The sequence below is a fragment of the Caretta caretta genome, chromosome 24 (genome assembly GCF_965140235.1).
Source record: "Caretta caretta isolate rCarCar2 chromosome 24, rCarCar1.hap1, whole genome shotgun sequence".
NCBI classification, from domain to species: domain Eukaryota; kingdom Metazoa; phylum Chordata; order Testudines; family Cheloniidae; genus Caretta; species Caretta caretta.
The window spans coordinates 15,118,056-15,186,013 of NC_134229.1; the positions used below are offsets into that span (position 1 = coordinate 15,118,056).

The following is a 67,958-nucleotide window of genomic DNA, read 5'->3' on the forward strand; positions in this document are numbered from 1 at the left end:
CACAACCCCATTACTCAGGTCTACACAGAAGCGTTCCGTTTTATAACCTGCAAAAACGTCCCTCTGACCAACAAGAACACTCTCCTTATTTTACAGATACACTCAAAGGCCTTGATCCTGCAAGGTGCCAAGAGCCCCACACACCTGGCATTCTCCAAAACCCACTGGTGTCACCCCACCCACTCCCCTTTGGACAAGCAAGGACACGCAGAGGACAGTGTTTGCCAATGCTTGGAACCCTACAGACATAGGAACCCCTCGAGACATAGAGGAAACCCACGGATCACCACACCTATCTTCCCAGATCCAGAAATCACCAAGCAATGTGTGGTCCACCGGCAGGCACCCAGATCCCACAGAATACGCTCTGAGGAGACAGTCCGGGACAGGCACCTTAATACGCTCAAAACCGCCTTCGCCAAAGGGGGACACCCCACCAGAGAAGGACATGGCATCGTGGAATGGGCCACCCAGAGACACCAAGGAAACGTGCTTCAATACAGAAATAAAACCCCCGCCGACCGCACACCCCTAGTGCTCACCTACTACACCCTACGCTGCAACCCATAGGGGGTATCAAACAACTAAAACCCATAGGAACCCCATCCTGAAAGAAACCTTTCCTGAGCCCCACTTCTGGCCTTCAAAACAACCCCTAGTCTCTCTCCAAGCTCATCATCAGAAGCGAGCTCCCCACAGACCAGGACACACCAGCTCACGGCAGCACCAGACGCAAAACCTGCAGACACATCTCCACGGCTTACAACGACCAACACACTCCGCAACACGCCTTTCGAGAGCCACGGGCCCTACACACGCCAGTCGCAGCATGTGGTTTACCTCATCCAGTGCCCCAAATGCCCCCACAACAACTATGTGGGTGAAGCCAGAGAGTCACTATGCTCACAAACGAGCAGGAAAATGATAAGACAAGACCACCACGTCGTCTGTGGGTGAGCACTTCTCACAGAGCAATCGCTCTTGTATGTGATCTATCAGCCCTCGTCCTCAAAGGAAACACTCTCAGAAAGACGGGCCGGGGAGTTGAAATTCATAACTTTGCTAGACACTAAAAATCCCGGACAGAATAAAGATACCGGCTTGAGGGTTTATTTACAACCACCTGGAAACCGCTAACCGCCTCCCCCAACCGCGTTCCCCTCCGCCCCTTTACTTTCTTTCCTGTGACCGCAGGAGTGTCAACAGGCCACTTCACCTCAAAAAAGGGCCCCTTGAAAGGTGTTAACTACCCTAAACAAGCGATTCCGCCTCTACCTGGCAAGCAGTGAAACTCTGAGGCTTTGTCTACACTTTTCAGAGCAACAGCCCTGTTATTGTCTTTCTGGGGGCTTAAAAAACCCCCACAAAAACCCCACCCGCGCGCCCGAAAAACAGAAGTTTAACTCCGAAAAGCGCCTGTGTGAGCAGCGCTCTGTGTGCGGGGACCTGCTGCTGCTCCTGGGGGGTGGAATGGTTTTGTCTGCGGGAGAGCTCTCTCCCGCAGACAAACCGCAGCTACACTGCGCGCCTTTTAGCGGCAGGGCGGTGGCGGATTTGTCACGCCCCCGAGCAAGGCAGTGATACCGATGTAAGTCTGTAGCGTGCACCTGGCCCTGCTCCGGTTTACTTTTGCCAAGGCGAAACACGCTGTTGGCACCAACCATTTATTCTCGGCACACTTCTCTCTGCCCGCCCCTCCCCCGAAAAAGGAAACCTAAAGCACCCAAAGGAAGGGGTAAAATTAGCCATAAACGAGACAGACACACATGAGCTTAACAAACAATAGACACACCCCACCAGCTACAGCCTGAAGGGTCCCCTTTCCACACGTCTCTGTGGGCACTCACCCGGGTCATCATCTTTCAGAGCTCCTGCCGCTACTCCCCCGCTGCCAAAGGCTGAAGGACCTCGTCCACAGGGAGAAACCCAACCTAAATAATGCCCCAGGCGCCTCCCCTTTCCCCACCATCTCTTGGGAGGCCGCAACAGCCATAAAGTAGAGGTAGCGGGGACACACAGCTCATTTCCAGGACACCACCAACAGGAGGAGGAACTGGGACCTGTGTCCTTGGGTATTTTATGCCTGTAGTTAGGCACAACAGGTCTTGGCTGTGGATCTGAAGACAGCGGATTTACATCATACCCGTGATCCATGTGCGACTGAAAAAAATATGCACATATATAAAAGTGGGGAGGGGGCAGCGTAACTGCCGGCTTCATTTTAAGCGGGAGAAAAGGAAGGTCTGGTAGGTAGGGTACTGAACTGAGCCTGGAAAGTCACTGGTTCTATTCCTAACTCAGCCACAAAGGCCCAGATCCGACCTCGAAAGTGTTTAGATGCTTAACTCCCACTGATTTCCATGGGAGTTAAGTGCCTAAATACCTTTAAGAATCTGGGCCCAGTTCCCTCGGTGCCCCGGGGCTAGTCATTTAATTTCCCAGGGCCCCGATCAACGAACAGCACCACTTCCCTCCTTCACAAGCATGGCGGGGATAGAATCAGGAGGTGCCCAGAGACTGCAGTGGTGGGGGCCAGGTAAGTACCTCGACCGATTGCGGTTTACCTGGATTCCTTAGGGCAGTCCCAGGATGGCAGACAACCCAGGAGCTGGGATCAGGTAACAGGGTTTATTTCCGTATTCGCCTTCACGTCGGACGGAAAACAGAGCGAATGCTGAGCCCCTCGAGTCACGCCGGAGTCAGGTCCAGCCTCCCCGATCTCTGCACCTTCAGCCCGGCCCCTCGGCGGAGCGGCTCTCCCGCCGCTGCCCTTAATCCACCTCCCCGAGCGATGCCAGGAGAGGTGGGGGTGGGGGGTGGGGGCGGGACGGGATTTACGGTCAGGTGCCCCCCCCTCACAGATTTCTGCCAGGGTTTGCTGGCACCGCTTGGCCACATGCTCCCCCCAGCAGCCAGAGCCTCCGAGCTGCGCCCCCCACGTAGGAGCAACAGCTGGGAGGCGGCTGCTTTCTCTGGGGGGGGGGGGGTTCGGAGGGCGGGGAGCCCGGGGCTCAGCCAGCTGGCGGGGGAGGGGGGGGGTTCGGAGGGCGGGGAGCCCGGGGCTCAGCCAGCTGGCGGGGGAGGGGGCGGGTTCGGAGGGCGGGGAGCCCGGGGCTCAGCCAGCTGGCGGGGGAGGGGGGTGGGTTCGGAGGGCGGGGAGCCCGGGGCTCAGCCAGCTGGCGGGGGAGGGGGCGGGTTCGGAGGGCGGGGAGCCCGGGGCTCAGCCAGCTGGCGGGGGAGGGGGGTGGGTTCAGAGGGAGGGAAGCCCGGGGCTCAGCCAGCTGGCGGGGGAGGGGGCGGGTTCAGAGGGCGGGGAGCCCGGGGCTCAGCCAGCTGGCGGGGGAGGGGGCGGGTTCAGAGGGCGGGGAGCCCGGGGCTCAGCCAGCTGGCGGGGTAGGGGGCGGGTTCAGAGGGCGGGGAGCCCGGGGCTCAGCCAGCTGGCGGGGGGGCGGGCGGGTTCAGAGGGCGGGGAGCCCGGGGCTCAGCCGCTCGGGGCAGCGGATCAGTCGGTCTGACCCCTCCCCTCGCGGCGCACGGGGCGTAGCAAGCCCAGCAGGAGCCCCCTCGGCCCCCCCCCCCCGGTTCCAAAGGCGTGGCCGGGTTCAGGACTCGTGTTATGCTCCGCCCCTCCGCCGCCCGGACCAATAGGAGCTCAGCCTGCCTCCGGCTCAAAAAGGGGGCGGGGAGGCCGCCGGGTTTGGTCGGGTCCGCGCCCGTGAAGGGTCTGTCGGCACCTACTGCGCGTGCGCTGCTCCCGCCAGGTGGCCAGCCGGCGGCAGCCAAGGGGCTGGGGAGACCCGGGTTCGGGGCTGCACAGGGGACACTGGTGGGCAGCAGGTGGCTCTGTGCAGGGTGACCCTCTCTCTAGGGAAAACTAAGGACCCACCCTCCCTCTGCGGGGAAGCGGTGGGACTCTCTGCGTGGGGACGCTACAGGTACTCGTGTGTAGGGACTGGGGCGGGGTGAGGATCCCGCTGTAGGGGAAAGCCTGGCTGCTTCAGGCCCACCGAGGCTGTCCGAGAGGGTTCTGAGCAAGGTCATCTGCAAGTGCCCAGGAATAGTGGGACCGGGGTGGGTGAGAATCCACCTGTGGGATGGGGGACGAGACCTCTCCCTAGGGTCAACATAAGAGATCCTTGCATAGGAGAAGAGGCCCCCATTCGCTGTTCGTTTTCCCCCTCGCTCTCTCTCACCCAGAGTCCAGTCTCCCTCCGCTGCCAGGCAGCAGCGTGTCCTGCGCTGTCCAGCCTTCGGCCAAGGGGCTCAGAACATCCGGGCTTCTTTCTCCACCGTGCAGGAGGCTTTCTCTTTCTTGGGCCAGCACCGCCATCTGGGCTCTGCCCTGTCTGGGGCCAGTGCGGTCACTGCCCCACAGAGCTCCACACCCGACTGGAACACAATTAATGCAGCCAGGCAATAGCCATCGAGGCAGGGAGGGAACGGGGCCTCTGTGCACCATGGTGCAGAGCCCACAGCTGGGATCCTAAATCTGCAGGTACTTGGGAAGGAATAAGATAGTAGTGACACTGATGTTTGGGCCGAAAGGACCATGTCCTGAGCTCTCCCCTTCCACACTGTTCATCGCTTCAGTTGGTATTATCAAGCGCCTGCAAGCTCGAAGGTTCCAAGCCAGCAGGTATTTCAAGCAACTCCACCATCAAGGTGTGTCTGGACTTTATTTCCAGGCTGCATTTCAGTATTGAAAACGTCTTGTTTAAGAGTCTGGGACAATGTACACTCCAGAAAAGAATCAACAGGACAAATGCATTAAATTGGACACTGGAGTTACACCAGGACAAAACCGCACAGTCACCACTGAACGGAACTAACCTGATCAAGCAAAACTAGAACCTTTCACAAGAGTTGATAGAAGAGCAGTTTGCTGCTATTTCTGTAAAAAAGCCAAAGTAGCAATTTAAAAAATAAATTACATCAATTTGGTCCTGCAAATAGTCATCATTTTCTATAGTCTAGAAACAGAAAACCAGACAAATAACTCTACTTGACAGCAATTTTGAGTTTTCGCTTACGAGAGCCCCTCAGCGTAAAACTACCTTTGAAGTCGCAGGGCATTCAGGCCCGTGATCCTTTTGCATTTCAGGCTCCCCGTGGCTTTAATGAGAGCTTTGGTGGCAGAAGGAAAATGAACTATATAATTATTCAATCTATTGAACAGAATGAGGCCCAAACGAAAGCCCTAGTTTTAATTAAATGATAGAAAACAGTCATACCTACTCCCTTGAAGTCCTGTGATCGTTCCATAGAGACCAGTTACTAAGGGACCCCTTCTGCCAGGTGTTGTCAGTAGCAGCAAGGACCTGGTTGAAATATCTAGAGGTTCTGCGTGAAATGAACAAACACGCTGGCCACCGAGAAGCCTGGGGAAAACGAAATCCCCCTCCTTAGGCACCCTTAACAGGCAAATCTTCTCTCGCAAGTCCTCAGTAACTGTGTCATTGAAACAAAGAAAACTTATACGAGAAAAGGAACAGCATTAAGGTAGGACGCAATAAATCAGCTGCGTGGTGAATGAATACAAAGCAAAATCCCCACTTCCACAGTACGTTGGGCAATGTTCTTTGCCTCAGTTTCCCCGCCTGCAGATCTGACAGTCCTATGGACAAATATTCCTTTAGCACACCGCTCCTGCTGTCCTCCACTCATGGTTTGCGGTCAGAAATTAGTACTGCTCCTCCAGGACAGCATCTCTCACAGCCACTACTGTCTTCAGCCACAGTATAAAGGTTGAGTTCTGAGGCTCTATTACATAACGCAGCTCTCAGTGATTCCAGGTAACAGCTAATTTAGACTCCATGATTTTGTACATGTATCTGGGATTATGTTTTCCAATGAGCATTATCTTGCATTTATCAATATAGAATTTCATCTGCAATTATGTGTCTGATAATTCTGTTCTTTACAATTTGTTTGGGACTGAAGTTAGGCTTACTGGCCTGTAATTGCCAGGATGGCCTCTGGAACCTTTTCTAAAAATTGGCATCACACGAGCCACCCTCCCGTCATCTCGTACAGAAGCTGATTTAACTGATAGGATACATACCACGGTTAGCAGTTCTGCGATTTCACATCTGAGTTCCTTCAGAACTCTTGGGTGAATACCATCTGGTTCTGGTGACTTATTACTGTTTAATTTATCAATTTGTTCCAAAACCTCCTCTAACGACACCTCAATCTGGGACATTTACTCCGATTTGTCACCTAAAAAGAATGGCTCAGATTTGGGAACCTCCCTCATATCCTCAGCCATGAAGACTGATGCAAAGAATTCATTTAGTTTCTCCGCAACGGCCTTATCGTTCTTGAGTGCTCCTTTAGCATCTCAATTGTCCAGTACCCCACTCGTTGTTTAGCAGGCTTCCTGCTTCTGATGTACTTAAAAACATTTTTTTTGCTGTCACTTTCTGAGTCTTTGACTAGCCGTTCTTCAAATTCTTGTTTGGCCTTCCTAATTATATTTTTACACGTCGCTGGCCAGAGTTTCTGTTTTCCTCAATAGGCTTTAACTTCCACTTTTTTAAAAGGATGCCTTTTTGCCTCTACCTGCTTCTTTTACGTTGTTATTTAGCCACAAGGGCAATTTTTTGGTTCTCTTACTGTGTTTTTTAAGCTGGGCTATACATTTAAATTTAGCCTCTATTAGGGTGTCTTTGAAAGGTTTCCATGCAGCTTGTAGGGATTTCACTTTTGGCACTGTACCTTTTAATTTCTGTTGAATTAACTTCCTTTGTGTAGTTCCCCTGCCTGAAATTAAATGCTACCGTGGTGGGCTGCTGTGGTTTCTCCCCCTCTCTGCCCCCCGGGATGTTAAATTTTATGTTATAGTCACTGTTACCGAGCAGTCCAGATCCTGTGTTCCACTTGGGACTAAATCAAGAATTACCTCTCCTCTTAGGGGTGCCAGGGCTAGATGCTCCAAGGAGTAGTCATTTACAGTGTTAAGAAACTTTCTCTCTGCATCCCATCCTGAGATGACATGTACCCAGTCAATATGGGGACAGTTGAAATCCCCCATTATTATTGAGGTTTTTATTTTTATAGCCTCTTTAATCTCCCCGAGCATTTCACAGTCACTATCATCACCATCCTGGTCAGGTGATCCGTAGTAGATCTCTACCGCTATATTCTTCTTCTCCGAGCATGGGATTACTATCCATAGAGATTCTGTGGTACAGTTTGGTTAATTGAAGATTTTTCTGTCATTCGACTGCGTGCTTTCTTTCACATACAGTGCCGCTCTCCCACCAGCGTGACCAGTTCTGTCCTTCCGATAGATTTTGTACCCTGGTATGACTGTGTCCCATTGATTATCCTCATTCCCCCAAGTTTCTGTGATGCCTCTTATACCTATATCCTCATTTAATAGGAGGCACCCTAGTTCACCCATCTTAGTAGTTAGACTTCTAGCATTTGTATATAAGCACTTTAAAAAAATTGTCACTTTTTGGCCATCTGCCATTATGTGATATAATTGAATGGAGCTCTTTCATTTCACCGTTTCTCATCAGATCCTACCCGTATGTTATCATATTCCATCCTCTCCTCCTTACTTGGATATAGCGAATTTCCATTCATAGATCCTCCCCTAAAGCATTGGCTCTCAACCTTTCCAGACTACTGTACCCCTTTCCGGAGTCTGATTTGTCTTGTGTACCCTCAAGTTTCACCTCACGTAAAAAGTACTTGCTTACAAAATCAGACATAAAAATACAAACGCATCCCAGTACAAAGTGCTGACTTGTGCATTGTTACCACACAAATATAAAATAAATCAATTGGAATATCAATATTGTGCTTACATTTCAGTGGAGAGTGTAGAGAGGAGTGTAAACAAGTCATTGGCTGTACGAAATTTTAGTTTGTACTGACTTTGTTAGTGCTTTTTATGTAACCTGCTGTGAAACTAGGCAAATATCTAGACGAGTTTGAGGTAAACCCTGGAAGGCCTCGGCGTACCCCCAGGAGTACACGTAGCCCTGGTTGAGAAACGCTGCCCTAAGGGAAGTCTCTGTCCGAACCGCATGCTCCTCCGCGCCTGTCCGCTTTCCCCTAGCCCTTAGTTTAAAAGCTGCTCTACGACCTTTTTAACTTGACATGCCAGCCGTCCTGTTCCATTTTGGTTTAAGTGGAGCCCATCCTTCCTGGATAGGCTCCCCCCTTTCCCAAAAGGCTTTCCAGTTCCTAATAAATCTAAACCCCTCTTCCCTACACCGTTGTTTCAGCCAGGCATTGAGACCCTGCAGTTCTGCTGTCTAACTGGCCCTGCGCGTGGAACTGGAAGCATTCAGAGAATGCTACCTTGGAGGTCCTGGACTTCAATCTCTTACCTGGCAGCCTAAATTTAGCCTCCAGGGCCTCTCTCCTATCCTTCCCTATGTCACTGGTACCTACCTGGACCACAACCACCGGCTCCTCCCCAGCACTGCACAAACGTTTATCTAGATGTCTCGAGAGACCTGCAACCTTTGCACCAGGCAGGCAAGTCACCAGGCAGTTCTCCCGGTCATCGCAAACCCAGCTATCTATGTTTCTAATCATCGAATCCCCCATTACCTGTCTCTTCCTAATAACTGGAGTTCCCTCCCCGAGAGGGGTATCCTCAGTATGACATCAAGTCCTCAGTGTGACAGGATACCATGACATCATCTGGGAGGAGGGTCCCAACTATGGGATCATTTCCCTCTGCTCCAGTTGGATGTTCTCCTTCCCTGAGACTTTCATCCGCCTCAATAGCACAGGGGCTGTCAGACTCGGGGTGGGACCATTCTACTGTGTCCGGAACGTCTCATGTATGTACCTCTCTGTCTCCCTTACCTCCTCCAGGTCAGCCACTCTGGCCTCCAAAGCCCATACGCGGTCTCTTTTGAGGGCCAGGAGCTCCTTGCACTGAATGCACACATACGCCACCCACCCATTGGGCAGATAATCATACATGCTGCCTTCAGTGCAATAAACTGGACAGCCCCCACTCTGTGGCTGGACTTCTGCCTGCATTCTCTTTTTACTCCTGCAGCTGTTTCCTTTATTGTTGTTTTTATCGGGGCTCTTTATTGCCTTAAGTTTAAAGAACGTTAATTAAGTGTATCTCACCCCCTCCACCCCCTCCCTAACAAAACTCCCCTATTAGCTGCTTCTGTTCACTAGCTCCTCTGGCTGCTCAGGAGCAGGTTTTTTAAAGCCCTGTTCTCCCTCAGTAGCCCTGCCCCCTCGTTAAGGGGTGATGAGCGCTGAAGGGCTTGGGGAGTCCAAGCCTGGTAAAGAAGCTCTCAGCCTTGCCTAGCAGGCTGCTAGGCTCAGCAAACGGTGCCTCAAGCAAACAGAGCACGCTGTTGGAGTCATACAGCCCCAACAATGGACTTCCCCACTCCCAACTGATTTGCAACTGACCGGTAGCAGTCTGGATTTGCCAGCTTCCGCACAGCGATTGCAACACGCTTCTCTACCGAAAGGGCAGCTCTCATTCTGGTATCCTTGCGCCGCAGGTCGGGGGCCCGCTCAGCAGATAGCTCCAGGAACGTTGCTTTACGCATCCTAAAGTTCTGTACCCACTGGTCCTCATCCCACACCTGCACGACAATGCGATCCCACCAATCAGTGCTTTTTTCCCTAGCCCAAAAGTGACGGTCTACCGTATGCAGCTGCTCTGTGAATGCCAAAGGCACTGATAAAAGTTGCTGCTGTCCATATCACGCTCGGGAGCCTGCGATTCATCCTCTGTCAGTAACTTTGCGAGTAACTCTGCTGCCACGTGCAAGGTCCTCGCGACAATTAACAGCGCACAGGAGAGAAGTGCGGGATCCATCCTCTCTCACTGTAGATGCTGGCACGCACTACAAAGACTGACAGTCAGAAAAACGGCGCGAAGGGAAAGCCAAAGCAGTGCGAAAGGAAGCCAGAAACCATTGGAGGCCTGGGACACAAAGCGGTGCATGATGGGACATTCTGCACATCCCAGGATGCGCCGCGCTCCATTTAGCGATGGGGAAACTGATCTGTCCTCGTCAGCCGCTGTATGCTCCTTTTTGCTGTGGGGTTGTGCATGGGAATATATTTGCGTCTGGTTAGCGGGCAACGTATCCTTTGCTCGTGACACAGTTTATGATGATTTTGTTTTTCCTTGATGTATAGGGCTCTCGGCCCTGTGTGCGCTGTTTCTGTATTGATATTTTTCTACTATTAAAGCCACCACGTGGTGGGTTAAAACTGAACCCTTCTACAAATGTTCATGTACAGGATAAATGTCCTGATGCATGGTACATTCATGTCATCTATTCAAATGATATATAAAAGGAAATCTGCCAAGATTATCTCTTGCACAGTTAAACGGAGATCATGTGGTGGCGCTAACCAGATCTATCTACCCTTTGCTCTTGTTTCCTTTCTGATAGATTTTTGTTTACTTTCTGCATTCTTGCTGCCCAGTGCGGTGGCGGTCACTATGTGGACAATTAACTCCTACTCAACCTGTACTTGTCTCTAGACGGGCCGTACCTAAGCAGATCATCGTTAGGGTTGTGGAGCTGTATTTCTGTGGCTGGCCATCTGGCTGTAGTTTGTTTCGAGATAAATCAAAACACTGGATCTTTTTTATTAGAACTAAGGTTTATCTTGCACTAACGGTACTATGACACTTTTTAAATGAACAGATCACTTCTAAGTAACTCGCTGGCAAAAAACATTTAAGACGGCCTTTGGCGTTGGACCAGTCATCCCAGTGAACTTGACTTCTTTTCTATGGTTTTGTAAAGATTGTAATAAAAGGTTGACTTAAAGCAGCTTAAAAATAAATCTGTTTTTATCCATTCAATATCCGGTACTTCCTCTCTCTGAGGACTGCGTATTAAATGGATTTTTGCCATCGGGACATGGAATGGGAGGCTTGCACCGGCCTGGTGCGGCAGGCCTGGGGGGAACGGTGCAGCTCCCTTCAGGGAGACCATCAGTCTGGGAAAAATTAGGGTGACGGTATGGGTTTCCGTTTCCTCGGCCTCGTGGAAATGTTCTGCTGTGGGTGCTTTTACTGCCTGCACACTGCAGAGCACCACACGGAAATTAATCACTTTAAACTATCTGTGTTTTCCCTGGCCTTTTGATGGTGGTTAATGTAGTGGGAAATATTCCCAAGGAGAAAACGTTCACAAGTGCCTAAATCCCATGTCCAAAAGGCACTTAGTCGCTTAAGGGTTTGTCTACACTGAGAAGTTAATTCGGAAGAAGACAGGATGTGAATTCAAAGCAGAATAGCTATTCCTGATTAACTCTCTGTGTGGATGCTCTCTTTCTTGAATAAAAGTAGGGTAAGCTCTACCTTTTCCTACAGTAAGAGGCAGCAGCAGCCACCTTAGGAGAGCAGCAAGCATGAGCTAAGGAGCAGAAAGCCACAGCCTCACATTCCATCTAAATTATATCAAAACAGTATAACAACAGGCTGTTAAGAAGGCGCTCCTGTCTTAATAGCACCCACCATCACCAGACAAAGAAAGAGATCTTAAGATGTTGACAGAAAACTCTGTTTGATGGCATTGTCTCTGGCAAGGAATCCCTTAGGACAGTTGTGGGTGTGAAATCTCTACTACTTTATTGCTGTATCTTTATGGGCCCTACTTCTCTATTGTTTAGCTGTATGGTCTCCGAGTCTTTAATTGTTTCTGTAAGTTGCCCAACTAATCTTGCCAGATGTAAATCAACTAAGGTGGTGGGATAGGATTGGTTAAAGAATTGTTTCATAACAGGCTAAGATTGGTGAAAAATACTGTCTTGTAGTACGTGAGTTTAAAATGATTGGTTAAGGTGCAGCTAAGCAGGACTCAAGTTTCGCTACGTAAATAAACTGGGGTCCAAAAGGAAGTTCTTTGGAACCTAACGCCAGGACACAGGCCAAGATGAGAGCTGACAGACCTCAGCACCCGGCCAACTATATTGTGCAGAAGCAGCTGTCTGAGGCCTCAGATGATCTAATCTTGACTAGCCACCGAGAAACGTCTGTCTGCCGTATTGGGAGTGGTGAGCACAGGTGTCGAGTCCATGGGTGCTCCGGGGCTGGAGCACCCACGGGGAAAAATTAGTGGGTGCTCTGCACCCACCGGCAGCCAAGCTCCCCTCACCCCCTGCCCCACCGCCTCCCCTGAGCGCGCTGCGTCCCCGCTCCTCCACCTACCTCCCAGTGCTTCCTGCCTGGCTGCCGCCAAACAGCTGTTTGGCAGCGTTAGCACGCTCTGGGAGGTGAGGGGAGCGGGAACGTGGCACGCTCAGGGGAGGAGGTGGGGACGAGGTGGGGCTCAGGCGGGGATTTGGCGAAGGAGTTGGAATAGGGGCGGGGGGGGAGTTGGGGCAGGGACTTTGGGGAAGGGGTTGGAATGGGAGCGGGGCAGGGCAGGGCGGGGCCTCATGGCAGCGGTGGAGTAGGGGCGGGGACAGAGGGGGGTCAAGCACGCATGGGAAAGAGGGGAAGTCGGCGCCTATGGTGGTGAGAACTGTGTGCTTAGCGTGCACCTTCTGTTTTGGTAACTGTGAATAAGTAGAGGTTAAGGATATTACTGCGTAAGGCTCTTTCACTGGTAAAAGGCACTGCAAACCTGCAGAAGAATACGCCCTGAGCCCTAGGAACTGGGTAAGAATGGGTACTTACATTAACCAGGTTACACCATGAGCCCTAGGAACTGGGTATGGGTGGCCCTGAGCCCTAGGAACTGGGAAAGGGTGGGGGTACCCAAATTAACCGGCTTACACCTTGAGACCATGGAAGTATAAAGTTAGGGTGTCCTAGAGTGTGCGGGTATCAGCACTTTATTCTGAAATAGCTGAAGCCACTTCCAAAATGGACAATTCTAGAATAAGAGCATCTATGCGGCTGTTCATCCAGAATAGCTATTCCAAAAGAACACCCTGTGTATACAAACCTTAAATCTCATTTAAAAGTCAGTGGACTTGCATCGTTGAAAATGGGACTTTGAACCCACAAATCATTTAACTCCAGTGGGAATCAGGTGACATGGTTCTTCCATTGACCTGCTTTGTGCTTCTGTGCCTTTGTTTTCCATCTGTAAAATGGGAATAATATTCACAGGGGTATTGTAAAGATTAATCAATTCATGCCTATAAAGCACTTTGGGATCCTTGGATTTATACGCTTGATGGCATAACAGTTTTTGTTTGTGTTTTTCATATATACGTTTCTGAACCTTTTTGGAATTCTACTGAACGTGGTGTTTCCTCTCGTGGCAGGGAGTAACGCAGAACACCACGCACTTTGTTTCTTCAATAAAACAGAGCAAAAAATAAGAGATGGGAGAAGCTGGAACCCTGAAGGAAGGGTAATTGAATGGCTGTCTGTGACACACTGTACCACAAAGTAGCACCCTGTAATCCCCCCCATCCATCATTCATATATTGTTGTGATCTTTCATACAAAGCGTGCCATGTAAGATATCATAGGAAAGGTCACGATCTGCTGAAACCTGGAGCGCTCTGGACAGCATGCCCTTGAAGGACAGGTACCACAGTCCAACCCTGCCCATCCGCTAAAGGAGGTGCTCCAAACATGAGTCAGGCCTCCAAAAGTCATGAGATTGCTTATCTACAATCTAGTGACTTATAAGCCAATCATTTAGCATTCTTTTTATTTGTCTTCTGGTTTTTGAGCCTTTAGGTCATACTCAGGGAACATTTTTAAGCTCTTTTCTCTAACCATGAGAGCTAGAATTTTTTTTTTTTTAATTGAAGCTAATATTCTCACATACTCATATGACTTCAGTCACAGGGGCTTTAAGGAACATACCTAAGATGTGTGGAAAAAATGGCAAGAGTTGGCAACGCTGGTTTTATCACAGTAGATTTGAGCTATTAAAGAAGACAACAAAAGGCCGGTCCACACTGGGGAAATTTCCCCCCAAATTCTAACTGGTTCTGCTGAGAATTTGGAAAAGTTACCTCAGGACTGCCATAGTCCTGCTCAGACTGTAAAAAGCTGAAACTTGCATATATTCTGTGTAGCAACAATAATAATAACAAGCCCTTGCCCTCCTCTAGCACCTTTCATCTGGGAATATCCGAAGGCTATAAAACCACTAAGTGTCATGATATCCTGGTGAAGAAGGTAAGGGGTATGTCGGGATCACTTCACCCACCACTGAAATGCTGTCACCTCTGGGTAGATGTGACAGAATGCACCCGTGTCTGCACCCTAAACACTGTTGTAATAATCGTTGTACAAAGTATGCCTTGTGAGGTATCATCTTGTCATACATCTAAAGGGAAGGATAACCACCTTTCTGTATACAGTGCTATAAAATCCCTCCTGGCCAGAGGCAAAACCCTTTCACCTGTAAAGGGTTAAGAAGCTAAGGTAACCTAGCTGGCACCTGACCCAAAATGACCAATGAGAGGACAAGATACTTTCAGATCTGGAGGGTGGAGTTACTTTCACCCCTGCAGAGAAGAAAGCACTTGCGGGAGGTTGTTAGTGGTGTACAGATTGTTGTAAATAAACAATAAATCTAGTATCTTTATTCCATCTGTGCTTTTTAGTGTCTAGCAAAGTTATGAATTTCAACTCCCAGGTCCATCTTTTGAAAGTGTTGTGCAGGTTTCCTTTGAGGACGAGGGCTGATAGATCACATACAAAAGTGATTGCTCTGTGAGAAGTGCTCACGCATAGGTGATGTGGTTGGTGTTCTTGTCTTCTTACCTTCTTGTACGAGTTCATTTGAGAGCATAGTGATTGCCTGGTTTCACCCACTGTAACACTCTGTAGCTCAAAATAGCACCCTCTGACCCCCATATTCATCATTCATATGTGGTTGTGATATTTCATAAGAAGCATGCCATGTAAGATATCATATGAAAGGTCACGATCTGCTGATACCCGTTGTTCTGTCCAAATATGTACATCATTCGTGTGTATGAAGTTATGGGATTTAGCTGTAGGGTTGTTGTATGTAAGACAGCAGTATGACTGCTCAGAGCTCAAGTATGAAACTGCAGAAAAACCTGAGTGTCTCTGGATTAAGTTTAGAAGTGTGAGCAACAAGGGTGATGTCGTGGTGGGAGTCTGCTATAGACCACCGGACCAGGGGGATGAGGTGGACGAGGCTTTCTTCCGGCAACTCGCAGAAGTTACTAGATCGCAGGCCCTGGTTCTCATGGGAGACTTCAATCACCCTGATATCTGCTGGGAGAGCAATACAGCGGTGCACAGGCAATCCAGGAAGTTTTTGGAAAGTGTAGGGGACAATTTCCTGGTGCAAGTGCTGGAGGAACCAACTAGGGGCAGAGCTCTTCTTGACCTGCTGCTCACAAACCGGGAAGAATTAGTAGGGGAAGCAAAAGTGGATGGGAACCTGGGAGGCAGTGACCATGAGATGGTCAAGTTCAGGATCCTGACACAAGGAAGAAAGAAAAGCAGCAGAATACGGACCCTGGACTTCAGAAAAGCAGACTTTGACTCCCTCAGGGAGCTGATGGGCAAGATCCCCTGGGAGAATAACATGAGGGGGAAAGGAGTCCAGGAGAGCTGGCTGTATTTTAAAGAATCCTTATTGAGGTTACAGGGACAAACCATCCCGATGTGTAGAAAGCATAGTAAATATGGCAGGCGACCAGCTTGGCTTAACAGTGAAATCCTTGCTGATCTTAAACACAAAAAAGAAGCTTACAAGAAGTGGAAGATTGGACAAATAACCAGGGGTGATTATAAAAATATTGCTCGGGCATGCAGGAGTGAAATCAGGAAGGCCAAATCACACCTGGAGTTGCAGCTAGCAAGAGATGTTAAGAGTAACAAGAAGGGTTTCTTCAGGTATGTTAGCAACAAGAAGAAAGTCAAGGAAAGCGTGGGCCCCTTACTGAATGAGGGAGGTAACCTAGTGACAGAGGATGTGGAAAAAGCTAATGTACTCAATGCTTTTTTTGCCTCTGTCTTCACGAACAAGGTCAGCTCCCAGACTGCTGCACTGGGCAGCACAGCATGGGGAGGAGGTGACCAGCCCTCTGTGGAGAAAGAAGTGGTTCGGGACTATTTAGAAAAGCTGGACGTGCACAAGTCTATGGGGCCGGATGCGCTGCATCCGAGAGTGCTAAAGGAGTTGGCGGATGTGATTGCAGAGCCATTGGTCGTTATCTCTGAAAACTCATGGCGATCGGGGGAGGTCCCGGATGACTGGAAAAAGGCTAATGTAGTGCCCATCTTTAAAAAAGGGAAGAAGGAGAATCCTGGGAACTACAGGCCAGTCAGCCTCACCTCAGTCCTTGGAAAAATCATGGAGCAGGTCCTCAAAGAATCAATTCTGAAGCACTTAGAGGAGAGGAAAGTGATCAGGAACAGTCAGCATGGATTCACCAAGGGCAAGTCATGCCTGACGAATCTAATTGCCTTCTATGACGAGATAACTGGCTCTGTGGATGAAGGGAAAGCAGTGGACGTGTTGTTCCTTGACTTTAGCAAAGCTTTTGACACGGTCTCCCACAGTTTTCTTGCCAGCAAGTTAAAGAAGTATGGGCTGGATGAATGAACTATAAGGTGGATAGAAAGCTGGCTAGATTGTCGGGCTCAACGGGTAGTGATCAATGGCTCCATGTCTAGTTGGCAGCTGGTTTCAAGTGAAGTGCCCCAAGGGTCGGTCCTGGGGCCGGTTTTGTTCAATATCTTCATAAATGATCTGGAGGATGGTGTGGACTGCACCCTCAGCAAGTTTGCAGATGACACTAAACTGGGAAGAGAGGAAAATAGGCTGGAGGGCAGGGATAGGATACAGAGGGACCTAGACAAATTGGAGGATTGGGCCAAAAGAAATCTGATGAAGTTCAACAAGGACAAGTGCAGAGTCCTGCACTTAGGACAGAAGAATCCAATGCACCGCTACAGACTAGGGACCGAATGGCTCGGCAGCAGCTCTGTAGAAAAGGACCTACGGGTTACAGTGGACGAGAAGCTGGATATGAGTCAACAGTGTGCCCTTGTTGCCAAGAAGGCCAATGGCATTTTGGGATGTATAAGTACGGGCATTGCCAGCAGATCGAGGGACGTGATCGTTCCCCTCTATTCGACATTCGTGAGGCCTCATCTGGAGTACTGTGTCCAGTTTTGGGCCCCACTACACTACAAGAAGGATGTGGAAAAATTGGAAAGAATCCAGCAGAGGGCAACAAAAATGATTAGGGGACTGGAACACATGACTTATGAGGAGAGGCTGAGGGAACTGGGGATGTTTAGTCTACGGAAGAGAAGAATGAGGGGGGATTTGATAGCTGCTTTCAACTACCTGAAAGGGGGTTCCAAAGAGGATGACAGAACAAGGAGTAATGGTCTCAAGTTGCAGTGGGGGAGATTTAGGTTGGATATTAGGAAAAACTTTTTCACTCGGAGGGTGGTGAAACACTGGAATGTGTTACCTAGGGAGGTGGTGGAATCTCCTTCCTTAGAAGTTTTTAAGGTCAGGCTTGACAAAGCCCTGGCTGGGATGATTTAATTGGGGATCGGCCCTGCTTTGAGCAGGGGGTTGGACTAGATGACCTCCTGAGGTCCCTTCCAACCCTGATATTCTATGATTCTATGATCAAAATGCAGTTTGGGAAGGACATTGAGGACGTGTTCCAGCTTTGTGGGTCATCAAAAAATGAAGGTACCCAAAAATAAGTGGACACTTGGCAGAATTGCCCAGCTGCCCTGAAATATTATTGGCCAGCAGTTGAACTCAAATTGCAGGGTCGAGGCCAATTAGAATTTAACTCCTCATCCTTTGAATTCAACTGTTGGCAATTCTGCCAAGAGTCCATTTATTTTTGCGTACCTTCATTTTTGCATCCCCAACTTCTGGGGATTTTGTCCAGATTTCTCTTTTTTTGAGGTTTTGCTTTTATATATAAAGGGCCTGGATTGAAGTTCAACAGCTGTATGCATCCGATGAAGTGAGCTGCAGCTCACGAAAGCTTATGCTCAAATAAATTGGTTAGTCTCTAAGGTGCCACAAGTCCTCCTTTTCTTTTTGCGAATACAGACTAACACGGCTGTTACTCTGGAACAGGTGTAGACGTGACCTGAAGGCATTTTTAAAAGCAAAATCTGATGACTGATCTGCTCCAGGCACGATCTCAATCAAGATTTGCGGGCCTATAAGTCGATGAATGTTTCCCATCTTTCCAGCAATATTCTGTTTAAAAAAAAAAAACAAAAAAAAACAAGCCCTATTTTTGGTGGTTCACTTTTCTAATGTTGGTGTTTAAATATCCCTCTTTCTTGTAGATACTTAGGCATGTGAGTAACTTTAAAACTCAATGGCCTAGATTATGGGTCGGCAACCTTTCAGAAGTGGTGTGCCGAGTCTTCATTCACTCACGTTAATTTAAGGTTTTGCGTGCCAGTAATACATGTTAAAGTTTTTTAGAAGGTCTCTCTCTGTAAGTCTCTATATTATATAACTAAACTATTGTCATATGTAAACAAGATTTTCAAAACGTTTAAGAAGCTTCATTTAAAATTAAATTAAAATGCTGATCTTACGCCGCTGGACCGCTCAGCCGCGGCCAGCCTGGGGTTCCGTTCACCTAGGCCAGCAGCAGGCTGAGCGGGGCCTGCGGCCGGGACCCCGGCTGGCAAGGGGCCGGCAGCCAGAACCCCCGACCGGCAGCGGGCTGAGCGGGGCCAGCGGCCGGGACCCCAGACCGGCAGTGGGCTGAGTGGCTCAGCCCGTTGCCAGTCTGGAGTTCTGTCCGCCGGCTCCTGCTTCTGGGATCCCGGTCCTGCTTACATAGAGTGGGTACCTACCTTCTCCCTGGTTCTAGCCCAGAGGAGTGTGGGTCCTCTGCGCTTTAATAATCTGTCCCCGCAGTGCAAAGCACAGCTGCACAGGACGTGGGGCAGGGTCTCGGAGTAGCCGCACTTCCTGCAACGCTTGTCTCGGTTCCCGTGGCGGACGGCTCCGTTGAGCGGGACGCAGTTGTGCCGGGCACGGGGGATGAACCGCTAGTCGGCGAAGCGGGTGAAGCCACCCCCGGCGAGGAAGTGGTTGCTGGCATCCCACTTGCTGGTCAGTTCAAAGGCTTTTCCCTGGTCTGGCTTACGCTTCAGGGCTTCTATGTACAGCGAGTCGATGGCTGCCTTCAGGGTCCTCTCCAGCAGGCCCCTGGCGCTCGGGGTGACGATGGTGTTGTCCTCAGACCTGATCTGCGGCACCCGGGCCAGCTCTTTTCCGCCCCCCGACCCCAGTCCCCTACCGGGGCAGGGTGAAGAAGCTATGTCCTGCCGGCGGCTGCTGCAGGGCAGGCAAGCTCCCCACTCCCCCACCTCTTCCCGCAGCCTGCTGGGTGCCTGCCCCGTCTCCTCTCCCTCCCTGCCGCCCATCAGCTGAGGGCCCTGGCAAGGGAGGGGGAGCCACAGCGCGCTCCCTGCTCCGGGGAGGAGGCGGAGAAGAGTTGGGGATGGGGCCTTGGGGAAGGGGGGTGGAATCTGGGCAGGGGGCTGGGAGCACCCCCACGACCCTAGCCCCTGCCCCCAGCCCTCTGCTCTGACCGCTGCACCCCCCCATGAACTCAGCCCTGACTCCAGCACCCTGCACACATACCCAGCCCCCCTGTCCTGACTCCAGCACCCCACACACAGCCCCAGCCCCCCCATGCCTTGGCTCTTGCACCCCCCACATTCCCACCCCCACCCCTCGCACCAAATGGGAGCTGCCCAGCTACGCACTCGGCACCCAAACCTCCTGCCCTAAGCCTGAGCTCTCTCCCTCATTCTAGCTCCTGGCCAGACCCTACACCCCAACCCGCAGCCTCCTCCTTCACTCCCACCCTCAGCTCAGTGCAGAGAGAGGAAGCGAATAGGCTAGAACCAGGGAGAAGGAAGGTACCCACTCTATGTGGGCGGGACCCAGATCCCAGACTGGAAGCGGGATGAGTGGGGCCGGCACCCGGGACCCTGGCTGGCAGGAGCCGGCGGACGGAACCCGAGACCGGCAGCGGGCTGAGAGGTGCCCCTGGGGAGAACCTGGTGGTTAAAAGAATTAAAAGCCAGCTGCCTCGTGCGGCTGCGGGTCTGTTCCCGGGAGCTGGGGGGTCAGCGGGTCAATCCCCGCCCCCGGCGCCTGCTGCTTTCTCCGTCCGCACGAGCCGCCTCGCTCCTCTCGCCGCTGCCGCCGGACGCGGCTGATCTGCATAACCCCGCCCCCAGACAGGGGCCCCGCCCCGCGCCGCCCCCTCGTCTCCCCGCCCCAGGCGCTGGGTGCCGCGCTCCGCCGCAGCCCCTCTCGGCCCCGGCCCCGGGGGGCGCCTCCGGCCGCCACTGGTCCAGCCACCGCCGCGGCCCTGAGCTCCCCCAGCTTCTGCACTCGGCTCGGGGAGCCCGGCAGCGAGAGCCGGGCTGTGCATGGAGGGGAGTTTCTGGGGGTGCGGGGCGCGCAGGGGCGACGGAATTTCCGGTCCCTAAAAGGGGAGGGCACCAGCGCCGGAACGTGGCCACCCCCCTCCCGCGGCTCCCCTTCCTCCGAGCCCCCACCCTTGCCGCTCCCCATCCCTCAAGGCCCCGCCCCTTCCCCCCGAGTTCCCCCCGGCGCTTCACTTTCTCCCCGATCTCCTGCTCTCATGCCGCCTCTTCCCCCCAGTCCCCGCCCCCGCCCCGCCCCTTCCCCCAAGGCTCTGCCCGGTGCCGCCCCTTTCCCCAGTTCTCCAACCCCGCAATGCCCCTTCCCCCTTGTGCTTCCCCTTCTTCCTGAAACCCTGCCCTGCCCCGCCCCTTCCCCAAGACTCCGCCCCCACACCCCGCCCCCACACCGCCCCTTTTCCCCATCGCCGCTCCCGCACGGTCCCACCCCTCCTGGGCCCGCCCCTACCCCGCCTCTTGCTCCAAGGCCCCGCCCTCGCCCCGCCCTTTCTACCGAGCCCCCGCCCCCGAACAGCCCCTTCGCCCAGTCCCGTCCCCACTCCGCCCCTTCCCCGGAGTCCTCACTGCCACGCTGCCCATTGCCCCCGGGTCCCTGCCCCCTCACTGCCCCTTCCCTCTAATCCCCACCCCTGGTTGGAGGTGGAGGCTGACAGCTTGCAACCCCCCCCCCGTAATAACCTCACGACGCCCATTTTGAGAACCCCTGGGGTACAGAAGGGCTCAGCAAAGACCCGCGGGAATTCACATGAGCTGCGCCTTCTCTTCGTCCTGCCGGAAGCCTGCAGGTGGCGCTGTTACACGCCGGGGAGGGGCCACCCTGGGGCCTGTGCTGGGACCCGCACCTGAAGGGGGGAACAGCAAATTGCGGCTGCCGGCAGGCCCCACCCCCCAGCAGCGGCAGGCCCCGCCCCCAGCTCCCGGCGGGCCTTGCGGCAGCGGCCGGCGCGCTCGGTGCTCGGGTCCCGGCATGGAGCGGGGCGGGCCCGCGCTGGAGCTGAAGCTCTGGGCGGCCCAGGAGATGGGGCTGCCCCCCGGGAAGGTGCCCCCCGACGGGGCCTTCCGCCGGTGAGAGCCCCGGGCCCCCAGCGCGGGACCCCCCCCGTCTCCCGCCCCCCCGGACCCTCCCCCCCAGCTCGGGGCCCCCCCGGCTCCTTCCCCGCCCCCCTCCCAGCGCGGGACCCCCCGGCTCCCGCCCCCCCGGACCCTCCCCCCCAGCGCGGGAGCCCCCCGGCTCCTTCCCCCCCCCAGCGCGGGGACCCCCCCGTCTCCCGCCCCCCCGGACCCTCCCCCCCAGCTCGGGGCCCCCCCGGCTCCTTCCCAGACCCCCCCCTCAGGTCGGGGCCCCCCCGGCTCCTGCCCCCCCCGGCTCCCGCCCCCTGCCCCCCCCCCGCTCTGGGGCCTGTGCTGGGACCCGCACCTGAAGGGGGGAACAGCAAATTGCGGCTGCCGGCAGGCCCCGCCCCCCAGCAGCGGCAGGCCCCGCCCCCAGCTCCCGGCGGGCCTTGCGGCAGCGGCCGGCGCGCTCGGTGCTCGGGTCCCGGCATGGAGCGGGGCGGGCCCGCGCTGGAGCTGAAGCTCTGGGCGGCCCAGGAGATGGGGCTGCCCCCCGGGAAGGTGCCCCCCGACGGGGCCTTCCGCCGGTGAGAGCCCCGGGCCCCCAGCGCGGGACCCCCCCCGTCTCCCGCCCCCCCGGACCCTCCCCCCCAGCTCGGGGCCCCCCCGGCTCCTTCCCCGCCCCCCTCCCAGCGCGGGACCCCCCGGCTCCTGCCCCCCCCGGCTCCCGCCCCCTGCCCCCCCCCCGCTCCCTGGCTCCTGTTCCGCGGGTTTCCGTTTTCCTCCTTGTCGGCGGGCTCCTGCGGCTCCCCCCCCCCCGGCCACCTTTCCCCTGCTCCTTCGGGGTCCCCGCTGTGGGGGCGGCCTCCCTCTCTCCTCGCGTCCTGCCCCCCGGTCCTCCTTCCCCCTTGGACCCTCCTTGGCTCCTCTGCTCCTTGGTACCTTCCTGCCCCAGCCCCCAGCCCTCCACCTTTCTTCCCCATGGGTTCCCTGACTGCCCTGCTGCCCCCACATCCCCATTCACTGCCCCTTGATTATATCCCAGCTGTGGGGCCAGAGCCCCCCCCCACTCCGCTCTCCCCCATAAAAGGGCCTCCCAGCCCCCTGCCAGGTTACCCCCGAGCCCTGTGAGGTTACCTGGATGAGCCTGGCCCGGTGGGGGGAGGGAAGGAAAAGGGGGTATCCAGCCCTGGGGCAGGGACGTGGGGGGGGTATACGGCCCTCAACCAAGGGCCACCCATGCTCCTCGTAGAGGTTTCAGGTCGCGTCCCCGTGGGGCTGATGCTGTTGCTTTGTATCCCCAGGATGTGCTCAGGCCAGTGTGCGGAGATCTGGAGATACGTCACCCGGCACGTGCACCACCAGAGGTGAGAGGAATGGGGTTCGGCGCCTTTCCCCTCAAAGGGCCGCTGGCTCCTACCCGGCCCCAGGGCGGGGGTCTGGCTGGCTCAGGGGGGCAGCAGCGGGGAATCGGACATGGGGCCTTCTGCTTTTCAGGTCTCCTCCCAGAGCCAGGGGTAGAACCCAGGAGTCCTGGCTCCCGTCCTCCTCTGCTCTAACCACTGGATCCCCCTCCGTTCCCAGAGCCATTGCTGCTTCTGCAGTAGATTCACCCCTCTCTCTTTCCTCACAGGAATGTGAAGAAGATCCGAGGGAACTTGCTGTGGTATCCTTTCCTCGTTCCCCTTTGCCGTGGGGGCTTGTTACTATGGGCAGCTTTTTCACCAAGGGGCCCATCCAGCCCAGTGTCCTGCCCCGTCCCTGCCACTTAGACCAAGCCCCTGGGCCCATCCAGCCCGGTGTCCCCTATGCCCTATAGGAGCGGGTTTAATTTCCTCGCTGACCCTTGGCTGGCGTCCGTCTCCAGGCCTTGGACCTCCAAGCTTGCTGGCTCCGACCTCTCCCTGACGTCTGTCTGTCTGTCTGTCCATCTGTCCAGGCCTCTGTCACTCTCCACGTTCAGCCTCCTTTACTCAGGCCTTGCCTCAGGTACCAGCATCTGGAGGAGGCAGAGGTGAGGGGGCTGGTGGAGACTGCTGGGTGGATAGGGGTGTGTGGGTGGGATGGGACGGGACGGGTGTTGTGGATGGGATTGGGTGTTGCTGTGGTGGGTGGGGGAGTCGGTAGGGGATGGTAATCTGGATTTGGAGGGGCGGGGAAGGGGATCGGGGTGCTGTGGGATGGGATAGAGTGGGTCAGGGTAGGGGATGGGGTCGTGGGGCAAGGTGAGGATCAGGTGGTGCTGCGGGGTGGAATAGGGTGGGAGCAGTGGGTGGGAAGAGAGTCGGGGTGGGATCGTGGTGCAGAGGGGTCCTATGGCATGGGATAGTGGGTGCCTTGTTGCTGAGCTGTGGATCTGGGAGATGAGGGTGGGGGATTGGGATTGGGGTGATGCAGGGTGGAACAGGGGCCTTGCCATGGGGTGAGCAGGATGCCTGGGTCTACAGCAGTCGGTGTCTCCCCCTCCGCACAGGGAAAGCCCAGTGGGTCGGAACCAGAGCAGGAGCGGCGCCAGCAGCTTGCCCAGGGCGTGGCCCGCCTGTGTGGGGAGCTGCAGCAGCTGGACCTGCAGATAGAGACAGCCCAGCGCGAGGTCATGGCTGACGGTAAGGGGGGAGCCCCAAGGATCTGGGAGGCGGCGTAGTCTGTGCCTCCAGCGCTCTACCCCAGGCCATTGCTCTGGGGGTGGGGGGCACAAAGTCCACCCCAGTTCTCCCCCAACACCCAGTGGGATCGTCCCCCTGCAGCCCAAATCCATTTCCCCCCACTTCTTTGTGGGGGGCAGGGTAGGATTGTTCCACTGCCCTGCTGTCCTTGAGGGCAGCATCCCCCCATGTGGTCTCTTCTCCATCCGCAAAGTTCCCGTGGCCCCTGGGGCTGCTGATTTCCCCCTATGGTCCCTCCCCAGACAATCACCTGTGGGGTTCACACCCGTCACCTCAGGACTCCTGGGTTCTGGGAGCGGGGCAGGGGAGTGGGAGAGGCTGGTAGCCAGGACTCCTGGGTTCTATCCCCAGCTCTGGGAGGGGAGTGGGGCCTTGTAGTTAGCGTCTGGGGCTTGGGGTGGGGTTTCCCTGATGGTCTTTCTACTCCCACCCCGCAGAGGTCTCCCTGGAGGCGGCCCAGGAGCGGATCCGTGATGCCCAGCGCTGCTCCCTGCTGCTCAAGGCCTATGCGGCCCGCCTGGCCAAGGAACGCCAGCAGCTGCAGGGCAGCGTAGCACAGCTGAGGGGGCGGCTGGAGCAGCTGAAGGACATCAGCAGGTGTGTGGGGGGTGGTTCCATCCTTAGCGTGGGGTCCCCACTGCTCCTGGTCGCGTCCCCCGGAATCCTTTGCTTCTGAAGCACTATCCGGTGGACATCTCTGCTGGGCAGTAGCTCCCAGAATCTTTTGCTCCTTGGTAGGGGGTCCCATGGCAGGTGGCATTAGGGATTGGGGATTGCCCATCCTGGGTAGCATCTCTCAGTATCCTTTGCTCCATGGCAGGGTCCTGCTGGGTATGGGGGGGGGGATGTCCTTAACTGTGCTCCCCCTTCCTCTCCCGCCTCCTCCCTCCCCGTCCCGCCCCCCAGCCAATTTTCACAGCCTCCTCTGGTCTCTGCAGAAAGGCCAAGGTGGAGCTGACGGTGAGAGGGAAGGTGCCTGATCTCGGGTTTGCTGGCTTGGAGCCTGAAGTACTGGTGAGTTGGGGAGAGGATAGTGGGTAGATCCTGGGTGGGGGGAGAGGAATTTGAGAATCCTGCTCCCCTCTGCAAGTTGGGGGTGGTGATCTGGGGATCCCAGTCCTGGATCTCATGGGGGGGAATCTGGAGATGCCAAGGCAGGCTCTAGTGACAAGGGGTACCCGGTAATCTGAGCCCTGTGAATGCCAGCATGGGGCTCTGGTGATCTCCCTGTGGGATCTGGCAATGGGGTTTGGTTGGGAAGGAGGAGGGAATCGGACCGGGCCCGGGGAGAGTCTGTCGGGCCATTGGCAATCAGGTCTTGGTATCCTGAGGGATCTCCCTGAGCCTGGTGCCTGGATCCCAATAAGGGGGGAGGATCCAGTAGATCCTGGTGATCTGCAGCTTTCTTGAGGGCCGTCGTGTCTTCCCCACCCCAGTAACCCGTCCGCGTGTCTGTCCCTGTCTCTGCAGCGGGACGTGCGGACGGCCTGCCAGCTGCGCTTCCACTTCTTGAAGTCACTCTTTGAGCACAGCACTTCTGGGGCCCGCCCGTAAGATCCTGTGAACTCCCCTGCCCTCTCCTTCCCCCGTGCTCTGTTTCTTACCCGCCTCATGTGTGTCTCTCTTAGCAGCGGGACAAGCGAGGAGCTGCTGGACACGTCCTACCAGCACTGGCTGAGCACGGTGGAGGTAACGGGGGGAGGGAGGAGCAATGGGGTAGGGACTCTGGGGACGGCTCGCCTGCTGCAGGGATGCAGCCACCTCTGGAAGGGGCAGCTGGGAGCCCCTTAGCGCTGGGCTGGGGCATTGGGGCAGCCCTGACTGCCAGGGGAGAGCCCCCTGCCCTGCTCCCTGCAGCGCAGCGCCCTCTAGCCCCGTATGGGGCATTGGAGCCAGCCGTGAGGGAAGGTACAGCATCACTGGCCCACTGTGGCTCATCCCACCTCTCTGCCCACGCAGGCCATCGTGGGTTCCCACCCTCCCAACCATGTCCTGGCAGCCCTGGAGCACCTGGCCCTGGAGAACACCCTGCAGATGCAGGAGCTCACCAGCCGCATTGACATTCCCCGCGACGTAGAGGCCCTCAAGTGGGTACCGCTAAGGGGCTGACAGTGTGGGGGTGTGGTGCTGTACGGAGCTATCGCCCCCCAGTGGTGGTGGCTTGTACTTGGGGGTGGGGGCAGAGTCAGAGCTCGAGAGAGAGGGGTGCTGTGGGGCTTTGGCCCCCTGGTGGTGTCAGCTTGTACTGCAGGGGGCAGAGTCTGGGCTCTGGGGCCTGTCACCCCAGAGGTGCTGCAGTGACCCATGACACCAATGCTGGGACCTGTATCTCTGTCCTCTGACCTGCAGGTTCCGCTACGAGAGCTCCCGTCTGGAAGACCTGGCGGGGCCGCCAGCAGCCCTGCCCTCAGTCCGGGGCCTCATACAGGTGAGTGGGGGCATGGGGAGGGGCAGGCAGGGCCGCATGTGGGGGCTGGGCAGTGCCAGTGGCTAGGATATAGTGGGGGGGAGGGAGCCACATCCGGGGCTCCGGGAGTGTGGGATATATCAGGGGGAAGGGGCTGTATCTCAGTGCTGGGGGGTCCCAGGGACAACAGGGCCCATATCTCCAGCTGGGTTATAGTGGGGGGAGGGGGCAGAGTCCCCTGGCCCCTCCTTACCTGCTCCCTCCCCTGGCTGCAGGAAGGCTGGAGCAGGTGTGAGGAGCTGTGGGTGCAGCAGCTCCCCCTACAGGCCCGGGAGCAGCGCTGCACGGCCCAGCTGGCTTCTCTCGTGCAGGAGATGCACCGGCTGGTGGTGGACGGCTCGGAGCACGCAATCCTCGCCAGGTAGCTGCCTCTGGCTCTGGGAGACACCCCGCCCCCTGAACTCAGCCCTGCACAGTTCGTGACCACCCACCGCTGGGAGAGCGCTCCCTGCTGGCGGGACTTCCCACCCCAGGGGTACCCCGGCTCTGTCAGGGCTCCCTGGAGCGTGCTCCCTGCTGGGGAGACTTCCCTGTCCTGTGGGGTCCCCCTGCGCTCTCTGGGCCCTGTGGTGAGCACCCCCTGCTGGGGAGACTCCCTCCAACCCCCCCACTGAACTGGCCTGTCCCGCCCGGCCTCCAGGGCGGTGCTGGAGCTGGAGCTGCGCGCTGTGCGGCTGGCAGGGCTGCGGGATGGGCTGCGTCGAGGCTGCCAGGAACTGGAGCAGGAGGCAAGTGCCCGCCATGCGGAGCTGCAGGCCTTGCAGAGCAAGCGTCAGCGCATCCTGGACTTCCGCCACCTGGTGGTGAGTGCGGGAAGCACGGGGGGAATCTGGGGGCCAGAGCAGGGCAACCTCTGGACGTGGGACCTGCCTGGGGGGTGGGGAGGCAGTAGGGCACACAGGAGGATGAGGTGGGGTTGGCTGGGAGGGTGTCCATGGGTGGGGGGTTCCTGGAGGGGGATCCACAGGGTACCTGGCTGGCCTGTGGGGAAGGAAGTAGAGGGGGTGCATGCTGAGGGGAGTATATGGGTTTGGGGATGATGGGGGGGAGGGGAGGCAGGGAAAGGAAGGAGTGGACAAGTTGGGGGGTTGGGGGGTTCCTTCTGTGGGAAAGGGAGTGATTGCGGGGTTGAATATGGGGTGCCTTGCTGCCCCGGGGGGAGCAGGGACACTGTCTTGAAGCATCCCCAGGACTGACACTTTCTCTACCCCCTTCCCCCGCAGCGTGAAAAGCAGCAGCACGTCCGGGCGCTGATCAAAGGCACCTCCTACATCAAATGCCAGCTCCGCAAGGACCAGGCCGAGGTGAGACACCCTCCCATGCCATGGGGCGGGATCAAGGGGCACTGACAGAGGATGGGGGAGTCCAGGGCTGGGATACCAGGAGGCTGTGGGTCGGGCCTTCACGGGGGGGTGGAGCGCGAGGTCCGGCAGCTGGGGGCCATCGCCCTCCCCTGCCTGCTGCACCGCAGCCTCCTGGGGTGAGTCTCCCCCCACCCTCCTGCTCTGTCTGATTGCTCTCCCCCACAGCGAGCAGGGTCCTGGGGCCAACTGTCCCCTCTTGGGCTGCCCCAGGGGCTGGGTCCCCATATGGGGGGGGCGCACCTTGGCCTTGGGGGTGTACCTGTGCTCCCCCTCCTGCACTACTGGACTTGGGGTATGCAGGATTCCTGGGATTTTCTCCCCCCTCCCCTTCCCTCCCCACCTGTGTCCCATTGAAATGGGGCTGAGACCCACCCTGGGAAAAGCACCCTGAGATCTGCCGGTTGGAGGGAGGGAGGGAGGTGCCCGCAGAGCAGTACTGGTACTCTGCTCCTCTGCCCCAAGCTGGGGGTGCTGGTCCTCTGGGAGGAGCATCAGTACTTCAGCAGTGGGATTAATGCTGCAGTCGGGGCACGGAGACAAGCAGGAGCGTTGGTGCTGGGGAATACTAATGAAAACGCCGTATTCTCTGGGCGGAGAGCTAATACCCTGAGAATAGGGCAGGGGCTTTAATACTCTGGTGGGCGCATGAATACTCCCCCCCGGGGGGGGGGGGTAATGCTCTGAGAGCCTTGGTACCCGAGATCTGTGGTAGGAGGATTAATACTTTCTGGGCTGATAATGCTCTAGGAGCGTCGGTAGCCTCTAGCGGTGAGAGGAGCATTGATACTCTGGGGTATTAATACGCTGGGAACACTGGTACCTGCTCTCCCGGGGGTACCAATGCTGTACTATGCCGGCAGGCTGCTGTGAGGACGGGGCCCCGCCAGCCCTTCCTGGGGAGCGGGAGGGCTGTGGGCTGGGGTGCCCGGTGGGGATGGGGGATGCCTGAGGGTGAGGGGTTCAGGGGCTGATCCTCAGCTGCCCTGACCCGGTCGTCCCCCGCCTCCAGGTCCCAACAGGTCCCAGCCCACGAGCTCTCCATCCATCGGCTGGACCAGACGGGGCTCGCCCAGCACCGGGCCTTCCTCACTGTGTGCCAGGCTGCCGGCTTCCCTCTCTACAAGGTGAGACGCACACTTGGTGGAGCAATGGGGCAGGGAGCAGGAATGTCTCCCCACAGGGTGGGAGTGAACCCCTCCTGTGAGACCCTCTTCTGGGGAGAGATGGGATGGGGGGCCCCGGGGAGGGGGTGGGGCAGGAGCACCCCCCAAGTTTATTCTGCATTAAACCTCCCCAGAGCCCCCTGGGGGGTGATCTTGGGGGAGAGGGGGCAGGTCCTGTCTCCCCTCACCCCCTGTGTCTATCTGTCTCTGCCCCAGGCCCCGGAGCACCTCCTGCCCCACATGGCTGAGCTGAAGAAGGAGCTGCTGGCCCTGCGTGCCCAGCTGAGTTACAAGAGCCAGGCGCTAGCCAGCCTGCAGCAGCGCCAGGGGACCGACGTGCAAGGTGAGCTCTCCCCATGGCTCCAGGGGGGCGACCCCCAGCCTGCGGCCCCTTCCCAGGGTCTGCGAGGGGCACCCTCCTGGCACACGAGCCGGCCTGAAGGGTGGCAGGACCATGGCATCCGCCCAGCACAGCTCAGCACCCCCCCCCCCAGCCATAACTCCTCCGGGCCTCACCAATGTCTCTTTCCCCCAGTCCTGCTGCAGGCCCTGCGGGACCACGACCGGGAGCAGGCCGGAGCCCTGGGGCCGCGGATCCAGCTGGTGACCGAGCAGTGCGAGCGCCGCATGGAGCGCTGGCCCGAGGTGCAGGCCACGATCGACGCCTGGTGAGGAGCCCCCGCCCACCTGGTTTATGGGACGCCTTGTTCTCCAGAGGGGGGAGGCCCTGCCCATCCTGTGCTGGGAGGGGGTCCAGGGTTGGTTCTCCCCTGCCTGGGGTGGGGTTGGGGCTGTGAGGAAGAAGGGGGCTTGCCCAAGTGGAGGGGGGGCACAGGAGGGACTGATGGGGGGGGGGGGGTTGGAGGCTGGGGTGGGAAGGAAGGGGGTGGTCTGGTGCCTCTGGAGAATGGGCGTAGCTAGGGGGTGGCCGGGGGGGGGGGGGGGCATTGCCATAAGGGATGATGTGGGGGGGGGCAGATTTTGAGTGTGGACGTGGTGGTGTCTGTGCTGGGGGGGGAAGTGGGGCGAGGGGCCGGAAGGAGCCATCTCACCTGCTGCCCTCTCTCTCCCCGTCCCTGTGTTCAGGTGGGAGCAGCCGGGGCAGTTCTCCCTGCCGGCGGAGCACCGCCAGGGCCTCACCTTGCAGCAGTGGCTGGAGCGCTGGACCCTGGCCCTCAAGACCCTCCAGCAGCACAGCTGGGCCTGATGGCCCCGTCCTGCCTGGGAGGGGCTCGGGGAGCCCCGCCCCCAAAGAGGTGCAGTTGTAGGTAGCCACACCCATGTTAGGCGCGTCCCACCCACACTCCTTCCCTATCTGGGGTGCAGTTATTGGGGGCCTAACCCAGCTGTCCCCTCTTCCACAAGGTGGGGGGTCAGTGTAAGGGGGGGTGACCCAGATGCTGGTGGTGGGAGGGTTGGTGGGGCTGAGCGGAGGTGGGGGAGCAGTGTCAGGTGTGGGGGGGATCCCACGTGGGTTTTGTGGCGTTCTGTAATTCCCATTGTTCTGAATAAACTGACTAATGCGCATTCAGGTCTATGGCAGGGACTGGGACATGGGGCCTTTCCCCTCTGGGGGACGCCAGCTCCGACCTGCCCCAGGGCAGGGACTGGCAGGCTCAGGTGGGTGGGGAATGGTCCCCTGCTAGGGGGCACCAGCTCTATCTGGCTGCTCCAGGCTGGCTTGGCCTGTGGTTCTGCCTGGACCATCCCACCCTCCCTTGTGCCCTGCCCTAGGGGCCAGTAAAGACGGCCCTGTCCTGGGCACCTGAGCCCAGGGGTTTATTCCTGTGCTGAGGTAGCAACAGCCCCTGCTGCATCTTCCTTGCCTGTCCTACCCAGCGCAGCCCACTTGGGGCAGGCAGGGATCCCCTCCCTGAGCTCGCTGCCCTGGCTGCGGCCATGCCCTCCTTGGCAGAACCACCTCTGAAGCCTTTGGGGGGCTTTGGGGGCAACTTTGTCCTTATCCCTCTTCCATGGAGAAACTGAGGGATGGAACAGGGAGAGGTGAGTGGCTTGAACCCAGGAGCCCTGGCTCTCAGACTCACCCCCTCCCCCTTCCTATTGGAAATCAAGTGGAGGGAAGCTTTGCTGGGGGGACCCCCAGCTAGGAAGTGGGGGTAGACAGCACCTATCGGTGGGGGGCGGGAGGCCCCTCTCAGGCTGATCCCTCTGACTTCCTCAGACTGGGCCCTGGGAGTGTCCCAGAGCTGGCCACCACCTGGGTGATTTGCAGGGGGGAAGGAGGGTGCCAGCATTGTACCCATCCCCTGGGAGCTGAGGGGGTCTGGAGTACCCTCAGCTGGTTGGGGGGACATGGGCTCCTGCTGCTCTGTGCTGGTTGATAGCATATGCAGGCTTTGGCTGATCCCCAGGACAAAGCCCCGCAGCACCCTGCAAATCAAACAATTCCCCTGCCCACAGCTAAGATGCTGCTGGCCAGGGAGCCGAGACCCCACTGTCATTGCCAGGGCTGCTAATTCCCCTCAGCTCAGTCGCAGCCCAGCTGGTTAAAACATCCTCTTGCTGGACTGTGCTTAACGTGGCTGCAGAACCGAGTGCGGAGGACCGAGCATTCTCTGGTTGCAGCAGCTTTTGTCCAGCAGGCCCAGACCTTCCCAGGCATTTTGGTGTCTCGCTGTCCCTGATTTCCAGGAATGACGGTGGATCAATCTTAATAGCCCTTGCGATTTCTTTGCTGGCTCTGGGACCCCCCCCTTTCAGCCCCCCTTTTGCACCCTGCTGTACAAACCGGCTTTAAACCCCGGCTTTCCCTACTGAGGAACAAATGTAGTAGCCCAGCATGATCGCAAAGCCCTAGAATCCTGGAGACGATCAAAGAAGCTCTGAGCCCGAGAAACGTCTTCCCTGCCCCTCCTCTAAATATCAAAGGCTGCCCCCAAAATCCAACTGGGTCTTGGCCATGGATCTTGTTCCCTTGATGCCAACGGGTTTTTGGTTTGATGCAGGGCACGAGATTCCCAGCTTCCTGGGCCACTGGGCTCGGAAGGGAGCGAGGAAAAAGAGCAAGTGAAAAAAAATGATCAGCGAGAGAGAAAAGTGTGTGAAAGACAGAGAAAGAAATAAAGGGAGAGGAAAAACATTAGAAAGTGAAGGAAAGAAAGAGCATGAAAGGTAGAGGGGGGGAAAAGGAAGCAAGAACCTGCAAACTACGGAAGGAAAGGAACAAAAAAGAACAAATGAACAAACAGGAGCGCTAGATAAAGCTAGAAGGGGACAGTAACAGAAAGGACAGACTGACCTGTTAAGCAAGGTTCCACCCCAGATTCTCCATGTTGGGGGCACAGGCCCTCCCACTTCCCTTCTGGCTTGAGATCCTTTCTCCTCTGCTTGGGTTAACCATCCATAGGTGCCCCATGCTCCCCAATCCTGACCCCCTTCCCACACGCTCAGGAATGGGTAGGGGGAGGCATCTTTCTTTGCAGGGCTTCAGCTGAGCAGTGCCGTGGGTGTCTCTCCCTGGGGCGCTTTGGTTGGGGTTCTTTAAGCTCAGTCCTGAGCGTCTGTGTGTGTGTGCGGGCGGGGGTGGCGTTTGTGGAGCCGGGGCACGCACCAGAGAGAGGAACTGAACGCAGCCCAGCACCGGCTGGAGCCCAGACGCCGGCAGGTGGAGGAACATGTCCAGAACCTACTTGGATGGTGTCGTCCAGCGCTGCTCCCCGAGGGGGACGGATAAGCGCAGGGGGGCGGGTGTAGTCGCAAACCACTGCGGCCGGTTTCCTGTTGGTGTGACCAATTTTTGTAAAGCCCTTTTTTTTTTTTTTCATCCCCGTCTTCTTTCGTCGCGAGGGCTGGGCGGCTTTCTTCACTGCCATTGAGCAGCACGAGGGGCTCAGGGCAGAGACTCGGGGAACTTGTCGGGGGGGGGGATGTACGGAGGGTCACGGGGGTAAGAATCCCAGTTAGCCCTTGCAGGGCAATGGCGGTGCCATGGCTTTTAGTATTCAGGTCTGTTGATCCGTACACAGCAGCATCTAAAGAGACCGGGGCAGAAGCAGGGCCCCCGTTGTGCTGGGGGCTGCACAGACACAAGGACAGTCCCTGCCGCAGCTGAGATCAGGGCCCTGTTGGGCGAGGCGAGAGACAGGCCCTGCCCCAAAGAGTTTACAGTCTCCATACCCAAAAAGTGGGAGGAGAAAGAGAGGCCCGGTGTCACACAGCAGCACTGAGAATAGAACCCAGGAGTCCTGGCTCCTCCTGCTCTAACCAGTGGCCTCCACTCCCCTCCCAGAGCCTGGATAGAACCCAGGCGTTCTGGCTCCCAAAATGGGCGGGAGTGGGGTCTAGGGGTTAGAGGAAGGGAGGCTGGGTTTCGGGAGTCCTGGGTTCCATTCCCAGCTCTCGGGTTAGAGTGGGGCTGGGAGCCAGGACTCCTGGGTTCTTCCCATTCCCCCTTTTAACCATTTCACACAGCAGGAGGGGGCAGGGCAGGAAGTGGTGATGGGGTGAAAACTACCAAGAAGTGCAGGGAGCCTGTACCAGGAACCCGGTGGTGCAGAAACTACGGCCCCCTCCCCACCTGTAACCCCCCCTTGGCTGACATTGGATTGTGCCCCCTCAGCCCCCAATCCACCCCCATGTACCCTGGGGGGGCAGAGAATAGCCACAGCCCAGTGGGCCCTGGCCATGCCCCCAATCCTCCCCCTATGGGCCCTGGGAGACAGAGAATAGACACCCCCGTCCAATTGAAGTTTCTCAGTGACCCAAAGTGTGTGTATAGGAGGGGAATGGGGGGGGCGGTGTGTGAGAGTATGGATTTGTGCACGTTTGTGTGTGAATCGGATTCTGTCGGGGTTTTGTGTGTGGGCGGGTGTTTGTGTAGCTGTGCAGGTGTGTGTGTTGATGTGGCTGGATTTGGGTGGGTGTTTGTGTATGTTAGTAATAATGTGTGGGTGGGGCTGGATTCATGCATATGTTTGCAATTGTGTGCGTGCATGCTCTGCTGCCCTCTGCTGGCTGTAGCGACAACCGCTTCTCCACGGTCACAGCCCCCAAACTGTCACCTCCAGTGGCGATTCCCCCATCCTACACGGGCTGGCCGGCCTGACCCTTCACCCGTCTGCGGAGTGTGGTGGGGGCTTCAGCTCGCCCCCTGTGGCTCAGCAGGGTGGAGGAGCGGGGCGCTGGGCTCCGATGCACCTGGAGGGCAAATCAGGTGGGGCAGGGCCTGTGGTTTCCGTTTCACGTTGCCTGGTGCTGGGTCATTGCACAATCCCCAGCCACGCCGCACAGCAGGCCCCGAGAGGGAGTGGGGGGCCTAGCAGATGATCCAGTACCAGGGGGGAGAGGATATGTGGTTGCGGGGAGGGAAGGCCTTGGGCTGCACTGGAGGAGTACAGAGCAGGGGTGACACCCCAAAAACCTGCAGCAAAGGGATGGGCAGATGGAGAGGGATAGAAGAGGCAGCGAGCCTAACATCTAAAAAGGGAGTGGGGTCTAGTGGTTGGGGGTGGGGGCTGGTGGTCTGAATTCCTGGGTTCTATCCCAAGCCCTGGGAGGGGAGTGGGGTCTAGTGATTAGAGTGGGAGCACGGAGAGGGGCAAGCCAGGACTCCTGGGTTCTCTCCCTGGCTCTGACTCTTGTGTAATCCCTCAGCAGTTACCCAACCCGCCAGCGTGTGGGAGCGAGGGGTGGGGCCAGGTTGCAACACGGCCCAGAGTCCCGTGCGGCCGCCTTAGTTACTCAACCAGGGGCAGGGTGGGAGATGGCCTGGGAGATCCGCTAAGAAAGGTGCTTCCAGTAGGTTTTTGTGTGGGTCACGCTGCCCCCTGCTGGATAGACCCCTCTAGATCAGAGCCATGGACCCCTCTAGCCCAGTCTCAGCCTGGGTCAGAGCCTGGGAGTCCATCCTCATCTGTCACCACGGCTATGTCTATTGGTCTCCTGGAAAGGTCCATTCCCATGGGTAGCTGTCCAGTGGCAGTGAGTTTCACAGGCCTCAGCACATGCTGCATGGGGCAAGAGGTCCTTGTGTTGGGAGCAGTGGGAGTGAACTGTGTGCGGTTATGTCTCTGAGAACGATTGTGAATATTGCGGTGTGTGTGGGGTGATTGTGGCTTGGGGTGTGATTGTCCCTCTCATTTGGGGGTGGGCTAATGTGTGCCCCGGGTGTGTCGGGGCACAGACGTCTCCCTAGGGCCAGCTTGCATGATTTCCCATTACGAACCAGCTCGGTGCTGGTGCCCCCACACACGGATGGCAGTGACCGGCCGGGGGGGGCAGATGTGATGGATTCGGAAGGAAGCACTTTGGGAAAATCAGTCAAGGCCCTGAGCAGAGCTGGGACAGAGACACAGTTACCCCTGCAGCACCCAGGCAGGGGAGTGGGGTCTAGTGGTCACAGCGGGGTGGGGGCTGGGCGCCAGGACCCCTGGCTTCTCTCCCTGGCTCTGGGAGCGGAGTGGGATCTAGAGGTTAGAGCAGGGGGACTGGGATCCAGGACTCCTGGGTTCCATAGTGGCAGCTGTTTTTTCCTGTGTCTCCCTCCCTAGAGATCCCAGCCCAGCCCCCTAGCTGAATGTGAGCGGGGTTGGGGGGCGGGAGGGAGGTTGCCCTGCCACTTCAGAGTCATGATTTGAGCCCCTCCGCCGCAGGGCTCTGACATCACAGAAATACCCCTCTCCATATCTCCAGCCCAAGTCAGAAAGTAGGGACCCCTCCCCACATGCGGAGGAAACTTGTGGGTTTCTTGGGGGTCTCTGGTAGAGGTGTCCAGAGGGGCTGGACATCCACCAGATTCCCCCCTTCCCCCCATGGCTGCAAGGAGAGACCCCCCCTGCACCCTCCTGGACAGCCCCCTGTTACGAGGGGCCCAGGGCACCCAGAGAGGGTCAGGAGGTGAGATGGGGCTGTGGTGGCAGGAAGGGGGCAGAACTGGGGGCTGGTGCCAGGTCGGGGGCAGGCTACACGCGGGAAAAACGTGTGGCTTTGTTTAATATTTCCCAAGGCTGTGGCTGGATACAGGTTTTTGGAATGACTTTCGGGAAATATTTTGTTTCCAAACAGACTCCAGATACCAAACGATGGTGCTAAGACACTCCCCCTGCGCCCCTCACCCATTACCCCAGGGTCCGAGCCTCTTCCCAACCCGCAGGGTAGTTCTCCTCCCAGGCTCCTGCGAGGGCGGGAAGCGCCACCAGCCCCATTTCCTGGATGGGAGAACTGAGGCCCAGAGAGACTGAGTGATGTGCCCGAGGGCACCCGGGAAGTGTGGGGCAGAACAGGGGGCTGGGATCGGATTCTTTTGCTTCAGTAAGTTTCTGCCCTCCCGCCTCCCCACTGTGCCGTGTTTCTGTGCCGCTGAGTGGTGCAGGGGCGGGGCCTGGGGAGAAGGGGCCGTCTGGGGCGGAGCCTAAAGTGAAGGGGCGGGGCGAGGGCGGGGCCTTGCAGGAACGGGCGGGGCATGGGCGGGCCTTGGAGGGGTGGGACAATGCGGGAGCGGCGATGGGGAAAAGGGGCGGTGTGGGGCCGGGGTTTGGGGAAAGGGTCCGTGTGGGGGCGGAGTCTTGGGGAAGGGGCGGGGCAGGCCAGGGTTTCAGGAAGAAGGGGAAGCACAAGGGGGAAGGGGCATTGAGGGGTTGGAGAACTGGGGAAAGGGGCGGCACCGGGCAGAGCCTTGGGGGAAGGGGCGGTGCGGGGGCGGGGACTGGGGGGAAGAGGCGGCATGAGAGCAGGAGATCGCGGAGAATTGAAGCGCCGGGGGGAACTCAGGGGGAAGGGGCGGGGCCTCGAGCGATGGGGAGGGGCAAGGGTGGGGGCTCGGAGGAAGGGGAGCCGCGGGAGGGGGGTGGCCACGTTCCGGCGCTGGTGGCCCCCCCCTTTTAGGGACCGGAAATTCCGTCGCCCCTGCGCGCCCCGCACCCCCAGAAACTCCCCTCCATGCACAGCCCGGCTCTCGCTGCCGGGCTCCCCGAGCCGAGTGCAGAAGCTGGGGGAGCTCAGGGCAGGGCCGCGGCGGTGGCTGGACCAGTGGCGGCCGGAGGCGCCCCCCGGGGCCGGGGCCGAGAGGGGCTGCGGAGGAGCGCGGCACCCAGCGCCCGGGGCGGGGAGACGAGGGGGCGGCGCGGGGCGGGGCCCCTGTCGGGGGGCGGGGTTATGCAGATCAGCCGCGTCCGGCGGCAGCGGCGAGAGGAGCGAGGCGGCTCGTGCGGACGGAGAAAGCAGCGGGCGCCGGGGGCGGGGATTGACCCGCTGACCCCCCAGCTCCCGGGAACAGACCCGCAGCCGCACGAGGCAGCTGGTTTTTTTCTAGCAGCAGGTTCTCCCCCGCCCCGGGGAAGGGCACCGCGCCCGGCAGCGCCGCAACACCGGGCTGATGCGTGGAGCGGACGGAGCGAGCTCCTCATCCCGCTCCCTGTTCCAAAACTCCATTTAATATGAAGCTCTCGCCTGGAGAACACACCGGAGATTAAACGGAGAAGACCAGACACTTGATCTGAGCCATAGAGACCGAGAAGCGATACCGGGAGCCTGGGACACCGCGCTGCCCTCTCGCCCCCACAGCTGTTCACGTCCCCAGGAGCTACTCTGATAACTTCGTAGCTAAGTGGCAATCACTGCCCCGGAGTGACTCCGATGCGGACTCCCCGCACCGGTTTCTGCTCAGACACAGAGCATTCTCTCCGCCCGCGTCCTCGGCTCATCTCGCCGGGCCCCCTGGCTGCCGCCGGACGCGGCTGATCTGCATAACCCCGCCCCCCGACAGGGGCCCCGCCCCGCGCCGCCCCCTCGTCTCCCCGCCCCAGGCGCTGGGTGCCGCGCTTCGCCGCAGCCCCGCTGCCCCTCTCGGCCCCGGCCCCGGGGGGCGCCTCCGGCCGCCACTGGTCCAGCCACCGCCCCGTCCCTGCCCTGAGCTCCCCCAGCTTCTGACCCGGAGTGACTCCGATGCGGTCACTCAGCGCGCTGATCTGCATAACCCCGCCCACCGACAGCTGGGGGATTACACAGGAGAGAGTCAGAGCCAGGGGGAGAACCCAGGAGTCCTGGCTTGCCCCTCTCCGTGCCCCCACTCTAATCACTAGACCCCACTCCCCTCCCAGGGCTTGGGATAGAACCCAGGAATTCTGACCACCAGCCCCACCCCCAACCACTAGACCCCACTCCCCTTTTAGATGTTAGGCTCGCTGCCTCTTCTATCCCTCTCCATCTGCCCATCCCTTTGCTGCAGGTTTTTGGGGTGTCACCCCTGCTCTGCGCTCCTCCAGTGCAGCCCAAGGCCTTCCCTCCCCGCAACCACATATCCTCTCCCCCCTGGTACTGGATCATCTGCTTGGCCCCTCACTCCCTCTCGGGGCCTGCTGTGCAGTGTGGCTGGGGATTGTGCAATGACCCAGCACCAGGCAACGTGGCACGGAAACCACAGGCCCTGCCCCGCCTGATTTGCCCTCCAGGTGCATCGGAGCCCAGCGCCCCGCTCCTCCACCCTGCTGAGCCACAGGGGGCGAGCTGAAGCCCCCACCACACTCCGCAGACGGGCGAAGGGTCAGGCCGGCCAGCCCGTGTAGGATGGGGGAATCGCCACTGGAATTGACGGTATGGGGGCTGTGACGCGTGGAGAAGCGGTTGTTGCTGCAGCCAGCAGAGGGCAGCAGAGCATGCACGCACACAATTGCAAACATACACAAACACAGGCATGAATCCTGCCCCACCCACACATTATTACTAACGTACACAAACACCCACACAAATCCAGCCACATCAACACACACACCTGCACAGCTACACAAACACCCGCCCACACACAAAACCCCTGCAGAACCCAATTCACACACAAACATGTGCACGGATCCATACACTCACCCCCCCCCCCCTTCCCGTCCTATACCCACACTTTGGGTCACTGCGACACTTCAGTTGGACGGGGGTGTCTATTCTCTGTCTCCCAGGGCCCGTAGGGGGAGGATTGGGGGCGTGGCCGGGGCACACTATGCTGTGGCTATTCTCTGCCCCCCGAGGGCTCATAGGGGGCGGATTGGGGACCGAGGGGGCACAATCCAATGTCAGCCAAGGGGGGGTTCGAGGTGGGGAGGGGGCTGTGGTTTCTGCACCACATGGTTCCTGGCACAGGCTCTTTGGAGAATTTGCATTTCTTGGTAGTTTTCACCCCATCACCACTTCCTGCCCAGCCCGCTCCTGCTGTGCGAGATGGTTAAGGGGGGGATGGGAAGAACCCAGGAGTCCTGGCTCCCAGCCCCAGCTGTGCTAACGTACCAGACCCCACTCTAACCCCAGAGCTGGGAAAGGAACCCAGGAGTCCTGATGCCCAGCCTCCCTTCCTCTAACCACTAGACCCCACTCCCGCCCATTTTGGGAGCCAGGACGCCTGGGTTCTATCCGGGCTCTGGGAGGGGAGTGGAGGCTACTGGTTAGAGCAGGAGGAGCCAGGACTCCTGGGTTCTGTTCTCAGTGCTGCTGTGTGACACCGGGCCTCTCTTTTCCTCCCACTTTTTGGGTATGGAGACTGCAAGCTCTTTGGGGCAGGGCCTGTCTCTCGCCTCGCCCAACAGGGCCCTGATCTCAGCTGCGGCAGGGACTGTCCTTCTGTCTGTGCAGCCCCCAGCACAACAGGGGCCCTGCTTCTGCCCCGGTTTCTTTAGGTGCTGCTGTGTACGGATCAATAGACCTGAATATTAAAAGCCATGGCGCCGCCATTGCCCTGCAAGGGCTAACTGGGATTCTATCCCTGTGACCCTCCGTGCATCCTCTCCCCCACAACAGTTCCCTCCCTGATTCTCTGCCCTGAGCCCCTTGTGCTGCTGCCCTCATCAATGGCAGTGAAGAAAGCCGCCCAGCCCTAGCGCCAAAAGAAGATGGGGGAGGGGGGGAAAGCTTTGCAAAAATTGGTCACACTAATAGGAAACCAGCCCTGGCGGTTTGCTTCTACAACCCTCCCCTCCCCCCGTCCGCCATGCGCTCCTCCGTCCCCCTTGGGGAGCTCCGTGGGGGAGCAGCAATGGAAGGAAGAATCAAGGTAGGTTCTGGAGATGTTCCTCCAGGTGCCGGTGTCTGGGCTCCAGCTGGCGCTAGGCTGCATTCACTTCCTCTCTTTGGTGCGCGCCCCGGCTCCACAAATGCCCCCCTGCTCTTTCCTTCTGTTACAAAAAAATTTTCTCTTTCTTGCCGTTTCTGGCAGTCGACGTCACTGAGCTTAAACAACCCAAACCAAACTGCCCCAGAGAGAGAGACCCACAGCGCTGCTCAGCTGGAGCCCCGCAAAGGAAGACGCCTCCCCCTACCCCTTCCCGAGCGTGTGGGAAGGAGGTCAGAATTGGGGAGCATGGAGGTGCCATGGGGCACCTATGGATGGTCAGCCCAAGCAGGGGAGAAAGGATCTCAAGCCAGAAGGGAAGTGAGAGGGCCTGTGCCCCCAACATGAAGAATCTGGGGTGGAACCTTGCTTAACAGGTCAGTCTGTCCTTCTTTCTGTCACTGTCCTATTCGAGCTTTATCTAGCGCTCGTGTTTGTTCATTTGTTCTTTTTCGTTCCTTTCCTTCTGTAGCTTGCAGGTTCTTGCTTGCTTTTTTCCCCCTCTACCTTTCACGCTCTTTCTGTCCTTCATTTTCTAATGTTTTTCCTCTCCCTTTATTTCTTTCACTGCCTTTCACACTCTTTTCTCTCTCGCTGGTTATTTTTTTTCACTTGATCTTTTTCCTCGCTCCCTTCTGAGCCAAGCGGGTTCTCCTCGCGCACAGATTTCGGGGCAGGTTTCCCTCCTGACCACCGAGTGGATTAAACACTCCCCAGGAGCATGTTATGGGTTACCCAGCAGCTCCACTGACAGGACCACGGCTGGCCCGGGAAGCTGGGAATCTTGTGCCCTGCATCAAACCAAAACCCCGTTGGCATCAAGGGAAAAAGATCCATGGCCGAGACCCAGTTGGATTTTGGGGTCGGCCTTCGATATTTAGAGGAGGGGCAGGGAAGACGTTTCTTGGGCTCAGAGCCACTTTGATCATCTCCAGGATTCTAGGGCTTTGCGATCATGCTGGGCTACTACATTTGTTCCTCAGTAGGGAGAGCCGGGGCTTAAAGCCGGTTTGTACATCGGGGAGCAAAAGGGGGGCTGAAAGGGAGGGTCCCAGAGCCAGCAAGGAAATCACGAGGGCTATTAATATTGATCCACCGTCATTCCTGGAAATCAGCGAGGGAGCAAAATGCCTGGGAAGGTCTGGGCCTGCTGGACGAAAGCTGCTGCACCCAGAGAATGCTCGGTCCTCCGCACTCGGTTCTGCGGCCACGTTAAGCACAGTCCGGCAAGAGGATGTTTTAACCAGCCGGGCTACGACTGAGCTGAGGGGAATTAGCAGCCTTGGCAATGACAGTGGGGTCTCGTTGGCTCCCTGGCCAGCGGCATCTTGGCTGTGCCCAGGAGGATTGTTTGATTTACAGGGTGCTGCGGGGCTTTGTTGGGGCGGTGCCCTGGGGATCAGCCAAAGCCTGCATATGCTATCAGGCAGCGTCGGGCAGCGGGAGCCCGTGTCCCCCCAACCAGCTGAGGGTACTCCAGACCCCCTCAGCTCCCAGGGGATGGGTACAATGCTGGCACCATCCTTCCCCCCGCAAATCACCCAGGTGGTGGCCAGCTCTGAGACACTCCCAGGGCCCGGTCTGAGGGAGTCAGAGGGATCAGCCTGAGAGGGGGCCCCCCACCACCCACTGATAGGTGCTGTCTACCTCCACTTCCTAGCTGGGGATCCCCCTCCTCAGCAAAGCTTCCCTCCACTTGATTTCCAACAGGAAGGGGGAGGGGGTGAGTCTGGGAGCCAGGGCTCCTGGGTTTAGGCCACTCACCTCTCCCTGTTCCATCCCTCAGTTTCTCCATGGAAGAGGGATAAGGACAATGTTGCCCACAAAGCCCCCCAAAGGCTTCAGAGGTGGTTCTGCCAAGGAGGGCATGGCCGCAGCCAGGGCTGTGAGCTCAGGGGTGGGATCCCTGCCCCAAGGGGGGCTGCGCTGGGTAGGACAAGCAAGGAAGATGCAGCAGGGGCTGTTGCTACCTCAGCACAGGAATAAACCCCTGGGCTCAGGTGCCCGGGACAGGGCCGTCTTTACTGGCCCCTAGGGCAGGGCACAAGGGAGGGTGGGATGGTCCAGGCAGAACCACAGGCCAAGCCAGCCTGGAGCAGCCAGATAGAGCTGGTGCCCCCTAGCAGGGGACCATTCCCCACCCACCTGAGCCTGCCAGTCCCTGCCCTGGGGCAGGTCGGAGCTGGCGTCCCCCAGAAGGGAAAGGCCTCATGTCCCAGTCCCTGCCATAGACCTGCATGTGTATTTAGTCAGTTTCTCTGCCTTTCATGTTCTTTTTTCTCTTGCTGGTTATTTTTTTCACTCGCTCTTTTTCCTCGCTCCCTTCCGAGCCAAGTGGGTTCTTCTTGCACACAGATTTCGGGGCAGGTTTCCCTCCTGACCACTGAGTGGATTGAACACACCACAGGAGCATATTATGGGTTACCCAGCAGCTCCACTGACAGGAGCGCGGCTGGCTCTGAAAGCCGGGAATTTCGTGCACTGCATCAAACTGAAAACCCACTGGCCTCAAGGGAACAAGATCCATGGCCAAGACCCAGTTGGATTTTGGTGGCGGCCTTCAATACTTAGAGGAGGGGCAGGGAAGACGTTTCTCGGGCTCAGAGCCACTTTGATTGTCTCCAGGATTTTAGTGCTTTGGGATCGTGCTGGTCTACTACTTTTGTTTCTCAGTAGGGAGAGCCAGGGCTTAAAGCCGGTTTGTACAGCGGGGAGCAAAAGTGGGGCTAGAAGGGGGAGTCCCAGAGCCAGCAAGGAAATCACAAGGGCTATGAAGATTGATCCACTGTCATTCCTGGAAATCAGTGGCAGCAAGGCACCAAAATGCCTTGGAAGGTCTGGGTCTGTTGGATGAAAGCTGCTGCACCTGGAGACCCCACTCCCCTCCCAGAGCGAGGGAGAGAACCCAGGAGTCCTGGTTCCCAGCTCCCCGCTCTAACCTGTAGACCCTGCTGTGACATTCCCCTCTGGTGTTATCCGGACTGGTGATCTGCTTGGTCACTCCAATCCTTGACTCTGGGAGCCAGACTTACCCTGCTCTGCTGTGAGAACCCCACTCCTGGGCTGTTCACGCACAGCCTCTGGCATGTCAGCTGCTCCTTGGATTGTGCAACTGAATGACACTAGCCAATATCTCTGGTCCCAGACACAACCCTAGGAACCTCCGTCTTGCAGTGTCCAGTTATGCCTGCTGGACATTGCAAGCTTATATGAGTTCATCAATTTAAAAAAGAAATTGATATGTACCAGGCTTGTTATCCCAAGGGGAGTCTCTGAGACGCTTCAAACCAAACGCACTGCTTCAGGTAGAATAAACAAACAGATTTATTAACTATAAAGATAGATTTTAAGTGATTATAAGTCAAAACATAACAAATCAGATTTGGTCAAATGAAATAAAAGCAAAACACATACTAAGCTGATCTTAACACTTTCAATGTCCTTACAAACTTAGGTTTCAGAGTAGCAGCTGTGTTTGTCTGTATCAGCAAAAAGAACAGGCGTACTTGTGGCACCTTAGAGACTAACGATGCGTCTCACCACAGGCTGGCTAGTTGCTCTTCAGCCAGCCTCTCCCCTTTGATCAGTGCTTCAGTCGCTTGGTGTTGTGTCTGTAGATGTAGGTGGAAGAGAGAGGAAGAGCATGGCAAATGTCTCTCTCTTTCATCATGTCCTTTCTTTCCTCTTGGCTTTGCCCCCCCCCCCCTTCAGAGTCAGGTGAGCATTACCTCATCGCAGTCCCAAACTGGCTGAAGGAAACGGGGTGACTCAATCGAGAGTCCATCAGACCTGCTGCCCAGGCCAGTATCCTTTGTTCCTGTGAGGCTGGGCTGCGTTTGTCCCATACCTGCCCTGATGAGGTGTGAACTGCCTCTCTGCTCTTATTTTAAGCCACGAGGATACATTTTCAGGCTCATAACTACATACATGAAATTATAACCTATAACTTTACTATAACACTACTGTAACAACAATGCCCAGTGCATCATGAGCCTTCCGAAGACACCCAACATGACAAACTTTGCATTGGATACCACACAATCATTTTACAAGGATGAACATGGGGGTGCTGGGTGTTCCCCTGAGGTACAGAGCATCACACCCGCTCCCTTCCCAGAGCTGGATAAAGAACCCAGATGGCTGGCTTTTACCACTGGTCTTTGTGCAGCAGGACTTTGGGGAATCGGGGAGGGGTCAGAGAAGGGCAACTGGAACTATCCGAAGGCTGGAAAACCTGCCCAAGAACCAAGGACTGAAGGAGCTCGATCTTGTGAGTTTCTCCCAGAGAAGGAGACAAGCTGATTAGATCCTGGTCTGTGAGCACCTCTCTGGGGAGGAGCTTTCGGGGAGCAGAGAACTCATCAACTCAACAGACAGGGCAGAGCAAGAGCTGATTGCTGGTGGATGAAGCCAGACAAATCAAGACTGGGAATAAGGGGCAGATTTTCCCCAGGAAGGGGAATTGACTCTGGGAATCACTGCCCCAGGGATAGGGCAGAGTCTCCAGCTCTTGGAGTTTTTCTATGGAGATCAGACGTCCCTAAAAGCACCGCTCTAGCTCGACCGTCAGATCTGGGCTGGAATCTGGGATCCCTGGGTGGCGGTCTCCAGGCTGGGCAGACTGCATGGGCACAACGGTCCCTTCTGGCATGAAGATGGGCAGATCAATGAATGTACTGTAAGCAGCTGGGCAGGTGCATCGGAGCCCAGCGCCCCGCACCTGCGCCCTCCTGCGCCACGGGGGGGCGAGCTGCAGCCTCCACCACACTCCGCAGACAGGCAAAGGGTCAGGCCAGCCAGCCCTTGTAAGATGGGGGAATCGCCACCGAGGTTGACGGTATGGGGGCTGTGACACATGGAGAAGCAGTTGTCGCTGTAGCCGGCAGAGGGCAGCAGAGATGCACACACACAAACATAACTGCAAACGTACACAAACACATGCATGAATCCAGCCACACACACACATTCTTACTAACATACACAAACACCCGCACAAATCCAGCCGCCACAGCTGCTAACAGATGCAAACACAGGCACAAATCCAGCTACACAAACGCTACACAAACACACCCACCTGCACAGCCACACACACACGCACTGCCCCGGTGTCGTTGCATATGCTTTATAAAAATATGTTTACAAGTGTGAATGTGAGGTAACCAGTCACAGCCCCTTCCTCCGACGCCCCGCCCCTTCACCTGAGGCCCCGTCCCCTGCCCCACCCCTTCACCTCAGGCTCCGCCCTTGCACTGTCCCTTTCCCTGAGGCTCCGCCCTTGCCTCAGCCCCTCCCCCGAGTTCCTGCCCTTGCATTTACCTTCTCCTAGAGACTCTGCCCCTGCACCACCCCTTCCCCAGGCCCCGCCCCCGGCCTGCGTCCTCCCCTCAGACCCCGCCCTCGTACCGCCCCCTCACCCTGAGTCCCCGCCCTCATGCCATTTCTTTCGCCCAAGATCCCGCCCCCCCTTGCTCCTCTCCGCCCCTCCCCTCTCGCTCCCCCCTTATGGCAGGTATAAAGTGAGGGATCCTGGCCCCCGGTCCGCACCCCTGGGTGCGTGGCGCGGCTCATTGTGAAGACGGGAGGACCCGGGAGGATGGAAACTAGAGCCTGGCACATGAATGAGTGGGATTGTGTTCTGTGATTGGCTGCGATGGGGGGAGACCAGGGGTGGCGCCCGCCTCTTCCCACTGCGGGGGTGGGTAAGGTGGGTTAGACAGAAAATTGTGGGGTGCTCCCCCCCTCTCGCCACAAGGCCTTGCCCCTCTCTGTGACCCTTCCCCTCCTCTCCCTCCCCCCAGACTCCGTCCCCTAGGGAGGCTGGAAGCCGGAGCCGGGTGGGGGCCAGCTGCCCAGGCCGCCCCCAGCAAGCGTACATTGGCTTCTTTCAGAGTAGCAGCCGTGTTAGTCTGTATTCGCAAAAAGAACAGGAGGACTTGTGGCACCTTAGAGACTAACCCATTTATTTGAGCATGAGCTTTGGCGAGCTGCAGCTCACTTCATCGGATGCATTTGTAATTGCCAATTCATTTCATTAAGTAGCGCCTTGCTGCTCTGGGGGTGCGGGGGGGGGGGGAGGGACTTCTGCTGCTTTTCTGTTTTTTGTTTGTTTGTTTTTAATTCCCCGCCGGAGAGCGACTGGCTCCCGGTTGCACAATCTGCTAAAAACCCACCTTTGAAAGGCTGCTTGCTGCGTCATCTTTCCCTTTCAAGCCTTGGAGCCCCCTGCCCTCGGCAAAGCCTCCCTGTCCCGCGGCAGCCACCCAGGCTGATGGGTTTGTAAACCCACTTTACTATCCAGTAACAATAAACAAAACAAAGGCAATTCCCTGACGAAAACTGTGTTAAAGCTGAGAAAGGGGCTGGACCTGGAGGGAAACAGCAGCCTGGTGGGTAATGACACCTTGTCCATGTCTAGTGCTTTCCGGCCAGAGATCTCCAAGCACTATACACAGGAGGGAAGGATCATTTCGGGGAAACTGAGGCACAGAGCAGGGCTGTGAGTTGCCCGTAGGCAGGCAGACCCCGGATCACCTCCCTCCCAGTCCTGTTCTCTGTCTGCTAGGCCAGCCTGCCTCCCGAAACCCAACACAGCCTGGAAAATAGGAACTACAAATGCCCCAGAAATGCCCAGTTCCAGTGGCCCAAGTGGGACCTTGCCCCAGGGCTCTGCTGCGGGGTGGGAGGAGGGCTGGGAGTCAGGACACCTGGGTTCTCCTGGGTTTCCCCAGCTCATGGAGGAGGGTAAATGCTGCCTGGGGTGTGAGCGGTGGACTCTCATCGAGATCCGGGTTGCGGCGGCACGGAGGGGACCGCGGACGGTCGGCAGGGGTCTTGGCCGTGCTCAGTTACAATAGTCCTTGGTGCTGTTATAATAGTCGCCGTTGTCATCTGAGGGGCAGGGAATCTCCCCGGCACATGGGATTTCCTGCCGAGGACACAGGAAGAGAGACAGATTGTGTGAAAGAGGGGACACTCCCTGAGCAGGAGACCTCTGTGTGATGTCTGCCTGTAACTTCAGTAATGGGGGCGGGGCGGGGGAGTGGGATCCAGGACGCCTGGGTTCTCTCCCTGGCTCGCGGAGTGGGGTCTAGTGGCTGGGGGGGGGGAGGCTGGGATCCAGGATTCCTGTGTTCTATCCCCAGCTTTGGGAGGGGAGTGGGGTCTAGTGGTTCGAGCAGGGGAGGGTCTGGTAGCCCGGACTCCTGGGTTCCATGCCCACCTTTATGGCCCTGCAGAGCTGTGAACTGCAGTTATCTGGCAGACTAACGAGCATCCCCAGTTGTATTTGGGCAGAGATCTCCCAGCCTCCTGTGCCAATGCAAGTCTTGGCTATTGGATGTGAAGGAGAATCTCCCCATAGCCATTAGCAGGACGGGGTCTATGATGCATGGTCAGGTAGTGCTGATTCCATCCAGCTGGGGATGGTGGGGGGGGTGCACAGGCTGCAGCTGCATACTCAACCCCAGCCAGTATGTGGGGGCAGTGGGGACCCTAACAGACCCCCGCAACTGACCTCATAGAGCGAGTCTCTCTGTGGCTTGCTGGGGTCCTCTCTGCTGCCCTCTGGGGAAGGAGACACAATTATCCCCTTTCACTGTTTATTTTCCTTCTTTAAACATTTTCCCCCAATTCGATCGTTTCCCCCCTCTGGCAACCCCCCCACAAAGCAGGCCGCTTCCGCCAACCCTCATACACACAGTGTAGGGCTCAGTCCCTCCAGCAGGGGGCAGCAGGGACACACACACACACACACACACACACACACCCAGCAGTGGGCTGATTTCCTTCACACGCCCACACTCCAGGTTTTCCACAATGCAGCCAGAGGCCCCCCTTTTCCTGCCACTCCCCCAATTCCCACCCAGGGGGGTCCCTTACCCTGCAGACTACCCCCTGGTTCTTTCCGTTGGCGGGTTCTCCTGGCCAGACAATAAACCCCGAGGTTGCTCAGGAGGAAGAGCAGCAGGACCCCTGCTCCGAAGCCTGCCATGGGGCCAGGGCTCAGCTGGTACCAGTCACTGCCGTCTGTGGGGGGAGAGATGGAGAATAGGGTCATTAGCTCCAATGTCATGCAGGGTGCAGTGGGGCAGGCCAGGGGAGATGGGGAGGTGGGAGCTGGTTGAGGGGGCAGCATAGTCCTAGGGGGGACAATGAAGGCAAGTGTCAGTGGAGGGGGCAGGAAGGAAGCTGGGTTTTTAACCAGGAGAATTTTCCTCCCAAGAGTTTATTGGACATTGGAGTTTTTTTCCAGGTTCCTCAAACCTCCAGTCTCCTCTTATTACAATAGCACCTAGAAGCCTCTGCTGAGTTCAGAGCCCCGCTGTGCTGAGCACTGCCCGGACACAGAGACAGAGACAGGCCCTGCCCCAGCTGGGATCAGGGCCCTGTTGTGCCAGGCGCTGCCCAGACACACAACCAGAGACAGGCCCTGTCCCTGCTGAGACCACAGACTCAGAGCAAGAGACAGACCCTGCCCCAAGTGCGACCAGAGCCCCCTTGTGCCGGCAGCTGCACAGGCCAATGGAAGAAAAAATGTGAACGATCACAAACCTGTGTGTGTTGCTGTTTCGCTGGGTACAAAATGGAGCCATTTCCCCCACTTTCCCCCCAGAGTTTTGGGAATTTGGCATTTGAAACTTTTGCTAAACTTTGAATCTACCCTTTCGCCAAAGATTGAATCTGACTTTGAGCAAACGCTTCCTCCAACTTTTCAACCATTCTTTTATCGGCATTTTGATCAAATATGGTTCTGTTCAGTCATCATAATTGTCTGTTTCCCAAAATCCTAAACAATTTTGTTTGCCAACCTCCCCCCCCCGCCCCAGCATTTTCTGTTTAAAAGATTATTTAACTTTAATTTTAATTGATTATAATTTTCAACAATTGCCCCATGGGTGGCGGGTAGCGTAGGATGGGGAAGGCGGTGCCTCCCCAAACAGCCAGGCATGGCCCCACCCACGCTCCGCCCCCAGTTCCCTTCCCGCTCTTCCGTGGCTGAGAGCCTGGGGCGGGCAGGCTGGGGCCGGTGCTCGTGAGGCCTGGGGTTGGGGGCGCTGGGGTTGGGGCCATGCCACGCTGCCAGGCACTGGGGTTGGGGGCACTCTGGAACTGGGGGTACATGGGGGGGTGGCGGCCGCAGGGGCGGGCAGGGACACACAGACACAGAGCAGGGCTCAGCTCCTACAGCAGGGGGCCGCAGGGACACCCCCCAACCACCCACCAGGGCTCTGGGCTCCGGTGGGGAAGGGGAGGTGGAAGGGGAGGGGTGTGGCCTCGGGCAGAGAGGGAGGGGCCAGGGGCTAGGCTCCCCCAACAGCTCGTTCACCCAGCGCCCACGAATTGCTCCTTCAAAACACTGTAAGTAAAAACTGAGACGAAAAATGTAATGAAAAGTCCGGCAAAGAGCTAATTTTGAGGGTGGCAAACCAAACATTTTTCCTGATGATTAAAAAATATTAAATTTCAACCACATGTACGTTATTTGAATGGGTGTTTCTCGGCCTGATGACAGGTTGACTTGTAATGTCATTTGGCTGCTAGATGGCTCTGTGCGCTGGACAGGGATACTGGAGCCTGGTCAACAAAGCGGACCCAGCTGGAGCACGAGCTGGGAGCTTGTTTATTTTGGTTGGCCTTGCAGAAGGACGGTGCGGGGTTCAACCATGGTGCATGGGGGACTCTAAGCCATTCCCTGGCAACGTAATGCGTAACGTGGAGTCAAATGCGCCCAGTACTTACACACAACAGTGATGGTGAGTGGCAGGGAGGTGGATTTCCCTAGGGTGTTGTACACCTCACACTGATATTCTCCCCCATCAGCCACCTGGACGCCCAGGAAAGCCAGTTCTGGCTGTGCCCACCCCAGCCGCTCGCCATCCTTGTACCAGGAGAAGCCCACTCCGCCATAGGCGCTGGTGTCCAGCCGGCACATCAGGGACAGGGGTTCCCCCGTGCTGCGATGAGGGCCTGGGGTGGCCACCACATGCACCACGGGGGGGGCTGCAGAGGAAGCGAATGAGATATGAGCTAATGACACCCCTGTGGGATGGCAGTTGGGGGCTTAGGCGCTGCATGGCATGGGGTGGAGGGGCTCCATGGCTCCGTCCCCAATGCTCTAGCCCCACTCCCATATCCAAGTGATGGCATAAGGAGGGCCCCTGGACCCTCCCATTTGTGAACCTGGTTCTACCCCCATGGCTGTGGCCCTGCCCCCAACTGGAATGTCAGTGACAGAAAGGCCCCCCCTCCAATCTGTGCTCTCCTGCTCCGCCCCCAGGGCTGTGGTCCCGCCCCCATTTGGAATGTAGGTGAGACAAGGATCCCCCCCCATCTGTGCTCCTTGGCCCCACCCCCAGGGCTGTGGCCCCGCCCCCAATTGGCATGTCAGTGACTGAAGGGCCCCTCCCATCTGTGCTCCTTGGCCCCCACCCCCAGAGCTCTGGCCCCACCCTGGCACTGGCTACTCACCAAGGATGGCCACATAGGTGGTGGGGGATATAGCCAGGTAGCCACGCCCAGTGCCGGAGACCCACTTCATGCAGGTGTAATTGCCCCCGTGAGACAAGGTTGCCCCTTTGATCTGCACAGAGGGGCCCCCGGGCAGATCCTCATAGTTGTGAATCCAGAAGTAGAACTCGTCCAGTGACCTGCTGTCCTCCACGCATCTCAGTGTGAACGAGTCACCCTCCCTGATCGGGCCCGGGCCGTCCGTGTCCACCAGGACCTTCAGGTGGGGGGTCCAGCCTGAAAAAGCCATTGGGGATGGGTCAGAACCGGCGCTCTATTGAGGGGAAGGCCCAATGCCCCATTCCCTGCACCCATGAGCCAGCCAGTCCCTCATCCTGGGGCCGGATGGGAGCTGGGCCAGCTAGAGGGGAAAGGTCCCGTGTCCCATTCCCCACCCCTTGTGCCAGCCAGACCCCTGCCCTAGGACTGGATTAGAGCCAGAGCCTGCTAGAGGGGAAAGGCCCCGTGCCCCGTTTCCCGCCCCCCCCAGTTCGTGCCCTGGGGTCTGATGGGAGCCGGTGCCCCCTACAAAGGAAAATCCCCATACATAATGCTACTCACCTGTGGCTGGGGGCTGGGACCCTTTGGGGAGGCACCTATTCTGGTAGCCCCGCACCCGGCACTCCAGCGCCGCCCCCCGGTGCTGCCAGACGATGCGCATGCTCAGCCAGCTCTCGCGTTGGCCAGCTGCAGTTTCCGTCAGGATCCGCGCGCCGGCTCCGTCGTACCAATGCAGGCCGGAGGAGGAGCAGCGCTCGGAGATGGAGCAGAACAAGCTGCCGCTCAGGGCTCCCCCGGTCCTGGCCATGCCATAATTGACCCTGCAGGGATGTTCTGCACAGGGTGGGTGAGGGGGAGAACCAGTCACTGCTGGGGGCACGGCCATGGGCCCAGCCACCTCCAGTCACCACCCACTGTCCCCTCTTTGAGAGCTTCCTCAAGCCCAGGTGGGGGTGTGACCTGTACCAGGCTCCCCTCCCAGAGCTGGGAGAGAACCCAGGAGTTCTGGCTCCCAGCCCCCATTACTGTGACCACTAGATCCCGCTCCCCTCCCAGAGCTGGGAGAGAACCCAGGAGTCCTGACTCCAATTTTGGCTTCCTCTAACCACCAGACTCCACTGTTTCTTCACAGCTCTGCAGAATGTGGCCATCTGATTTGAGTGAAATGTTAAGAGCGGGGTACAGCAACCGTCCTTGGGGATGGCTTGATGGGCGCTGAGGTGCAGCCACTTCTGGGGCGGGGCAGCTGGGGAGCAGCCGCACATAACGCTGCACGGGGCCGGGCTGGGTTGCTGGGGAAATGTTTCTGGAAGAGGAGCTGGGGATTACCTGACACCGTGAGGCACAGGGCTCGGGGGCTTCTCCAGCTTTGGCTCTGGGTCTGGAACTCAAAGGAGTAGGCGCCCCCGTCTCCGAGTGCCAGCGGGTTGAGGCGCAGGGTGCAGTTGTGCTGCAGGTCGCCCAGGAACTGGGCGCGCTCGGCCTTGCCATAGCCCTGCCCCGCTGCTGCAGTGAGCCGCACAATTCTCTCCTTGTTCCGGCTCCAGGTCACGGCCCTGACGAGCTGCCCCTCGGGGTAGGTGTAGGAGCAAGGGATTGTCACACAGGAGCTGCTCCATCCAGCCAGGGGGTCCACGGGCAGGGTCACTCCCCAGTCCTGGCAGCCTGCACCTGGAGGGGAAGCAGCATCCTGCTCCCTGCAGCGCAGCGCCCCCTGGTGCTGCCCTGGGGCATCGGGGCCAGCCCTGACTGCCAGGGGAGAGTCCCCACCCTGCTCCCTGCAGCACAGAGCCCCCTGGTGCTGCCCTGGGGCATCGGGGCCAGCCCTGACTGCCAGGGGAGAGTCCCCACCCTGCTCCCTGCAGCACAGCGCCCCCTGGTGCTGCCCTGGGGCATCGGGGCCAGCCCGGACTGCCAGGGGAGAGTCCCCACCCTGCTCCCTGCAGCACAGAGCCCCCTGGTGCTGCCCTGGGGCATCGGGGCCAGCCCTGACTGCCAGGGGAGAGTCCCCACCCTGCTCCCTGCAGCACAGAGCCCCCTAGTCCTGCCCTGGGGCATCGGGGCCAGCCCTGACTGCCAGGGGAGAGTCCCCACCCTGCTCCCTGCAGCACAGAGCCCCCTGGTGCTGCCCTGGGGCATCGGGGCCAGCCCTGACTGCCAGGGGAGAGTCCCCACCCTGCTCCCTGCAAAGTCCACCCCAGTCCTCCCATCTGTTCTCCCCCAACACCCAGTGGGATCGTCCCCCTGCAGCCCAAATCCATTTCCCCCCATTTCTTTGTGGGGGGCGGGGCAGGATTGTTCCCTTGCCCTGCCGTCTTTGGTGGTAGCATCTCCCCACGTGGTCTCTTCCCCATCCGCAAGGTTCCCGTGGCCCCTGGGGCTGCTGATTTTCCCCCATGGTCCCTCCCCAGACAATCACCTGTGGGGTTCACACCCATCACCTCAGGACTCCTGGGTTCTGGGAGCGGGGCAGGGGGGTGGGAGAGGCTGGGAGCCAGGACTCCTGGGTTCTATCCCCAGCTCTGGGAGGGGAGTGGGGCCTTGTAGTGGGGCCTTGGGGTGAGGTTTCCCTGATGGTCTTTCTGCTCCGACCCCGCAGAAGTCTCCCTGGAGGCGGCCCAGGAGCGGATCCGTGACGCCCAGCGCCGCTCCCTGCTGCTCAAGGCCTATGCGGCCTGCCTGGCCAAGGAACGCCAGCAGCTGCAGGGCAGCGTAGCACAGCTGAGGGGGCGGCTGGAGCAGCTGAAGGACATCAGCAGGTGTGTGGGGGGTGGTTCCATCCTTAGCGTGGGGTCCCCACTGTTCCTGGTCGCGTCCCCCGGAATCCTTTGCTTCTGAAGCACTATCCGGTGGACATCTCTGCTGGGCAGTAGCTCCCAGAATCTTTTGCTCCTTGGTAGGGGGTCCCATGGCAGGTGGCATTAGGGATTGGGGATTGCCTATCCTGGGTAGCATCTCTCAGTATCCTTTGCTCCATGGCAGGGTCCCGCTGGGTATGGGGGGGGGGGATGTCTTGAACTGTGCTCCCCCTTCCTCTCCTTCCCCTTCCCCCCCCCCCCCCAATTTTCACAGCCTCCTCTGGTCTCTGCAGAAAGGCCAAGGTGGAGCTGACGGTGGGAGGGAAGCTGCCTGACCTCGGATTTGCTGGCTTGGAGCCTGAAGTACTGGTGAGTTGGGGAGAGGATAGTGGGTAGATCCTGGGCGGGGGGGAGAGGAATTTGAGAATCCTGCTCCCCTCTGCTAGTTGGGGGTGGTGATCTGGGGATCCCAGTCCTGGATCTCATGGGGGGGAATCTGGAGATGCCAAGGCAGGCTCTAGTGACAAGGGGTACCCGGTAATCTGAGCCCTGTGAATGCCAGCATGGGGCTCTGGTGATCTCCCTGTGGGATTTGGCGATGGGGTTTGGTTGGGAAGGAGCAGCGCTGCGCCCTCTAGCCCCGTATGGGGCATTGGAGCCAGCCGTGAGGGAAAGTACAGCGTCCCTGGTCCACTCTGGCTCATCCCACCTCTCTGCCTACGCAGGACATGGTGGGTTCCCACCCTCCCAACCATGTCCAGGCAGCCCTGGAGCACCTGGCCCTGGAGAACACCCTGCAGATGCAGGAGCTCACCAGCCGCATTGACATTCCCCGCGACGTAGAGGCCCTCAAGTGGGTACCGCTAAGGGGCTGACAGTGTGGGGGTGTGGTGCTGTACGGAGCTATCGCCCCCCAGTGGTGGTGGCTTGTACTTGGGGGTGGGGGCAGAGTCAGAGCTCGAGAGAGAGGGGTGCTGTGGGGCTTTGGCCCCCTGGTGGTGTCAGCTTGTACTGCAGGGGGCAGAGTCTGGGCTCTGGGGCCTGTCACCCCAGTGGTGCTGCAGTGACCCATGACACCAATGCTGGGACCTGTATCTCTGTCCTCTGACCTGCAGGTTCCGCTACGAGAGCTCCCGTCTGGAAGACCTGGCGGGGCCGCCAGCAGCCCTGCCCTCAGTCCGGGGCCTCATACAGGTGAGTGGGGGCTGGGCAGTGCCAGTGGCTAGGATATAGTGGGGGGGAGGGAGCCACATCCGGGGCTCCGGGAGTGTGGGATATATCAGGGGGAAGGGGCTGTATCTCAGTGCTGGGGGGTCCCAGGCACAACAGGGCCCATATCTCCAGCTGGGTTATAGTGGGGGGAGGGGGCAGAGTCCCCTGGCCCCTCCTCACCTGCTCCCTCCCCTGGCTGCAGGAAGGCTGGAGCAGGTGTGAGGAGCTGTGGGTGCAGCAGCTCCCCCTACAGGCCCGGGAGCAGCGCTGCACGGCCCAGCTGGCCTCCCTCGTGCAGGAGATGCACCGGCTGCTGGCGGACGGCTCGGAGCACGCGATCCTCGCCAGGTAGCTGCTGCAGGCCCTGGGAGACACCCCGCCCCCTGAACTCAGCCCTGCACAGTTCGTGACCACCCACCGCTGGGAGAGCGCTCCCTGCTGGCGGGACTTCCCACCCCAGGGGTACCCCGGCTCTGTCAGGGCCCCCTGGAGCGCGCTCCCTGCTGGGGAGACTTCCCTGTCCTGTGGGGTCCCCCTGCGCTCTCGGGGCCCTGTGGTGAGCACCCCCTGCTGGGGAGACTCCCCCCCACCCCCCCATTGAACTGGCCTGTCCCGCCCGGCCCCCAGGGCGGTGCTGGAGCTGGAGCTGCGGGCTGTGCGGCTGGCAGGGCTGCGGGATGGGCTGCGTCGAGGCTGCCAGGAACTGGAGCAGGAGGCAAGTGCCCGCCATGCGGAGCTGCAGGCCTTGCAGAGCAAGCGTCAGCGCATTCTGGACTTCCGCCACCTGGTGGTGAGTGCGGGAAGCGCGGGGGGGAATCTGGGGGCCAGAGCAGGGCAACCTCTGGACGTGGGACCTGCCTGGGGGGTGGGGAGGCAGTAGGGCACACAGGAGGATGAGGTGGGGTTGGCTGGGAGGGTGTCCGTGGGTGGGGGGTTCCTGGAGGGGGATCCACAGGGTACCTGGCTGGCCTGTGGGGAAGGAAGTAGAGGGGGTGCATGCTGAGGGGAGTATATGGGTTTGGGGATGATGGGCGGGAGGGGAGGCAGGGAAAGGAAGGAGTGGACAAGTTGGGGGTCGGGGGGGTTCCTTCTATGGGAAAGGGAGCGATTGCGGGGTTGAATCTGGGGTGCCTTACTGGCCCGGGGGGAGCAGGGACACTGTCTTGAAGCAGCCCCAGGACTGACACTTTCTCTACCCCCTTCCCCCCAGCGCGAAAAGCAGCAGCAGGTCCGGGCGCTGATCAAAGGCACCTCCTACATCAAATGCCAGCTCCACAAGGACCAGGCCGAGGTGAGACACCCTCCCATGCCATGGGGCGGGATCAAGGGGCACTGACAGAGGATGGGGGAGTCCAGGGCTGGGATACCAGGAGGCTGTGGGTCGGGCCTGAGGGGCACCGGCAGGGCTGGGGGAGTGGGGCCCAGGGCTGGGAGGGCGGGGCAGCAGCATGGTCTCCCCCAAACCCCGCTCTCTCTCTCTCAGGTCCAGGCCTTCGTGCAGAGGAAGCTGCTGGGCCCGGAACAGGACGTGACCCTGGAGTCGCAGCGGCTGCACGGGGGGGTGGAGCGCGAGGTCCGGCAGCTGGGGGCCATCGCCCTCCCCTGCCTGCTGCACCGCAGCCTCCCGGGGTGAGTCTCCCCCCACCCTCCTGCTCTGTCTGATTGCTCTCCCCCACAGCGAGCAGGGTCCTGGGGCCAACTGTCCCCTCTTGGGCTGCCCCAGGGGCTGGGTCCCCATATGGGGGGGCACACCTTGGCCTTGGGGGTGTACCTGTGCTCCCCCTCCTGCACTACTGGACTTGGGGTATGCAGGATTCCTGGGATTTTCTCCCCCCTCCCCTTCCCTCCCCACCTGTGTCCCATTGAAACGGGGCTGAGACCCACCCTGGGAAAAGCACCCTGAGATCTGCCGGTTGGAGGGAGGGAGGGAGGTGCCTGCAGAGCAGTACTGGTACTCTGCTCCTCTGCCCCAAGCTGGGGGTGCTGGTCCTCTGGGAGGAGCATCAGTACTTAGGCAGGTTTCAGAGGAACAGCCGTGTTAGTCTGTATTCGCAAAAAGAAAAGGAGTACTTGTGGCACCTTAGAGACTAACCAATTTATTTGAGCATGAGCTTTCGTGAGCTACAGCTCACTTCATCAGATGTATACCGTGGAAACTGCAGCAGACTTTATATACACACAGAGAATATGAAACAATACCTCCTCCCACCCCACTGTCCTGCTGGTAATAGCTTATCTAAAGTGATCAACAGGTGGGCCATTTCCAGCACAAATCCAGGTTTTCTCACCCTCCACCCCCCACACAAATTCACTCTCCTGCTGGTGCTAGCCCATCCAAAGTGACAACTCTTTACATAATCAAGTCGGGCTATTTCCTGCATAGATCCAGGTTTTCTCACATCCCCCCCACCCCCATACACACACAAACTCACTCTCCTGCTGGTAATAGCTCATCTAAACTGACCACTCTCCAAGTTTAAATCCAAGTTAAACCAGAACATCTGGGGGGGGGGGGGGTAGGAAAAAACAAGAGGAAACAGGCTACCTTGCATAATGACTTAGCCACTCCCAGTCTCTATTTAAGCCTAAATTAATAGTATCCAATTTGCAAATGAATTCCAATTCAGCAGTTTCTCGCTGGAGTCTGGATTTGAAGTTTTTTTGTTTTAAGATAGCGACCTTCATGTCTGTGATTGCGTGACCAGAGAGATTGAAGTGTTCTCCGACTGGTTTCTGAATGTTATAATTCTTGACATCTGATTTGTGTCCATTTATTCTTTTACGTAGAGACTGTCCAGTTTGACCAATGTACATGGCAGAGGGGCATTGCTGGCACATGATGGCATATATCACATTGGTGGATGTGCAGGTGAACGAGCCTCTGATAGTGTGGCTGATGTTATTAGGCCCTGTGATGGTGTCCCCTGAATAGATATGTGGGCACAATTGGGAACGGGCTTTGTTGCAAGGATAAGTTCCTGGGTTAGTGGTTCTGTTGTGTGGTATGTGGTTGTTGGTGAGTATTTGCTTCAGGTTGCAGGGCTGTCTGTAGGCAAGGACTGGCCTGTCTCCCAAGACTTGTGAGAGTGTTGGGTCATCCTTTAGGATAGGTTGTAGATCCTTAATAATGCGTTGGGGGGGTTAGGCAGTGGGATTAATGCTGCAGTCGGGGCACGGAGACGAGCAGGAGCGTTGGTGCTGGGGAATACTAATGAAAACCCCATATTCTCTGGGCGGAGAGCTAATACCCTGAGAATAGGGCAGGGGCTTTAATACTCTGGTGGGTGCATGAATACTCCCTCCGGGGGGGGGGGGGGGGGGGGGGGAGGAGGGTAATGCTCTGAGAGCCTTGGTACCCGAGATCTGTGGTAGGAGGATTAATACTTTCTGGGCCGATAATGCTCTAGGAGCATCGGTAGCCTCTAGCGGTGAGAGGAGCATTGATACTCTCTGGGGTATTAATACTCTGGGAACACTGGTACCTGCTCTCCCGGGGGTACCAATGCTGTACTATGCCAGCAGGCTGCTGTGAGGACGGGGCCCCGCCAGCCCTTCCTGGGGAGCGGGAGGGCTGTGGGCTGGGGTGCCCGGTGGGGATGGGGGATGCCTGAGGGTGAGGGGTTCAGGGGCTGATCCTCAGCTGCCCTGACCCGGTCGTCCCCCGCCTCCAGGTCCCAGCAGGTCCCAGCCCACGAGCTCTCCATCCATCGGCTGGACCGGACGGGGCTCGCCCAGCACCGGGCCTTCCTCACTGTGTGCCAGGCTGCCGGCTTCCCTCTCTACAAGGTGAGACGCACACTTGGTGGAGCAATGGGGCAGGGAGCAGGAATGTCTCCCCACAGGGTGGGAGTGAACCCCTCCTCTGAGACCCTCTTCTGGGAAGAGATGGGATGGGGGGCCCCGGGGAGGGGGTGGGGCAGGAGCACCCCCCAAGTTTATTCTGCATTAAACCTCCTCAGAGCTCCCTGGGGGGTGATCTTGGGGGAGAGGGGGCAGGTCCTGTCTCCCCTCACCCCCTGTGTCTATCTGTCTCTGCCCCAGGCCCCGGAGCACCTCCTGCCCCACATGGCTGAGCTGAAGAAGGAGCTGCTGGCCCTGCGTGCCCAGCTGAGTTACAAGAGCCAGGCGCTAGCCAGCCTGCAGCAGCGCCAGGGGACCGACGTGCAAGGTGAGCTCTCCCCATGGCTCCAGGGGGGCGACCCCCAGCCTGCGGCCCCTTCCCAGAGTCTGCGAGGGGCACCCTCCTGGCACACGAGCCGGCCTGAAGGGTGGCAGGACCATGGCATCCGCCCAGCACAGCTCAGCACCCCCCTCCAGCCATAACTCCTCCGGGCCTCACCAATGTCTCTTTCCCCCAGTCCTGCTGCAGGCCCTGCGGGACCACGACCGGGAGCAGGCCGGAGCCCTGGGGCCGTGGATCCAGCTGGTGACCGAGCAGTGCGAGCACCGCATGGAGCGCTGGCCTGAGGTGCAGGCCACAATCGACGCCTGGTGAGGAGCCCCCGCCCACCTGGTTTATGGGACGCCTTGTTCTCCAGAGGGGGGAGGCCCTGCCCATCCTGTGCTGGGAGGGGGTCCAGGGTTGGTTCTCCCCTGCCAGGGGTGGGGTGGGGGCTGTGAGGAAGAAGGGGGCTTGCCCAAGTGGAGGGGGGGGCACAGGAGGGACTGATTGGGGGGTTGGGGGCTGGGGTGGGAAGGAAGGGGGTGGTCTGGTGCCTCTGGAGAATGGGCGTACCTAGGGAGCGGCCGGGGGGGGCATATGCCATAAGGGATGATGTGGGGGGGGGCAGATTTTGAGTGTGGACATGGTGGTGTCTGTGCTGGGGGGGGAACTGGGGCGGGGGGCCGGAAGGAGCCATCTCACCTGCTGCCCTCTCTCTCCCCGTCCCTGTGTTCAGGTGGGAGCAGCCGGGGCAGTTCTCCCTGCCGGCGGAGCACCGCCAGGGCCTCACCTTGCAGCAGTGGCTGGAGCGCTGGACCCTGGCCCTCAAGACCCTCCAGCAGCACAGCTGGGCCTGATGGCCCTGTCCTGCCTGGGAGGGGCTCGGGGAGCCTCGCCCCCAAAGGGGTGCAGTTGTAGGTAGCCACACCCATGTTAGGGAAGGAGTGTGGGTGGGACGCGCCTATCTGGGGTGGAGTTATTGGGGGCCTAACCCAGCTGTCCCCTCTTCCGCAAGGTGGGGGGTCAGTGTAAGGGGGGGTGACCCAGATGCTGGTGGTGGGAGGGTTGGTGGGGCTGAGCGGAGATGGGGGAGCAGTGTCAGGTGTGGGGGGGATCCCACGTGGGTTTTGTGGCGTTCTGTAATTCCCATTGTTCTGAATAAACTGACTAATGCGCATTCAGGTCTATGGCAGGGACTGGGACATGGGGCCTTTCCCCTCTGGGGGACGCCAGCTCCGACCTGTCCCAGGGCAGGGACTGGCAGGCTCAGGTGGGTGGGGAATGGTCCCCTGCTAGGGGGCACCAGCTCTATCTGGCTGCTCCAGGCTGGCTTGGCCTGTGGTTCTGCCTGGACCATCCCACCCTCCCTTGTGCCCTGCCCTAGGGGCCAGTAAAGACGGCCCTGTCCCAGGCACCTGAGCCCAGTGGTTAATTCCTGTGCTGAGGTAGCAACAGCCCCTCAGATCCCACCCCTGAACTCGCCGCCCTGGCTGCAGCCATCCCCTCCTTGCAGAACCACCTCTGAAGCCTTTGGGGGGGTTTGGGGGCAACTTTGTCCTTATTCCTCTTCCATGGAAAAACTGAGGGATGGAACAGGGAGAGGTGAGTGGCCTAAACCCAGGAGCCCTGGCTCCCACACTCACCCCCTCCCCCTTCCTGTTGGAAATCAAGTGGAGGGATGCTTTGCTGGTGGGGGACACCCCCAGCTAGGAAGTGGGGGTAGACAGCACCTATCATTGGGGGGCAGGAGGCCCCTCTCAGGGCACCGCCCCAAAAAAGCCCCACAGCACCCTGCAAATCAAACAATCCCCCTGGACACAGCCAAGATGCCGCTGGCCAGGGAGCCAACAAGACCCCACTGTCATTACCAAGGCTGCTAATTCCCCACAGCCTGCTGGTTAAAACATCCTCTTGCCGGACTGTGCTTAACGTGGCCGCAGAACCAAGTGCGGAGGATTGAGCAATCTCTGGGTGCAGTAGCTTTTGTCCAGCAGGCTCAGACCTTCCCAAGCTTTTTGGTGCCTCGCTGCCACTGATTTCCAGGAATGACGGTGGATTAATCTTCATAGCCCTTGTGATTTCCTTGCTGGCTCTGGGACACCCCCCCTTTTGCTCCCTGCTGTACAAACAGGCTTTAAGCCCCGGCTTTCTCTACTGAGGAACAAATGTAGTAGCCCAGCACGATTGCAAAGCGTTAGAATCTTGGAGACGATCAAAGTGGCTCTGAGCCCAAGAAACGTCTTCCCTGCCCCTCCTCTAAGTATCGAAGGCCGCCCCCAAAATCCAACTGGGTCTTGGCCACGGATCTTGTTCCCTTGATGCCAGCGGGTTTTCGGTTTGATGCAGGTTCCCAGCTTCCCGGGCCAGCCGTGGTCCTGTCAGTGGAGCTGCTGGGTAACCCATAATATGCTCGTGGGGCGTGTTTAATCCACTTGGTGGTCAGGAGGGAAACCTGCCCCTACATCTGTGCACAAGGAGAACCCATTTGGCTGGGAAGGGAGCGAGGAAAAAGAGCAAGTGAAAAAAAATAACTAGCGAGAGAGAAAAGAGTGTGAAAGGCAGAGAAAGAAATAAAGGGAGAGTAAAAACAATAGACAATGAAGGAAAGAAAGAGCATGAAAGGTAGAGGGGGAAAAAAGCAAGCAAGAACCTGCAAGCTACAGAAGGAAAGGAACAAAAAAGAACAAATGAACAAACAGGAGCGCTAGATAAAGCTCGAATAGGACAGTGACAGAAAGAAGGACAGACTGACCTGTTAAGCAAGGTTCCACCCCAAATTCTCCATGTTGGGGGCACAGGCCCTCCCACTTCCCTTCTGGCTTGAGATCCTTCCTCCTCTGCTTGGGTTGACCATCCATGCTCCCCAATCCCAACCCCCTTCCCATATGCTTGGGAATGGGTAGGGGAAGGCGTCTTCCTTTGCAGGGCTTCAGCTGAGCAGGGCCGTGGGTGTCTCTCCCTGGGGCGCTTTGGTTGGGGTTCTTTAAGCTCAGTGACATCGAGTGCGACAAATGAGAAGAGGAAATTTTTTTGTACCAGAAAGGGGGGGGGGGCACCAGAGAGAGGAACTGAACACAGCCCAGCGCCGGCTGGAGCCCAGACGCCGGCAGGTGGAGGAACATGTCCAGAACCTACTTGGATGGTGTCGTCGAGCGCTGCTCCCCGAGGGGGACGGATAAGCGCAGGGGGGCGGGTGTAGTCGCAAACCACCGCTGCTGGTTTCCTACTGGTGTGACCAATTTTTGCAAAGCTTTTTTTTTTTTTTTTTCCCCCCCGCTCCCTGTCTTCATTTGTTGCTAGGGCTGGGCGGCTTTCTTCACTGCCATTGATGAGGGCAGCGGCACGAGGGGCTCAGGGCAGAGACTCGGGGAACTTGTCGGGGGGGGATGCACAGAGGGTCACAGGGGTAAGAATCCCAGTTAGCCCTTGCAGGGCAATGGCGGTGCCATGGCTTTTAGTATTCAGGTCTGTTGATCCGTACACAGCAGCACCTAAAGAGACCGGGGCAGAAGCAAGGACCCCGTTGTGCTGGGGGCTGCACAGACACAAGGACAGTCCCTGCCGCAGCTGAGATCAGGGCCCTGTTGGGCGAGGTGAGAGACAGGCCCTGCCCCAAAGAGTTTACAGTCTCCATACACAAAAAATGGGAGGAAAAGAGAGGCCTGGTGTCACACAGCAGCACTGAGAATAGAACCCAGGCGTCCTGGCTCCTCCTGCTCTAACCAGTAGCCTTCACTCCCCTCCCAGAGCCCAGATAGAACCCAGGCGTCCTGGCTCCCAAAATGGGCAGGAGTGGGGTCTAGTTGTTAGAGGGAGGAAGGGAGGCTGGGTGTCAGGACTCCTGGGTTCCATTCCCAGCTCTGGGGTTAGAGTGGGGTCTGGTACGTTAGCACAGCTGGGGCTGGGAGCCAGGACTCCTGGGTTCTTCCCATCTCCCCGTTAACCATCTCACACAGCAGGAGGGGGCTGGGCAGGAAGTGGTAATGGGGTAAAAACTACCAAGAAATGCAAATCCTCAAAAAAGCCTGTGCCAGGAACCATGTGGTGCAGAAACCACGGCCCCCTCCCCCAACACCCTCTTGACTGGCATTGGATTGTGCCCCCTTGGCCCCCAATCCACCCCCTATTTGCCCTGGGGGGGCAGAGAATAGACACCCCCATCCAATTGAAGTGTCACAGTGACTGAAATTGTGTGTATAGGAGGGGAAAGGGGTGTGTGTGAGTGAGTGTATGGATTTGTGCATGTTTGTGTATGAATTGGGTTCTGCAGGGGTTTTGTGTGTGGAATGGTGTTTGTGTAGGTATGGGGTGGGGGGTTGTGTGTGTGGCTGTGCGGGTGTTGGTGTATGTTAGTAATGTGTGTGTGTGTGTGGCTGGATTCATGCTTGTGTTTGTGTATGTTTGCAATTGTGTGCGTGCATGCTCTGCTGCCCTCTGCCAGCTGCAGTGACAACTGCTTCTCCACGCATCACAGCCCCCATACTGTCAACTCCAGTGGAGAGTCCCTCATCCTACAAGGGCTGGCTGGCCTGACCCTTCATAGAATCATAGAATATCTGGGTTGGAAGGGACCTCAGGAGGTCATCTAGTCCAACCCCCTGCTCAAAGCAGGACCAATCCCCAATTTTTGCCCCAGATCCCAAATGGCCCCCTCAAGGATTGAACTCACAACCTTGGGATTAGCAGGCGAATGCTCAAACCACTGAGCTATCCCTCCCCCCAGTCTTTGTCTGCAGAGTGTGGTGGGGGGCTTCAGCTCGCCCCCTGTGGCTCAGCAGGGTGGAGGTGCAGGGCGCTGGGCTCCGATGTACCTGGAGGGCAGATCAGGCGGGGCAGGGCTTGTGGTTTGCGTTCCACGTTGTCTGGTGCTGACTCATTGCAGAATCCCCAGCCACGCCGCCCAGCGCGCCCCGAGAGGGAGCGGGGGGACCAGGCAGATGATCCAGTACCAGGGGGGAGAGGATATGTGGTTGGGGGGAGGGAAGGCCTTGGGCTGCACTGGAGGAGTACAGAACAGGGGTGACACCCCAAAAACCTGCAGCAAAGGGATGGGCAGATGGAGAGGGATAGAAGAGGCAGCGAGCCTAACATCTAAAAAGGGAGTGGGGGTCTAGTGATTAGAGTGGGAGGGGCAGAGAGGGGCAAGCCAGGACTCCTGGGTTCTCTCCCTGGCTCTGACTCCCTCTTGCATATCCCTCAGCAGTTACCCAACCCGCCAGTGTGTGGGAGCAAGGGGGTGGGGCCGCGTTGCAATGTGCGGGATGGCCTGGGAGATCCGCTAAGAAAGGTGCTTCCGGGGGGTTTGTGTGTGGGTCACACTGCCCGCTGCTGGATAGACCCCTCTAGATCTGAGCCATGGGCCCCTCTAGCCCAGTCTCAGCCTGGGTCAGACACTGGGAGATCATCCTCATCTGTTGCCACAGCTATGTCTATTGGTCTCCTGGAATGGTCCATTCCCATGGGTAGCTGTCCAGTGGCAGTGAGTTCCACAGGCCTCGGCACATGCTGCATGGGGTGGGAGGTCCTTGTGTTGGGAGCAGTGGGAGTGAACTGTGTGCGGTTATGTCTCTGAGCAAGATTGTGAATATTCCAGTGTGGGGGGCAGTGATTGTCCCTCTCTTTTGGGGGTGGGCTAGCATATGCCCTGGGTGTGTCGGAGCACAGACGTCTCCCTGGGGCCAGCTTGGATGATTTCCCATCACGAACAGTCACCGTGCTGGTGCCCCCACACGCGGGTGGGCAGTACCAGGCGGGGGGGGGGGGGCAGATGTGATAGATTCAGAAGGAAACACTTTGGGAAAATCAGTCCAGGCCCTGAGCAGAGCTGGGACACAGACACGGTTACCCCTGCAACACCCAGGGAGGGGAGTGGGGTCTAGTGGTCACAGCAGGGTGGGGGCTGAGCGCCAGGACACCTGGGTTCTCTCCCTGGCTCTGGGCACGCAGTGGGGTCTAGAGGTTAGAGCAGGGGACTGGGAGCCAGGACCCCTGGGTTCCATAGTGGCAGCTGTTTTTTCCTGTGTCTCCCTCCCTAGAGATCCCAGCCCAGCCCCCTAGCCAAATGTGAGCAGGGGCGGGAGGGAGGCTGCCCTGCCACTTCAGAGTCATGATTTGAGCCCCTCTTGCCTGGGGCTCTGACATCACGGAAGCACCCCCCATCACGCCCCAGCCCAAGTCAGAAAGTAGGAGCCCATCCCCACATGTGGAGGAAACTAGTGGGTTTTTTGGGGGTCTCTGGCAGGTGTGTCCAGAGGGGCTGGACATCCACCAGACCCCACGCCCTGCCCATGGCTGCAAGGAGAGACCCCCCTCCCCCTGCACCCTCCTGGACAGCCCCCTGCTAAGAGGGGCCCAGGGCACCCAGAGAGGGTCAGGAGGTGAGATGGGGCTGCGGTGGCAGGAAGGGGGCAGAACTGGGGGCTGGTGCCGGGTCGGGGGCAGGCTACACGAGGGAAAAACATGCAGCTTTGTTAAATATTTCCCAAGGCTGTGGCTGGATACAGGTTTTTAGAATGACTTTCGGGAAATATTTTGTTTCCAGACAGACTCCAGATACCAAACGATGGTGCTAAGACGCTCCCCCTGCGCCCCTCGCCCATTACCCCAGGGTCCGAGCCTCTTCCCAACCCGCAGGGTAGTTCTCCTCCCAGGCTCCTGCGACGGCGGGAAGCGCCACCAGCCCCATTTCCCGGATGGGAGAACTGAGGCCCAGAGAGACTGAGTGATGTGCCCGAGGGCACCCGGGAAGTGTGGGGCAGAACAGGGGGCTGGGACCGGAGTCTTTTTCTTCAGGAAGTTTCTGCCCTCCTGTCACAGAGTCCCTAGGCGATGCTCTGGAACTGCTCCCCACGAAGCCAGTCAGGACTCTGGGGAAGTCTCCTTTCTGTGAGCAGCCTGTCTGCAGGACACACAGCTCACACAACTTCCACCTTCCTGGGTCTGACCTCGGAGCATTCAGCATCCTCTACCCCTCCGTGCGCTTCCCACAGCGAGTCCGCCCAGGCATGGATGCCCCAGCATCTCCTGTTCCTTGGTGGGAGTTACACCAGGCCCTTCCAGTTTCTTGCCCTGGCTTAGGTCGGGGGTGGTCGATAGCACTCGCATGCCACATGTGGGAAGGTTTATGCGGCCCGTGCCTTTTGCTACCCCAAAACCCCCGGGGATCAAACTGGGATCGGGTCTTCTCCCAGCGCTCTAGTCTGGAGGGCTGCAATTCGGGCTGTCTTGGTTAAGAGTCCCCATCTTGACCTGGGCCACATACTGTTCACTTACAGAACTAGCATGGAGACATCCCTTTCTCAACAACCTTGTCTCCCCAACAAGCTGGCCAAACACAGCCACTTGGTTAGAGGACTGTAACTTTCTTAATAGCTTTCACTCTATCCGAGACCTTCTCAAAGCTATCCACACTGGATCTTTCAACAGGAAAGTCAGTGGCTTCATTCACAACAGAAAATTTCTGGCTGTTAGGAACTGAAAGTTTCTTGATTAAATCACTTTCACACCCTTCAGTTGTAGTCAACTGCTTGCAAAGACTCCATGAGGATTCCTTTCCCTAGGGGCTTTTCAATGCAACAATTCACCCTTCACAGAAATTCTGCTCTTACCCTCTTTACCTAGGGCTTGCTCTAGAGGAACACCTTCCTGAGCAACAACAGCCTCTTTCTGGGTCTCACTGACATCCAGAATTACCTCTGGCCCATCAGGCGGATTCCTACACAATCCCCTTTCAGACAAACTGACAGATTTCCTAGATAAAAGGTTAGAAGCCTTCTCCTTCCCTTTGCCACACACAAGCTCAGGAATCTTTTCTTTCTTGCTACAGGTTTCCACACCCTTAGTAGGTAACACAATCAAATCACCTTTCTGCTCTCTTTGTGCCCTGGTTAGAGTCTCACTCTGATTAGACAGAGTTGCTACACCCTTTCCCAGCCACACACTAGCAATGGGCAAAATACAAGCTCCAGAATTGTCTGGTCTCTGGGATTTTGCATAGACACTAACTGAATGCGACCTAGTTACAGGGCCATTCTCCCGAGCAGACACAAACTTAGGACCATTCCCTTCCTGGGCTTCAGTTGAATCCAGAACCAACTCTGAGACAACTGCACTGCCCTCAACTATCACAGGCTGAAAGGCCCCTTCTGTCTGCTCCACAGACAAAGAAGAGCCGGACACACTTTCTCTTTACCAGACACACAGCTTGGGGTCTCATTCCCCTTGTCCCAGCACACAAGGCTGTCCACAGACAACTGCTTGGAGATCAGGGTAGCTCCCACCATAGGCAAGTCAATACCCCTGACAGACACAGGCACGTTTCCTTCACTGTCACACTTCTTGACCCAGGTAACAGGTAAGGTCCAGGGACACTCTCCTCGCCTTCCCACACTGCTGACTAGACACAGCCATCAGCACACAAGGCTGCCTAGGCTCATCCAAACTTTCCTTACCAAGCACCTTGCCACTCCCCACAGATCCCCTGCCCTGCCTGTCTCCCCCCCACTCAGCTGGGGTCTCAGCTCCCACTGTGCTCAGCGCTGCCCTTGCTGTCCCAGTGGGGGTAGGCAGCGAGCTCGCTGCTTTCCTCACTGCATCAGAGCCAGCGTGAGCCCCCTCTCCGGTGTGCAAGAGGGCAGGGAGCATCTCTCTGTCCCACCCAGCCCCAGGGGTCTGGTTACAGGCATGCAGGTATCCTGAACCTAGCACCTCCTCCCCGCTGCCAGCCAGGTCATCTGCATTTTCACTGACCATTTCCCTCTCCGCCGATGGGTTCCCTGGATTCAAATTCAAACACTTGGCCGTTACAGGAGCCAGGCCTGGATCCTGTCCCAAAGAGACACAGTCACCCCACAACAGGGTCTCGCAGCTGGTGTCCCGGAGAACCCCAACGACCAGCCAGCCCCACCCCTCCTGGGTCTGCACAGGGACCTGGGCCATAGGCAGGGCGAGGGGCTTCGTCCCTGGGACCCTCACCCAGCTCACACAGCCCCTCAGCATCTGATGCTGCACCACCAGGGGTCTGACAACAGTTCTCTCTGTCCCAGGATCTCGCCACCCCAGGAATGTCTCCCCATCGACCATCACCTTCCGCTCCCACTGGGGGTCCGAGGGTCCTGACCCCAAGAAACTCCACA

General features: G+C 58.0%; 3 protein-coding genes, 1 long non-coding RNA gene and 1 other non-coding gene across 5 annotated transcripts; 3 read left to right on the forward strand and 2 right to left on the reverse strand.

Moving 5' to 3' along the window:
- The first annotated feature begins 21,864 nt into the window (after positions 1-21,864).
- Positions 21,865-30,498, forward strand: LOC142069928 (HAUS augmin-like complex subunit 5). Its single transcript, XM_075122728.1, is given in 18 exon segments — positions 21,865-22,029; positions 22,747-22,809; positions 23,076-23,108; positions 23,432-23,456; positions 23,916-24,048; positions 24,546-24,705; positions 25,047-25,122; positions 25,579-25,658; positions 25,737-25,797; positions 26,068-26,195; positions 26,458-26,536; positions 26,791-26,936; positions 27,216-27,378; positions 27,799-28,055; positions 28,949-29,063; positions 29,319-29,445; positions 29,638-29,770; positions 30,189-30,498. Coding segments are annotated over 18 exon segments (1,998 nt in total). The 5' UTR covers positions 21,865-21,931; the 3' UTR covers positions 30,310-30,498.
- Positions 30,499-37,393: 6,895 nt separating this feature from the next.
- On the reverse strand, positions 37,394-37,580 carry LOC142070084 (U2 spliceosomal RNA). The gene has a single exon (XR_012666017.1). It is a non-coding gene; the product is annotated as a U2 spliceosomal RNA (small nuclear RNA).
- Positions 37,581-37,935: 355 nt separating this feature from the next.
- Positions 37,936-45,494, forward strand: LOC142070006 (uncharacterized). Its single transcript, XR_012665975.1, has 3 exons — positions 37,936-38,651; positions 40,252-40,523; positions 43,858-45,494. It is a non-coding gene; the product is annotated as an uncharacterized LOC142070006 (long non-coding RNA).
- Positions 45,495-46,766: 1,272 nt separating this feature from the next.
- On the reverse strand, positions 46,767-53,006 carry LOC142070064 (B-cell receptor CD22-like). Its single transcript, XM_075123039.1, has 8 exons — positions 52,991-53,006; positions 51,982-52,377; positions 51,214-51,486; positions 50,614-50,889; positions 49,885-50,145; positions 48,025-48,171; positions 47,660-47,709; positions 46,767-47,071 (listed from the first exon to the last, which is right to left on the reverse strand). Exons 1-8 carry the CDS (start codon positions 53,004-53,006, stop codon positions 46,988-46,990), a joined length of 1,503 nt encoding a protein of 500 aa, XP_074979140.1. The 3' UTR covers positions 46,767-46,987.
- Positions 53,007-53,048: 42 nt separating this feature from the next.
- LOC142070065 (HAUS augmin-like complex subunit 5) lies at positions 53,049-59,870 on the forward strand. Its single transcript, XM_075123040.1, has 13 exons — positions 53,049-53,073; positions 53,255-53,411; positions 53,744-53,819; positions 54,176-54,303; positions 54,566-54,644; positions 54,865-55,010; positions 55,290-55,452; positions 55,873-55,953; positions 56,146-56,291; positions 58,334-58,448; positions 58,704-58,830; positions 59,021-59,153; positions 59,561-59,870. The coding sequence occupies exons 1-13, from the start codon at positions 53,049-53,051 to the stop codon at positions 59,679-59,681; spliced, it is 1,497 nt and encodes a 498-aa protein (XP_074979141.1). The 3' UTR covers positions 59,682-59,870.
- The last annotated feature ends 8,088 nt before the right edge of the window (positions 59,871-67,958 follow it).

What these genes read in the sequence shown, in the direction of transcription:
- LOC142070064 (XM_075123039.1), bottom strand. An exon ending in ACCAGGGGGTAGTCTGCAGG is followed by an intron (nt 47,710 to 48,024) that starts GTAAGGGACCCC and finishes CTCCTTCCCCAG; the next exon opens with AGGGCAGCAGAGAGGACCCC. An exon ending in AGAGAGACTCGCTCTATGAG is followed by an intron (nt 47,072 to 47,659) that starts GTCAGTTGCGGG and finishes TGTCCTCGGCAG; the next exon opens with GAAATCCCATGTGCCGGGGA.
- LOC142070065 (XM_075123040.1), top strand. Translation starts at nt 53,049, where the DNA reads ATGGTCCCTCCCCAGACAATCACCT. An exon ending in TCCACAAGGACCAGGCCGAG is followed by an intron (nt 55,954 to 56,145) that starts GTGAGACACCCT and finishes TCTCTCTCTCAG; the next exon opens with GTCCAGGCCTTCGTGCAGAG. An exon ending in CAGGCCACAATCGACGCCTG is followed by an intron (nt 59,154 to 59,560) that starts GTGAGGAGCCCC and finishes CCCTGTGTTCAG; the next exon opens with GTGGGAGCAGCCGGGGCAGT.